The sequence below is a fragment of the Pyrus communis genome, chromosome 14 (assembly GCF_963583255.1).
Source record: "Pyrus communis chromosome 14, drPyrComm1.1, whole genome shotgun sequence".
Lineage (NCBI taxonomy): Eukaryota > Viridiplantae > Streptophyta > Magnoliopsida > Rosales > Rosaceae > Pyrus > Pyrus communis.
In genome coordinates, this window is record NC_084816.1 from 6,053,984 (window position 1) to 6,122,078 (window position 68,095).

Consider the following 68,095-nt stretch of genomic DNA (forward strand, 5'->3'; position numbering starts at 1 on the left):
CTTTCAAGATACATTAAATCTAGAGAGTTATCTAACCCAAGCCAATTCTAGACACCATACGATTTTTCCCGTAAAATAAAAAGAAGATAAGTTTATGTAAATGCCACCCAAGTGAGACAGAAACAGAACATCCTAAGGGCAATAATTAGCTTGACAGACAAATCGACAAATATGCATGATGGGTTTTTTCAAGTAAAAACCACACACATAAAAAAAACAAATTCCACCAATATAAATCTGAAAACACACTGATAACTCTAAAACTGGTTCCATCCAACTTAGTTGTAGAATTGAGCAACAAGTTTCGATTAATTGTATATGCCACATCTTCGCTAATGGGTTTCAGAGGTTGAAGATGTTGTTCTTGCAGCAAAGAGAGCAGGTCGCGGGTACGCGCTGCTGGCTGCAAGAGTGTATATTTACACCCTAAATATAGCAAATTCAAAGTTTGTACTGCAAGTTTTTGGCTTCATATCATACTTCCTCAATTCCGAATTCTACGTTTCATAAAATGATTTGGAGTCTCTTCTATATCTGCGTGAATCATGCTTTGATATTTTTTTTCGTTAACTATTAACTTTCTTTCGTCGTCCACGATGCTGTGAGGACCTGCTAGACTAACAGCAAGGAGAATGTTTCCAGGAGCATTCTTTACCGAACTTTTATCACACCGTTTCATTGCAGGTTGTTTACGTTGCTAAGCAATCAAGTAAGTTTCATTCAAATTTGGAGAATTTTTAATTGAACCCCGTTCATGTACTATGCCCAGGCATTTTAAAAACACTTCTAAACGCGCCATTAGACTTTGGTAGATTTAATCCAAGGTATGTATATTTGGAAACGTTAAGTAAAATCTTTTGGCCTTTGGTATATATCCTGAGATACAAGAAAAACATCTAACAAATTAATTTTGTTATTTATTACATGTTGTTTTAAATCGCTATAGTTTTAAAAGTTATCGGATTTAAAATGTATTATTACATAAACAAAAAAATATTGACAAGCCAATATCTAAACTACACGGGGAGGGGACTCGAACACAGTGTACTGGTGAGAGCACGATGTCTTAGCCAAACGGCCTATCATACATCTGCTATTTATTATATAAATTCTTTTATTAAAGGTGATATTCTAAACAACTCAAACTTAGGCAGGAAAAAGATTCGGACCGACCACAATGTCCTAGCCAAACGGCCACATTTGCTATTTATTATATAAATTTTTTTCTTAAAATGTGATATTCTAAACTACACAAATCTATGCGGGAAAAAGATACGGACTGCCAAGGGATTTTTATTATTTGAAACTAATAAGTAAAACATTTGCAAGGATAAATGTGTCAAGGTGTGTATGGTTTAGATTTTAAATAAAAAAAAAATAATGAAAATAATTTAAAACTTTAAGTTTTAACGATAAAGATAAAATAAAAGACAAAATGAATAGTATCAGAATTAATTTTTTAATATAAAAATATGATTTTTCATTAAAATTTTTTTTAAATAAAAACTCACCAAAAAACTGATCAGTCAGGACTCACATTCATTGTCGTTTTGTTCCCCCCCCCCCGGGGGGAAAATATTTCTCAGCAACCAAACACTCCATTTCAAATTATAAACAACAAAAGCAGCAGAATCACAAAGATCAATACACAAAATCTGAAATTTCTCAGCTAATCCTCAACTCTGTTTTCGGGAAACCAAGCAGCTCTAAGTCACTCGCCTTTGAGTTAGAAATGCATACCTCGGTTTCTTAGAGATAACGACGCTTTCTCAAACGTCGTCTACGAGAAGGCCATCCCGGCAACGATCAGCGAAAATCGGGAAATGCAGTGAAATTGGAAGCTGAAAGGACACCGTGGCCGAGTTGGCGGCCAGACGACGGCGGATATGACTAGAATTGCGGCAGAGAAAATGGCGTTTAGGGTTTTAGAGAGGCAGTGAATGCAGTAAAGAATCTGGAATTTGAGAGAGAGAGAGAGAGAGAGAGAGAGAGAGAGAAGGGGGTCTCTGCAGCTTGAAAATGGCGTTTAGAATTTCCGAAAAATATCCATCTAAAATTTCTCTCTATTTCCGGATTTTTTTTGTTTTTGTTGTTTAATGGAAACCACCAACACTCGTTCGACCAAAAATAGAACTGGCTCAAAAAATTGATGGAAATAAAAAGATGATATGTACCTCATTAGTTTTCCAAATTGCAAATAAAGATGATACCCCTTTAGTTTTCAGGTTCGTAGGCACTCTTTCCATTTCGAATAGCGTTAAAATCCCTCCTGAAGTTGTCAATTCCTTTTTTGCAGCTACAAATATGGAAAGAGAAAAATTGGAGGAAGTCAGAGGGCAAAACTTGCCCAGTTGTTTGTGATAAACCAAAGAAGTTTGAATCAACTATGCTTGATGTTGTTCAATCTTGTTGTGATACTGTTGACTCTAAAAATTACAAAGCTTACGTGGCGCGCATGCCGAGTAACTAATAAGCTAACTACGTCATTCGGTTGAATGCGGGGCGTGCCAACTCGTCAGTAGAGCTCGGCCGAGGAGTAAAATTTGTTGATGTTGCGTTGAGCGCGTTGCTGACTTCTTTATCTTGCGACTGCGGCCGAGGAAGGAACAAATCTCGGCCTTTGGATTCTCGAGCCTGAAGACAAGGCTGCTAGTTCTGCGAAATTCACAAATCGTCAGCGCCGGATTCGGTCACAGTGATTATATTCGTGAGAGTATAAGCACATCGAATCGACACTAGACTGTACGGACACAAGTATTCAAAGGTGATGTATGTTTTGACGGTGAATGTGGTTCGACCATTAGAATGCCGAACTCTGAACCTCACTCGTGAGTATCCAATCATAAATCACTCAGCATTCAATGCGCCGAATATCGTAACTCGTAACACCTTACTTCGCCGAGAAGGCTAATAAGATGACCTCTGTCAATAAGGATTCGAAAACCCTTCTTGATCGAGACTTGGATTGGTAACCAGTCGGCCTCGACACAATGTTGTTTATCCATACTGAAAGTGCTCCTCGGTCAGCTGATTCTACGACAGCAGTACTGTTTATCCAAATTGAAGGTGTTCGTTGGTTGCCTTCACAGTGATGTTTAACCAAACTGAAGATGTGTCGGTGGGAAAAAAAAATAAAAAAATCTCAAGATGTTTGAGAGGTTTTGCGCAAGGCAATTGTGTGTTAAATTGGAGGTTCTTTTTACATTGCACATCGCCTCGTATTTATAGGGTTGATATTTGCTTGACACAGCTAGATAATTGTGTAGAGTTCAATCGGGATTCTGCCACCTTCTCCACATAATCTGCTATATCCAAAATCCCAAATGAGCTAATGTAGACCACGTGCATTTGTGGTAATGGCCCCAGGGAACAATTCTGATATTTGATGGTATCTTACCCTGCATATCCTCCCCTCAATGCCACGTGCTCCTTCCTTATCTTTTGCATGGCACCAATTTAAACCAAAGATTGGTTTTGATGATGTTTGAATGCCTCGCAAGCCGTGAATCTCTATGGTCCAACTTCCATGCACCAATGACATTCCAATTTGTATAACTTCATCATTATCCCAAACTACGCATCCTGACTTTTCATACCCCATTTACCATGTTGCTCCAATTTGATAACAGGAATCCCAAGTCCACTTGAATTGTACTTGTTCGAAGATATAATATCAAAATGATTCAAATTAAAAGATAATTATTATGATAAAACCCATAATATTATTCTTTAATAGTAACAAATATATCTTCATTTTTCATCCAACGGTGAAGAGCTATGCTCATTCAACGGTCTAGATTACTCGGGCCGATAGTGTAAAATCGGGTCCAAACATTGCCCCCCAGTTTCCTTGAGCTTCGACTCGTAGGCCGAATGGTTAAGGAAATTAATTTTTCGTAGCCAACAAAATCTCATTGTATCACTGAAAAAGAAACTTTTCTCTTCGGCAATAACACCCATGTTCGACCATCCAACTCATACGATCGAGAAACCCAAAACTTGCAAAGGGGTCGAGAAAAATGAGGTCAAGCAAGGTCGAGAAACATTAGACCGAGGTAATATCATCAAAACCACCACCGAATAACCATCATTCGGCTTTACACTATGTTTGGATGAGGGAAATAAACATGAAATTTTGGTAAAAGTTAGAATTTATAAATTGATAGGCACCAATTCTTTTGTTTGGATTCATAAACATAGAAATTTATAATTTCCGTGTGGAAAAAAAACTTGGAATTTGGGACCTCCAAATCCCAAGTTCAAATTCCATGTAAATAGGTGTCATTTCTCAATTTCTATGACTGAGAGTTTAAAAATAACAAATTCTGTATTCAATTCCATTGTTATTTTAGGTTAACCAAACAAGAAAATTTACAAATTCTAAAAAATAAAATATCGTCATTTCAATTTCCGTCATTTTTAAATTCCTTAGTAATTTTAAATTTCTTCAACCAAACATAATGTTAATGAAATTCATTATTTTTCCACCAAATGGGCCACGCCAGAGTCAGTGGCCTCCTTTTATTAACCGAATGAGCATCTCACTATTCCTGTCTTCGAACTGCGAACACAAACCATTCGGCCAAAAGTTTATTTATTTATTTATTTATTTTAAATAAGGCCTCTCATGAATGCCACCTAGGGAAATGAAGAAAAATTGGCACATTGTGGCATGCCAAAAATTACACCGGCACGGGGCATAATCCATATTGGATTCGACTTGGTCCCACTAACTTTATTTGTTATCAGAGCCTCATTCGATCAACATCAACTCCAAGCTCTCTTAGCTGCTTGTCGAGGAAATTTTCCAGAAAAACACTGAAGCTCTCACTAGATATCAATCTCTTCAAGAAAAGTTTATGGAAGACGACATAATCAGAAGGAAAGGAATAACGTCTTGCTGAACTCGACGACGGCCGAAGAATATATATATATAAAACGTTTCTATGCCGAGCACACACATATGTATATAGAATGAGCATGTGCCGAGCTCGACATGTGTGATATATATTATAGATAGAGCACAGGATTGCCGAGCACCATATCACGAGAGGCTTGTCTTGAATATCATTGAATGATTCGTTGCCGCATGGGATGTTTCTCGGCCCTCTTTATCTTTTTAAGCATCGACCGAGGAGCCGAATGGTCAAGGAAATTATTCGTCAACGCGTATCAAAATTTTCCCCAGCTTCGGCTAGATGGCCTTGAAATCGTAATTCCGCCAAATGACCAAGAAAAACATATAGCCGAGAACTACTAAGAAACCACCGCTGAACAAAATTTATTCGGCAAACTATTGTTTAAAATTCCATTCCTTTCTCTAGTTTCTTTACCTTCAAAAGTTCCATAGACTTGGTTACATCACTTGGAAAGTATATTGGTACGAGACCGAGAGGAACTGGGGTTGAGGATAAAATGGGGCTGAGACCAAGAAGAGTTGGGGTCGAAGATGATGAAAACCATTCCTGGAGCTCGGCCTGCCTATATATACATATTTATATATAAAAGTGGCCTAATTGTCTGATGTGATTTGTCGGCCATGCAGTTGGCATATATATATATATATATATATATATATATATATATACATGGCATCCTGATGTAAGCTAACTTTAAAACCAAGGCTAGGCTTGAAATTTCAAACAAATTGCACACTGCACTAAGCATCAAGCCATCACCACTTAAATTTCACCGAGGAGAAGCTTATTGAGAGCAAGGCCATAATGTCTGCCCCCCCCCCCCCCCCATTTTCTTTACATTGGCTTGCATAGCCGTATGTTTAAGAAAATAATTTATTTATTATATATATTTTTAGCATACGAAAATAAAAGTGGCCGAACCATAAATAGGAGGAGGCCAACGATACTTTATTCCAAGTCGAGATCTTTTAATATCAAAATTTTCAAATTGATTTCTCTCTAGGCCGAATAAAGAATTTTCTCCAAATATTTGTAACTTGGCGAAAATTTTTTTATTTTCGGCCGCCGAATGTGTTGAACAATTATTATGCCCCACATGCATAATTTCGATTTTTAATTCAACCAACTTAGCCAAATGGGATTTCTTTATATTGGCTTTATCACCAATAACCATGTCAATTGGCGTAGTTTCGGCATCTAAAACCATGTCTCCAATTACCATATCAATTGATGTGGTTTTATGGTCTGAAGTGATGTATTGGTCTTGTTCGTTATTGGAACACTCCTCTGACGAATCATTTTTTGAGTCAATTTTTTGCTCAGAAACTTGAACATTTTCTTCCAGGCCTACCACACTTTTAGCCTCGACCGAAAAAATAGGTGGCTTAGGTTTTTCTTCTTGGCCGACCATATTTTCAGTCTCGATCGAAAAAATAGGTGGCCTTTGTTCTTCGGCCAAAGTAACAATTTTCTTAGGCCAATGCCTGATTACGACAGGAGCGGAAAATTGTCCCCCGGTCTTTTCAACCAACCATTCCTCAAATCAAATGGAATCGATTTGTAGTCGAAAATGTGAGGAAAATATTTTTCATCTAGCCAGGTATTAAATCGAGCCCTGTCTTCATTTACCCATCGCTCTTGCAGGGTAACAGAAGCTTTTATTTTCAACATGTAAGTGAACTGTATGGCCACGAAGAATTTTTTCCACTTCCAAAGATCTTTTTCGTTCCTCATTTTGTTTTTTCAATTCCTTTAGGAGCTCGTACAATCGGCTATGTGGAGCCGGATTGGAATCTTGATATATCATATGAACTTCGTAGTTTTAGCACTGCGTCCCACTGGGTGTGCCAAAAATGTTGACCCTAAAAATTACAAAGCCTACGTGGCGCGCAGGCCGAGTAACTAATAAGCTAACTACGTCCTTCGGTTGAATGCGGGGCGTGCCAACTCGTCGGCCGAGGAGTAAAATTTGTTGATGTTGCGTTGAGTGTGCTAATGACTTATTTATCTTGCGACTGTGGCCGAGGAAGGAACAAATCTCGGCCTTTGGATTCTCGAGCCTGAAGACAAGGCTGCTAGTTTTGCGAAGTTCACAAATCGTCGGCGCCGAATTCGGTCACAGTGATTATATTCGTGAAAGTATAAGCACGTCGAATTGACACCAGACTATATGGACACAAGTATTCAAAGGTGATGTATGTCTTGATGGTGAATGTGGTTCGGCCGTCAGAATGCCGAACTCTGAAACTCACTTGTGAGTATCCAATCATAAAATCACTCGGCATTCAATGCGCCGAATGTCGTAACTCGTAATACCTTACTTCGCCGAGAAGGCTAATAAGATGACCTCTACCAATAAGGATTCGGAAACCCTTCTCGACCGAGACTTAGATAGGTAACCAGTCGGCCTCGACGCAGTGCTGTTTATCCAAACTGAAGGTGCTTCGGGAACGGTTAATTCTACGGCAACAGTGTTATTTATCCAAACTGAAGATGTTTGTCGGTTGCCTTCACAGTGATATTTATCCAAACTGAAGATGTGTCGGCAGAAAAAAGAAAATAAAAAATCTCAAGATATTTGAGAGGTTTTGTGCAGGGCAATTGTGTGTTGAATTGGAGATTCTTTTTACGTTGCACATCGCCTTGTATTTATAGGGTTGATATTTGTTTGACACGGCTAGATAATTGTGTAGAGTTCAATCGGGATTCTGCCACCTTCTCCACATAATCTGCGATATCCAAAATCCCAAATGAGCTAATGTAGACCACGTGCATTTGTGGTAATGGCCCCAAATTCTGATATTTGATGGTATCTTACCCTGCATATCCTCCCCTCAATGCCACGTGCTCCTTCCTTATCTTTTGCATGGCACCAATTTAAACCAAAGATTGGTTTTGATGATGTTTGAATGCCTCGCAAGCCATGAATCTCTATGGTCCAACTTCCATGCACCAATGACATTCCAATTTGTATAACTTCATCATTATTCCAAACTACGCATCCTGACTTTTCAAACCCCATTTACCATGCTGCTCCAATCTGATAACAAGAATCCCAAGTCCACTTGAACTGTACTTGTTCGAAGATATAATGCCAAAATGATTCAAATTAAAAGATAATTATTATGATAAAAATCATAATATTATCCTTTAATAGTAACAAATATATCTTCATTTTTCATCCAATGGTTAAGAGCTATGCTCATTCAACGATTTAGATTACTCACGCCGGTAGTGTAAAATCGGATCCAAACAGATACTGATGCTGCTTTTAGTACGGATAAGGAATCCTAGTCTTACATTGAATTGTACTTCGTGTATGTCTTGTATAATTAGTTCATATCCCACAAGGACGAGGATTGTTGTTGTTGTCTCTATAAACATTAACGTGCAGTACTCACTCTATCATTAAGTATACAAAATTCTGTTCTTTAAGATATCTTTCAGTTTGTTCTTTGATTTTTTTTTTTTTTTTTTTTTGTAAATAAATATAAATGTACCAAATACATACCAGATGATATATGTAATGTACCAATTATATATATTTTTTAAAATAAATATAAACGTACCAGACAATATATGTAATATACCAATTATATTTTTTTTTAATAAATATAAACGTACCAAAAATATATATAATGTACCAAACGCAAAGTTGATTAACTAGGTAAATTTGATTTCACAAATCAACCATTGCGACGTGGTGAAGATATTAGGTTGTTGCTCAGACGGAAGTGCCCTTACTAGTTTATGAGTCCCATCATAAATGGGACTCTTGCAAGCCATATCCACATTAATAAATGCAATCTGTAGACTTCTTCACTTAGATTTTCATGGAAAAGAAATACAAACCTACCAAATACTTATAAAAAAAATATATTAAGATAACGTACCAAATATGTACCAAAAAGAAATATACGATTAATCAAAAACATTAAACAAAGAACAAATAGAAAAGCATCCAAACGAAATAAATGGACAATTTCTTCTACTAATAAACATGATTGAATTCAAATGCACATATCTGAAATAAACATAGAAAAAACGCTAAATCACTAGCAAATATAGAAGGAAAATTATATTGAATTACGATAGAAATTTCAATATGGTACGATAGAAATTTCGTTTGAAAGCATTGGTGTAAGGAAGGAGAAGAAGAGCGTACATCACGTTTCATGTGGTAATTTGAAAGACTTCTTATTGAATACTACATTATCTACAAGATTTTAGGAGTTTTGATATAATATCTAGGAATTAAAACGTACATTAAATATAGTGGCAAGTTAGGTAATTTTTCATTATTAAAAAGAATACTTCTAATACATGTGACACCTAAATTGTAGGAAGATGTTTAATCAAAACTCTAAAAGACATGAATGTTTAATCTCAATATTTAAAAAACTAGGCACCTGTATCAAAACGTCCCAAATAAAAAATGTTACGATTACTATATATTTGTATTATCATTTGTATTATCTTTCTAATAGAGATGAGATCTCACATGTGTTGGTAGGCTCTACATCTATTAGAGATGATACAAATGATGCTATAATATGTGGTATAAGTGTAGCATTAGTTGCTGAAAATATAGATACCTCCTTTATTTTAAACAGAGTGCTAAAAGAAGGATGTTCGATTTTAGAGGTAAGGATGTGAACTTATTACAATAATTAATTACTATCTGGCATAACTCACGTATCAAATGGGGACATATATTTTCAAAGAACGAGTTTTCTATTTCCTTACTAAATCGAGCCCTATGAAGCACGATTCTCATGCCTTGTTTTAAGAGAACTTTAAAGAAAAGTATCTGGTATTGTTCACTTTTAACGAAAAACCATATTTTTACATTAAAACTTCAAATTCTGTTCTTTAAGATATCTTTCAGTTTGTTCTTTGATTTTTTTTTTTTTTTTTTTTTGTAAATAAATATAAATGTACCAAATACATACCAGATGATATATGTAATGTACCAATTATATATATTTTTTAAAATAAATATAAACGTACCAGACAATATATGTAATATACCAATTATATTTTTTTTTAATAAATATAAACGTACCAAAAATATATATAATGTACCAAACGCAAAGTTGATTAACTAGGTAAATTTGATTTCACAAATCAACCATTGCGACGTGGTGAAGATATTAGGTTGTTGCTCAGACGGAAGTGCCCTTACTAGTTTATGAGTCCCATCATAAATGGGACTCTTGCAAGCCATATCCACATTAATAAATGCAATCTGTAGACTTCTTCACTTAGATTTTCATGGAAAAGAAATACAAACCTACCAAATACTTATAAAAAAAATATATTAAGATAACGTACCAAATATGTACCAAAAAGAAATATACGATTAATCAAAAACATTAAACAAAGAACAAATAGAAAAGCATCCAAACGAAATAAATGGACAATTTCTTCTACTAATAAACATGATTGAATTCAAATGCACATATCTGAAATAAACATAGAAAAAACGCTAAATCACTAGCAAATATAGAAGGAAAATTATATTGAATTACGATAGAAATTTCAATATGGTACGATAGAAATTTCGTTTGAAAGCATTGGTGTAAGGAAGGAGAAGAAGAGCGTACATCACGTTTCATGTGGTAATTTGAAAGACTTCTTATTGAATACTACATTATCTACAAGATTTTAGGAGTTTTGATATAATATCTAGGAATTAAAACGTACATTAAATATAGTGGCAAGTTAGGTAATTTTTCATTATTAAAAAGAATACTTCTAATACATGTGACACCTAAATTGTAGGAAGATGTTTAATCAAAACTCTAAAAGACATGAATGTTTAATCTCAATATTTAAAAAACTAGGCACCTGTATCAAAACGTCCCAAATAAAAAATGTTACGATTACTATATATTTGTATTATCATTTGTATTATCTTTCTAATAGAGATGAGATCTCACATGTGTTGGTAGGCTCTACATCTATTAGAGATGATACAAATGATGCTATAATATGTGGTATAAGTGTAGCATTAGTTGCTGAAAATATAGACACCTCCTTTATTTTAAACAGAGTGCTAAAAGAAGGATGTTCGATTTTAGAGGTAAGGATGTGAACTTATTACAATAATTAATTACTATCTGGCATAACTCACGTATCAAATGGGGACATATATTTTCAAAGAACGAGTTTTCTATTTCCTTACTAAATCGAGCCCTATGAAGCACGATTCTCATGCCTTGTTTTAAGAGAACTTTAAAGAAAAGTATCTGGTATTGTTCACTTTTAACGAAAAACCATATTTTTACATTAAAACTTCAATCGTGGTACTATTCACTTTATCCTTTATTTTGTCTTTATTGTTAAAACTCAAAGTTTTCAAGCCATTTTCATTAGTTTTCCTTTGTTTTAATTTGTAAAAAGTATACTAGGTTAATCGTAAATAAGAAGATTGATTGCGAAGAAAAAGTAAAATATAGAAGCCTTATGAGAAAAGGTGGGTTTGATCACAACAGAGGATCGGTGCTACTAGTAATGGAACGTGAACCGCTAAGTTTCGATGAGGTACATTTAACATAATTCGACGAAAAATGCTTCTAACTTATCTTTAACTTTTCTCCAATTTTAATCTTCTTCAAGAATTCTTACTCCAGCCTTTCTTTTTGTTTTAATTCCATGAATTCTCTTATGAACCTTCTGATCTTTTGCTACTGTATACAAAGATGTCCAACAATAAGACCTTCCAAACAAAATTCAAGGTCTCGTTTGTTCTCCAGGATTAGCTTGATTTGGACAACCCTAGATTTAATGTACTTTGAAGGAAGAAATTGATGCAACTTCTTAATTTTGTCCAATGGAAGGTAGAAGATCAATATTTCATGAAGCAAGCTTATCTCTCCCAATCCTACTAATTTTTTTACGTTCAACAGGGTCAAGACTTCGAAGTTGCATCCATTTTCTCATTCAAGATAAAATAAAACTACAAATTAAGTTTTCTAATTCAAACCAATTCTAGACACCAAACGAGGCGGTTCTCTCTTGTAATATCCAAACCATTTTATCTTTTTAAAAGAGTTTTGTAGGAGTTTTGAGACCCCTCTTGTCCCACATCAAGCAACAGTGGTTTTTCACTAGCCTTTATATAGGCTTATTCCTTCTTCTTAATAATTAGAACTTGGACCATTTGGAAATGAATTGAAGGCTTGGGCATTATGGTTGTGTGGATTAGGCTTGATGATTATACTATAATATTAATATTAATTAATTAATCAAGACAAGGCCCTTGGGGCCCAGGAATTAAGAATTAATCTGATCAATTAGTTTTAATTTCGAATTAAGTTTTTAATTAAATTAATTTAAAATGTTTTGATTAATAGACACAACTCTTTGGAAAGATTTGTATAGTTTCAGATACATCCAAAAGGTGTTTGAAGATGTATGAAAGAACCTATATAACTGGAGTCCTCAAAAATCATTTTTTCTTCCTCCTTGTCTTCTGTACAAAATTTTCAGAGAGTAAACACACAAAGCAATTCGCTAGAATTCTATAATCCAGTGCGGGTTGTAGAATTAGGTAGTTGTATCCTGGTCGAGCAGACGTTGTAGAACCACAAGCACACGACTGGGATGGAAATACTGTTCGAAGGACATAGTGTTTGCGCTAGCCTTTACCTTCTATTCATTCAAGTTAGTATCATTTTCTTAATCCAGAAAAAAAAAATGGTTGCGTTTACTTATGAATATATTGGGTTCAAATAAAAGCTAGCCAAAACTAAAATGAAAATTTGAAAAAAAATAACCAGATTTCAAATTCCATATAGAATTATAATCATCATTTTAATTTTATGATAATGGTAACCAAAAATTGATGTAAAAGTATTAATATACCCTTAATATTAGGGTCTCTCACAATAACCCAAACACAACCTTTAAACTACCTTAAAATGATAAATTAATTTCTATCACTTCTCGTTTTCATTATTCTCTGGAACTTTTGAACTACTTTATGCAACCTTTTGGATTTTTGTAAAAGGATACAACAACCATATTTTACCTTTGGCTGCACTTTCATTGTTCAATCACCTATCAATTTTAGAATCTTATTGGAAATACCAAGGTGCCTAACAATTTAGGGTTTAGGGTTTTTATTTTATTTTATTTTTTTGTATTTAATTTATGCTTTTATTCTCGTTTAAAGGTTGCAGACATTCAAAGATGTAGTTACAGGTTGCAGAGATCTGAAGGTAGTTTAAAGGTTACATAGAATAATGAAAACAAAAAATGATAGAGATTAATTTCTCAAATTGGCGCTAAATGTGGGAATTCAGTACACTCTCTCCATCTATATTCAGATTTACAATATTATAGATTGTGTTTTGTTTGTTGTGAGAAATCCTTATATTAAGGGTATATTAATACTTTTACATCAAATTTTGGTTATATGATCATAAATTTAAAATGGTGGCTATAATGCTATATAAGATCTAAAATTTGGTTATATTTCCAAATTTCCCATACTAAGGGAGGTGTATTCAATTGAGATTTTGAGAGATTTTAATTCTTTTAATGAATCTAAGAGTATTCAATCAGGATTTTAAGTGATTATTTGAAATTAAAGGTGTATTCAATCAGAATTTTAAGATAGTTTATTAAAATTCTTAGAAATTCAGATGTATTCAATTAGGATTTTGAAGAAGTTTATAACATTCAGATATATTCAATTAAAATTTGATTTTAAAGGATTTGAGAAAGTTGAGGAATTTGAGGGAATTTGAGAGATTTCGCAGTGTATTTTAAGCATCCACAAATCTCACCTCTTCCCATGAGATTTCGAGGGAATTGAATCAAAATTTTATATGGAATCTCTATAAATCAATTAAACTTCATAAAAATCTATAAATTTATAAATCCATTAAAATCTTTCAAATTCTCGATTGAATACACCCCTTTAAAACACCATAACATTAATTATATTGGATTCTTGCTTACTTCGACCATAAAAAGAGAACATTTCAAACATTAACCCAATGAGATAGATTAATAAAAAGAAAGCCCCTCCGATTAGCAATGTGGAGTGGCTTACCGCGTCGACAACTTAAATATCGCACAAAAATCATGTGACTGTTGAACCTTAAATATGACTAGACTAACTTGTTTTAATACTATGAAGAAAATTTTGATTATTACTAAAAACCAAATTATAATGGGACAGTGACTCGTTATACTTACAAGACTTAATAAACCGGTGTATGAGTTTTCACATCCAGACAGTATCTTCCATGTATAAATATAGGATAATGCTACGGACACTAAAATTTTAAATCAAATTGTATAAACCAAATGATATGATTGCAATGTTTAAATTATTAATTAAGTGTTAATTAACGTGATATTTTCTATTGATGTCACACCGTTTAATTTATAAATTTAATTTAAAATTTTAATCTTTCTAATATTATTCTAAAATTTTTGAAAGCTCAATAACTTCTTAACAGTATGTTTAGAAGCTAAACCAATATCGACCCCACAACTCGAATCAAAGATTAACAATTTTGACATCATTTACTATTGGTTGTCCCTCGGTTAGCTATAAGTAGAATAGGGTTTTGCATACTTTCCCTACACAGGACAACCGTACTTTCTCTTGCACTCTCACTAACTCACATTACCTTCAATATCTTCACCAGTCCCGCTACAACCAACAATGTCCGGAGTGTGGATATTTGACAGAAACGGCGTCGTTCGGCTGGTCACCAACCCAACTAGGGAGTCGTTCGAGCAAAAAGAGCCGCCGCATCCGGGTACAGCCACCGCACCCGGTGCTCGGCCCCGAGTCTTGGTCTACCTCCCAGCCAACCAGGTCATTCAATCCTACTCCGAACTCGAGCAGCGACTCACTGAACTCGGCTGGACTCGCTACCGCAACTCCAATCGGCCCGACCTCCTCCAGTTCCACCGCTCCGAGAACTCAGTCCACCTCATCTCGCTCCCAAATAATTTTACCAACTTGAAGTCCTTCCATATGTACGACATCGTCGTCAAGAATCGCTCCTTCTTCGAAGTTCGTGACCCGGCTGCATTGCAAAGCTAGGGTTTATGGTGCTTTATTCATCCTCAATATGCATTTTAGTCATCATGTAAACACCAGGCTTTTGTCGGCCAATTAACAGTGAAATATAATTGTTTCATCTCATTTTCTATTTTTTTAAAATAAATAATATTATCTATGATTCAAATTCGTATTTAATCAGAATTGAACCGAAAACCTGTACCAATAAAGGAATATACTACTGGATTGTAATACTAAATGACGTCGGTGAATAATTAAAATCCTGCATTTATGTGGTTGATAAAACGATTAGAGAAATTTACATTGGCTTATTCTTTAATAAACACGTCACTTGTATCATAATGTGATCGTGGTCTAAATTATCGAATCTTAATTATAATATTTTCAAGTTTTTAGCAGTCTTCCTTTTCCATGTTTTATAAATTGGTGGATGTGTTTTTATATCTTTGAAGGCATTTTAATAACAATTTTGTTTTTAGTTCTTCAGTTTTTATTTTCACTATTTTTTAAAACATAAAAAACCAATTGACAAAAAAAGTAAAAAAAAAAAACATTTAAGTTTTCAAAATTTAACTTTCAGTTTTATGCTGAAAATGGTTACCATATAAGTTTTTAATAACTGAAAATAATGAATGAAATCGAAATGGTTATCAAAACAATCACTTTTAATTATTTATTTTTTAACATCTTGTAGCAATTAAGATAAGAGGAAATCATTTTGTCATTAAGTGAACAATAATATTACGTAATGAGCGTTATAAACACAAAATTATGTATGTTCTATGATAGATTCTCTCTCTCTCTCTCTAAGATAATAGAAACTCACCTTTATCCTTGGTAGGCACATACAAGGGGTGTAGGTAAGCCTTCCCAGTCTTCCCCAAATATAGGGTTGTGGGTTAATCCTTATGATGGTTTGTTTTAACTGCTTGCATGTATGTTGATCAGAAGCATATAGCACTGGTAAGACTGAGAAAGTAACAAGTGGGCCCTCACATGCATTAATGATTGTGAATCAAAATCAAGAAAAAATCCAACTGGAATTTGCAGTTTATAATGAATATTAGAGTCATCAAGAACATGTAGCTAGCTAGCTATACCATGTCCTTTGGATTGTCAGTTTCAGAAGGCAGAAGTACCACAGACTGTAGAGGTTTAATGCAAAGGAGGATGATTCTCTCCTTTTCTAATTTCTTTACCCTTTTATCTCTTCTTCTTTAAACGGTCACGATTAAGCCACGTCAACATTTTATATTGATGTTTTTATAGAGATAATAAGATAAAAAATAATGTGTGATAGGAGAGAATGAAAATAGAAAGATAAAGAATCCTCCTCCTAATGCAAAAGGTTATATTAAATAGGTAAAACAAAAGAATGTGTGTGTGTATATATATATATCTTTCTCGAAAAGGATTCTCTCCGAATCCCTTCCATCAAGTCTACTAAGACCACAAATTCGGACCTTTGAAATTTGATTGAACGGCTACAAATAGGAATCCATTTTAAAAGTTATAATAATTTTACCCGTTGAATCAAATTTCAAATGCTTGAATTTGTGACCTTAGTAAAAAGAATATGAAGATGATCCCTTTCCTATACATATACATACATACATATATATATATATATAGTTGCTGTGTGTTGAAAATATTGAAAAGAACCCGTTACTTGTACCACGTATTATGTACTACCTATAAACCGGTGGCCATCCTATTATTAAGGAAGGGGATCTTCTTCGAATCTCTTTCACCAAATCATCTTTATTAAATAATATGAATTCTTAAAATTTGATTTAACTGTTAAAATTATTGTAACTTTTAAAATGAATTCTTGTTCATAGTAGTAGTTGATGAGAAGGATAATGATGCAGATCAGTATTGTTGCAAAGCTCTGAGAAGTAGCAGAAAAACTAGCTACAGCTTCATAAATGCAGATCATATGATGGTATGATATCGGACGAGGATCCTTTCAGGATTTTCTTTGTGAAAATCCAAGAATTAATTAATTGTGTTCGTTTATCATACATTATATGGTTAGAAATTATTTTAAATTTTAAATTAAATATAAATAGTACATAATAAAAATTAATTGTAAAATATATAATGAACAAATATAATTGATTGAACATATCACAAAAAAATCTGAAGCAGATCCTATTCCGTATTATATCCTTTTCTTCCAGCCCCATAGGGGTGTCTATCTGTGTGTCATTTCAATTTTCTAAGACTGTTTATCTCGCTGTGGTCAAAGGAAATCAGCTTTTTGCATGGCACAAATTTTTGGATGCTCTGTACTATCTGATATTTCAAATGTTTTAATCTTTAAATATTAATTGTGGTATTTTTAAATAAAAAAAATTAACTATTTAAACACCTAGAGTACCTGATAATTTAGGAAATGGATCATATTTGAATCTTTTTCATCTAATCTTTTTTTATCAAATAATCTGAATTCTTAAAATTTGATTCAACGATTAAAAACATGAGCTCATTTTAAAAGTTATAATAATTTTAACCGTTAAATCTAATTTAAAAAATTTGAATAATTTAATAAGAAAAATCAAATGAAAAGAATCCGAAAAAATCCTTTCCGATAACACAAGCACCCAAGAAAGTCTTTTGCATGGTGTGTGTGGTGACTCGATTCGAATCTTGGGGTGGCCCCATTGGATATCGACCTGGCAAAGCTGGAAAGATAGGGATTTTCTAGCATACTAATGTATTTTATATTTCAGAATTTTTAATCATAGGATCCCTATCTAAAATAAACTAAATAAAATCTAACGATTAAAAACTTCGGCAATATGAGATAGAAGAAGAACCCGGAGGATCCTGCCAAGATTCTCTTTGTGAGAATTCTAAAAAAAAATTGAATCGCATTCGTGTAATTAAAAATTATTGTAAATTTTTTTATTTAAAATTAAATATAAACAGTACTTGACAAAAAATAATTACATATACGATAAATAAATATAATTAGAGGATTTATAGAATCCTCGTAAAGAGGATCCAACGAAAATAGAAAAAGAATAGAGCAAGAGAGCACGAAAGAGAGAAAGTAAGATGAAAAACAGATCATATAGCTAGGTCGTGATAAGACACATCGAGCTGCTCTCATGATTCAGGAAGGTCTCATAGCCATCTGCATAACGTACAGATGGTAATGAATATTCATTAGGCTACAGTATAGCTTGATGATCCCATACGCCACAGTATAGCTACTATGATACCATCCCAAGCCCTAATGTTCATCTATTAAGTACTGCATCTAACTTATTTTAATCGGTCAATTACTTCTATGTGTGCTATTAAACATGACAGATTAGTGGAAGTTTGCCAATGACAAATAGAACAATGGCACACTGGTCTGCTCAAATTTTATTTTGGTCCTGTGTTTTGAATTTTACCAATTTTTATCCTTGTTTTAACTCGTTAACAATTTTTATAATTTTGTATAATTTGACATTAATCTTCTTCCTTTTGTTTAGATTAAAAGAAACTCTATTAAAAAAGATCAAAAACTTACATAGGATAGGAATGTCAAAAGTTGTCCTCGCAGCAAACCAAGAGGTCACATATGCTAAAAAAACCAAAACAACTTCACGATTATAAATTCATCATTAATACAATGTAATTCCTTCCTAGTTATGGAAGACCAAAATCCAACCAACATGAAAGACTAAACCTTCCAAGCCGAAGAACTTACATAAAGGCACCATAAGGAAAAGACTGCCCTAGGAGTTACCTGCACTAACCTTGAGCATCCTATTCATAGTCCTTCCCAAATGCACAAACCACAAAACCACTCTAGGCTCTAAGGCCATCTCCAACCGAGGGCTGGCCAGAGGGCTCGTTTTAGCCTTCTGGCCCTCAAAGATATTAATATTTTAATGAACAATACATGACCATATTTGCCTCCATCTCCAATCAAGGGTCAAATGGTCATAGGGCTCGTTTTAGTCTTGTCACAAAAAACTGTCTCTAACCAAGGGCTAAGTGACATTAGCTAGTCGTTGGATCTATAATTCATACAACTTGGAATTTAATCTATTTCAATTCAAGTTTGCAATGAATTCTAACATTGAATCCTCTTTGGATTCCAAATGGGGCTCCTCATCCAATTCCAAATTGGAAGAAAAATGGGCGCAAATGAGACAAGAAGATGAGGAGTCTAATGAAGAAGTTCAAGTAAAATGCAACAAATAAAACAGAGCAGCAGCCATGGTTGCGGCCATGGTGTGTCAACCAATTGAGGAACAACCTCAATAGGGTGGCTGGTCGTTCTTACAAACCACGAAACAAAGTGATGATGCATGCCAATCTAATAAACAACTACTTCAACCCCAACTCGGTGTATATAGAAGAGGATTTCAGACGTCGTTTTCGGATGAGGTGTCATGTATTCTAGTGTTTACTTCGTGATGTCCAGTAGGTCAATCTATACTGTCGACAAAAGTGGAATAGAGCAGGCCGTCCTGGTTTCTCACCTCATCAGAAGGTTACTGTTGCACTCCGAATGATGGCTTATGACTCCCCAGCTAATTCAATGAATGAAACCCATGGTATGTCTAAGTCTATATGCTTTGATACTCTTGACCAATTATGTGACACAATTGTTCAGGTTTACAAAGACAAGTACCTCCGCGAGCCAAATCAAGAAGATCTGAATCGGCTCATTCACAAAGCTGAAGACCGTGGGTTTTTAGGCATGATAGGGTCGTTAAGATTGCATGCATTGGGATTGGAAGAACTATCCCACCGGATGGCAATGAGGTTTTAGCGGAAGGTCGAGAAAGCCAACTGTTATGTTAGAGGCGATTGCCTCATATGACACATGGATATGGCATGCTTTCTTTGGAGTCCTAGATCCCAAAATGACATTACAGTTCTTGGGCATTCACCCCTCTTCAATCGCCTGACGGAAGGTAAAGCACCTCAACTTAACTAATACATCAACGGTCATCAATACAATATAGGGTATTACTTGGCAAATGACATATACCCAAAGTGGGCGATACTTGTCTAAGCAATTCCAAACCTTAGGAATGACACAGAAAAGTTGTTTACCTTACACCAAGAGGCATACCAGAAAGATGTTGAGCGAGCTTTCAATATTCTACAAGCACGGTGGAAGATCATCAGCGAACCGGCAAAAAGGTGGAGTCGAGAAAATTTGGACTCCATCATGATGTCTTGCATCATATTACACAATATGATAGTGGAGGATGGGCGAGATAGGTATATTGATGGAGAGTCCGATGATGACCAAGAAGATCCAAACAGGTCAAGAAGGGCTCATGCAAAAATATATTATTGGCCTAATTTGCCTTTCAATCCAAGAACTGGTAGTATCTATAAATGAGTACATGAGACGCTATAAAATGATACATTCTCGTGCCACAAACAAGCACCTACAATAGGATCTTGTTGCACATCTTTGGGCCAAAAGAAGTATGGAGTAGGCGTTTAAGTTTTATGTTGTTAAATGTTTTTAAAAATATTGTTTCAGTTTCATGTTGTTAAATATTTTTTTTTATGTTGTATAATTTTTATGTTGAAACTAGTTTTGTACAATGCGTTTCTCATCAAGTTCAATAGTATATATATTTACTAAGTAGATTTTAATTTATTTATTTAGTACTTATAACACTTAAGAAATTGAATGATATATATATGTAAAAAAAAATTATTGTGGGTTTTTATTAGAAAAATATATTATTGTGCGGTTTATGTAAAAAAAATTTGAATTTGAAAGGAGTAAAGTCACATTTTCAGTAATTTTTATAATAATTGAAAAAAAAAAAAAAAAAACCTTGCGTGACACCTTAAAATGGTCGTCGCACAAAAGCACTTTGCGCGACGTCAAATTGTATACCTACATCGCGCAAGTTATGATAATTTTGATGGTGCTATAGTGAAAAATAGGCAGTTTTTTTTCAATTTTCCTAAGTTTGGACCTCTTCCCTCTTTCCATATAATTAATAAACCTCTATCTTCCCTCTTTCCCATATAGACCTCTTCCCTCTTTCCCTCAATTTTCTTAAGTTTGGACCTCTTCCCTCTTCCCTCTTTCTCTTCCTTCTCGCTCATCTGTCATTCTCTCTTTACCGTACACATCTTTCTCCCTCTCGTTCGCAAGCTTTCCTCTTCACAATCTCCAATCCAACCACCACCACTACTCTGTCGGTTGTCTCTCTCCCTCTCATTCTAAACGACGGGCAGCAACGCGAATCTCGAAGCCGACGTGAATCAAGTCCCAAAATCAAGGTGAGGATTTCTGATTTTCAATGGGTTTTTGTTATTTAGGGTTTAGGCTCAAATTGCGTGTTGGGTTTTTGTCAATTTGCTTTTTTCGTGATGTGATTCGAGTTGATTGTCTAAAGTTTTTGCAATTTTGTTGATCTGTATATGTGTTTTCTGTATGAACATGGAGGTGTTCTTGTTGAAGTTTTTGCAATTTTGTCAATGACTTATTTATGTTTGGCAGTATTTATGAGTTATTACCAAGATTGATCTGAGTATGTAGAGCATAATTTGAGCATTGTTGAAATGAATCTGCAGTATTCTAATGTTTTCAGTCAAATGGTCGCTATCCCAATGAAGACTTCATCGAAAGTCAAAGCCTTTGTGCAATTTCCCCTGCTTGTTTATAGAGGATATTAGGTGAAGCACATGCCTTTACTAGATATATTTAGGACTTTGGATCTACAAGTTAAGAGGGGAGAGAAGACTTGTAAAATTACAGCATAAGTTTTTCCAGTGCAACTGTTCGTGTAGTAAACTTTGCTATCCGATGGTTGTGGACCTGATTAAGTTATAACATTAACTAATGTAAACCTTGATAGCACAAGCTGTCTAATTACGCTGATAGTCTCTCAAACTTACAAGTTTTACTGAATTCCTATTTCGTATCTTAATTCTTCACGGGGGGATGCAACAAACTTGGATTTGCACCGAGTTCTTGTTCAATAAATAAAAGCCTACTATTATTTTATTGTTTTTCATATTCGTAGGTCATTTTTGATCTTGATGATATATCCCCCGAGGTCAAGGCCTACTTAGATAAGACCTTAGCAACCCAATACAAACATTGGAAGAACTATCTTCACACGCATTTTAAGCTATAGGATACTCCGGAGATTGTTCGCCTACATGGTTGCCCAAGTGAGTTGAAGGACCGGCCAGAGGATTAGGAGTGGCTCTACAAACATTTTACGGACCCAAAATTTGTGGTATGTACATAATATTTGAATAATAATTTATTATTGTTTTAGTTTTTTTTTTAAGCTTTTTTGATTAATTTATTTCAAATAGTCGCACTAACATGTATATTGTGTGTTTCACAGAAGAAATTTGTTGCTGTCAAGATAGCTCGAGAGTCAAAGAAACTTCTCCACCATTCCGGTTCGAAACCCTTTTCGTATAGGCTTGAGGCACGATGTCAGGTAAAGGTATATTAATTTAGAAATTTTATACAATTTATTTATTATTATTGATTAATAAAATTTTCTTAATGTTTTTTTTTTCTTCAGAAGGGTTCTAAGTTCCCAGAGATCGACATGTTCGAGGATGTTTACGTTCGACCTGAAGATGCGACCGCTAAGCAACTTCATGTAAGTATATATGTAATTTTTATTATTCTTATATGTATGAATTGTTCAAATATTATTTATATATATGTTTTTTCTTTATTGTTACAGGCTCTTATGGTGGAAAAGTGCACTGCTGTTCTCCAAGAAGCAACATCGCAGCTTCCCCTGGAGACCCCAATTAAGGGCGTCGTGGTACCCGAGGATGCAGGTTTTCAGATCCTGACTGATGTCCTGGATCAGAACTTCGGTCGTCGTCACGGCAAGGTTGTTCGGTGCATGGGGAAAGCACGAGTTCGTGAGACTGGTGCTTCTTCTTCCAGATCGAACACCACAGAGGTCAATTCATTGAATGAGGAAGTGACAACCTTAAAGGATCAGCTTGAGGTCCAGGGTGAGCAGATGAAGGAGCAAATAAGGGCCCAGGGCGAGCAGCTGCAGGTTTATGTCGAGCATATAAGAGACCTTATACAAGCCATACAGATGACCAGCCTCCAAATCTCGCTACCAGTACCTAATCTTGCTACACCTTCAACCTCCGAGTCACTTCATCCTGCCGATACCCAGTAGCCACTGCACCTAGAAGACTACTTGTAGTTTTTTCTTTTTTATTCGGACATCTTGTATGTACATTTTCATATATTTTATAATGAAATACTTTTCTTTGGTTAATTAATTATTGTTTAGAATTTAATTACAATATTATTAAAAATTAAGAAAATAATATTTTTGACCAAAACCAAAAATCCACTTTGCGCGACATAGGCTACGTCGCACCAAGTCACTTTGTGCGCACTTTGCGCGACGTATACTGCGTTGCTCAAAATAGCTTTGCGCGGCGAAGGGGTTACATGCGTCGCGCAAAGACACTTTGCGCGACGCAGCCTGCTTCACGCAAAGTCACTTGCGTGACGAAGGGGTTACATGCGTCGTGCAAAGTGCGTGACGCATGTAACCCCTTCATCGTGCAAGTCCTTTTGTCATTGCCTTGCCGCGACGGTTTCCGCAAGACGAAGGTTCGTTAGGCAAAGTTTTGCGCGACGTTTTTTTACTTTGCGCGACGAAAGACTTGCGTCGCGCAAAGTTTTTTTGTACTAGTGATAAAATCACCTTAAAAAACTCACGAACATCCTCCTATTGGAATCACTCCAAAATTCATCCGTTTGATTACTTTTCGCTCAAGAGGAAGTCAAATGTCCTACATTATAAATATAATTCAAAGTATCAAAATCTCACCAAAATAATCAATAAATTATTACTAAGATTAGGGTAAAATATATAGTAAAATCTTGAAGTGGCCTTCACATGTGTCTTGTGGCGGTTCGCGTGGTGACATCGACGTGGTGGATGGCACATACGTCGACATTTAAGATGGAAAGATATGCTCGGGTCTGATCGTCTACGTGACAGATGCGCCTCGGTGAGTATCCTATTCGAGCCGTCAGACTGATTGAGGTGGAATAAAGTGGTCGTTCGAGCCATGGGATAGAATTCCAAATTCGACCTTGCTGCGTAAATTAAAATAGTTTGACCCCATATTGGACCTTATTTTGTTTATGGCCCAAACATAATGGTTTTGAATGTGTTTTTTTATTTTTTTGTTTTTTAAACCAGCAAAGATTTAATTTCATGTACACTTATCACATTAACATGATTATGATATTACATCCCATTTTTCTGGTTGATCGACGCGGGAAGTTGCTTGTAATGCTGGGAAGACCCACGAAGAGGATCAAGATATACAGTACAATATCATTCATGTATTGTACATCTTATATGATGTTTTTTTTTCCTGCAGTCTCCTTCGTTGGTTTCAATTAGACGACTTAGTATTGTTGCTTACCGACTTGTAAGAATTAGAAAACAGTACTATTGATCATTTTGCTAGCGTTTCAAAAGAGACTGCAGAAAAGAGAATGTAAGTAGCATCTTTGTGTTGTGATCGTTGGACGTTGGATCATAATCCAACGGTTAATAGGTCTACATAGTTAATTTAAAGGAAAACTAATAAAAATGACTTGAAAATTTTGAGTTTTAACGATAAGGAGAAAATAAAGGGTAAAGTGAATAGTACTATGATTGACTTTTTAGTGTAAAAATGTGGTTTTTCGTTAAAGTGAATAGTATCGGAAGCTTTTCGTTAAAATTCCCTTTAATTTAAAGATTGTTTGCAATATAAATAAGATTAAGATTTAGTTAATAGCTATAACTTGTATCCCAAGTAAAGTTAATATATTCCGGATCTCCTTGGGGAATAAGGGCTCCTAATTCTATCCTATTTGGAATGAGATTTGATGTATCAATTATCCTTGGACTGCAAGGATTCCTAATGACATTATTATTGGAATATTCATTAGAGTTAAGTCCATATAAATATAAGGCTAAGGTCTCTCCTCACAACATATAGAAACTCATATGAACGCCCCATTAGATCGAGTATAAAGGAGTATTGAGTGTGCAGAAGACTTTTGTCAACTAACATATTATTCCGCAGGATTTGAATACAATTTCCATCGAAGGAGAAGTCCATGGTTGAGCCTATTTCGCACGGTTCTATCAAAGATGGTTCATCTTTCCTACAGGCTATGTTGACTTCGATTACTTTATCAATTGAGCATAATTTATGGATTCTTTCAAATTAGTGTTTTTAGTTGTTTATGAAATATATAAAGAATAACAGTGACCACCAGAAGACTTTGCATATTTTTATACTTGTCCACGTATGCTTTTCTAGAAGGCATGGCTGCGCAGCAGGACAAGTTTGAGGACAAAGCAACTTGAAGTTGAAGGTGACCAAACAACTTGACCTAATCAAACGACGAAAAGTGCACACCTAAATTTCCTATTATACCCTTCAACTTAGTAATGGGGGATCTTCTGCAGTTGCTCGTGATCCACTCCGATTCCTCATTTAAAAACGGCATACAAAAAACAACAAGATCAAAACAAAAGAGAAAAAAATATATATATCAACTCAGAACTCTCCCTTTGAAACAGTGTTTGTACATTGGGACTCATTCTATAAACAAAAATTTAATTGGATGGTTTTTAGCTTTACTTTGGACCTTGAGTGATTGTGTTTGATTAACTTACTTTGTCGCGACTTAGACGGGTCTAGAAGAGGTAGGTGGTCGCTTAGACAGACGGTTAGGCAAGTTTACGTACTCTTTCGTAATTTTCAAACGTTTAGAAATTAATTACGACAGACAGTTGCTAACTACTTAGCGGCTAATTTTTTAAAACAGTGTTGTACATAAAAATATACGAGCTGTCACGAGTTACAAGTTTTACAAGCTAAACATACAAATTTTCAATTGACTCATTTTTTTAGCGAGCTTAATATTTGTTCGATCTCAGCTCGTTTTATTTACACAATGGAACCTGAACAAGCAAAAAACAAACCGAACACGAGTCGAACTCGAACCGATAAACATCTCTACCTAAGACTAGCTTGTTTCGATTATTTTACTCCAATATTGCCTTCGTTTTAAACAACCCACTATTTTGTTGGGATATGTTTTTTTTCTCTACAAAATCGCCGCCCAATTTCTCACAAATCAACATTTTAAAATATAAAAACAAACAAACATTTTGTCAACTTCGTCGTTCTGAGTTGCGATCGAATTCCAAGCTCCTCTCTCTCTCTCTCTCTCTCTCTCTCTCTCTCTTTTGACTCTGTGTGTCTGCGACTTCTGAACTTTGCCGGACTTTCTTCTGAACCGATGAAGTGCTTCCATTTCACTAACGGGGAGCGGCGGGACGACGATGAACCCGGCGTCGTTCCCCGGACGACGTCGAAGGTGTCGTGGGTGCGGTCTCTCAGCGTGGCCTCCAGCAGGTACGACACTAGGCGGTCCGAGTTCGACTCGGACTCGAGGGACCTGTCCGATTCGTTGGCATTCCAGGAGCTGCTAAGTATGCGGCGGGCCAATGACCTGAGGGTGTTCACGTTCTCGGAGCTGAAGGCGGCGACCAGGGGATTCAGCAGGGCATTGCTGATTGGGGAAGGAGGGTTTGGGTGCGTTTACAGAGGAATCGTCAGCGGCTGCGACGTCGGCGACGGGAAATTGGACGTTGCTATCAAACAGTTGAGTCGCAATGGCTTCCAGGCATGCTCTTTGATCCCCTTTCAATTTTTTATTTTATTTTAAATTTGTCGCCTTTTTATTGTACGATAGTTACTGTATCTGAAAAGCTCTGGAATTTTAGTGTTTTAATCACTAAAATTGTTGGATTGGATTGCAATTTTACAAATTCTAGGTGGCAATTATTGTATATCTTAAATTTGAATTTATCAAGCCTTTCACTTTAATTTATCAAGCTTTTCTCTGGGACTGTTGCTTTGTGGGTTTCGTTTTGTTGTTATTTTCTAGTAAGTTTGTGGCGTTGGGGTGGAAAGTTTGCTTGAATTTAGAGATGGGATTTGTGCCATTTCAGCTAGTTGAATTCGGGTTGTGGGCACGGCACACTTGAGAAACCATATATTTAGAAAGGAGTCGATGATTCTAAAGTATAAAGCCTGTCAGTTGTCAACATAGCCGGTTTACTAACAGTTGTTGTGTAGTTTTGTACTGAAATTGTGTTTTGCTAGTAGGATAATTGATTAGTGATTGGTTTCGATTAAGAATTTCTTTGACCCGTCCGAATGTAGTTTTACTTTACGTGCTCTATTTCGGATTCTAGTTTTCAAGTTTTTTGAGGTTGTCTAATGGGGTTGCAGTATTTTACATTCTAGTATTCAGGGGCATAAGGAGTGGATTAACGAAGTAAACTTGTTGGGCGTTGTCAGGCACCCAAATCTTGTTAAGCTAGTAGGATACTGTGCAGAAGACGATGAAAGGGGGATTCAACGCCTATTGGTTTATGAACTTATGCGTAATAAAAGCTTGGAGGACCATCTATTGGTTCGGTTTTCAACATCTCTCCCATGGATGACAAGACTAAGAATTGCCCATGATGCAGCCCGCGGATTGGCATATCTACATGAAGAGATGGATTTTCAGGTACGCTCTATTGTTTATTTTTATATCAAAACTACCCTACATGAAGACACTCTTCTCATGTTGCCCTTATCTAAAATATACATATAGATCCATTGTCTGTAGCCTTTTCCCTTGTTCCCTTAGGTCGTTTGCAGGAGGGATTTGCAAGTACCAAGGGATCTAGGCTAAGTTAGTTGGAAATGAACTACAAAAAATTAGATTGAGGGAGTTGAAATGCGTTGCATGATAATTAGAAAGACAAACAAAGGATTCACAAATGACTCCTTCAAAGTAGTCATTTGTAAATCCCTGTTATTGCATTGTATTGAGTATCTAAGTTCAAAAGCTCCATATGATCTTTTGTAGTGCATTTCTAACTAACTTAACCTAAATCCCCTGGTACTTGCAAATCCCTTGTCCAAACAGTTTTTTGTGCGTAAATATTCCCATTTTTTTTTTTTTTAATAACAGATGATATCTGCAAATTCATGCCTCCCGTCACTTTTCATATATCTGGTGGCCTACATTTTGTTTAAGTTACCTTCTCAACTATTCTCTAGTCAATATGATCTGGATCTTCCTTATAATCGGTGCAGCTAATTTTCCGCGACTTTAAACCATCAAACATTCTGCTAGACGAGGACTTCAATGCAAAGCTTTCAGACTTTGGACTCGCAAGGCAGGGACCTCCAGAGGGAACAAGTCATGTTTCAACAACAGTAAGTTGCATTATCCTTCGGGTAGAGAAGTTTGTCTTTCTAGAATGAATTTGGGCATATCGTCCTCTTAAGGTGTTGGGAGTTTGGGATGCAAAGTCGCTGATTTCACCATGGTGATATTAGCGATAAAAGTAAATGGTTATTGAAAATTCTAGGCCTTCCTTGGCACTTTGAAAATTTCTGGGAAGACTAAACTGATGGCCAATCTCTTATGAATTCTGAAATGGGACCTATTAGCAATGGCAACCAACTTCATTGTTTGTTTCTGGTGAATTGTAAGTCCTGTGTTCTGGGAAATGCATTACTTACAATGAATATTCGGTTTTTATAGATTGTGGGGACAATAGGTTATGCGGCTCCAGAATATGTACATACAGGGAAGCTGACTGCTAAAAGTGACGTATGGAGCTTCGGAGTGGTTCTGTATGAGCTCATCACAGGAAGAAGGGCAGTGGACAGAAATTTGCCCCGGAATGAGCAAAAGCTTTTGGAATGGGTCAAGCCCTACGTTCCAGACTCAAAGAAATTCCACGTTATTGTTGACCCTCGGCTTGAAGGACAGTATTGCATCAAATCAGCTCAAAATCTTGCATCATTAGCCAACAGATGTCTATTAAAACAACCAAAGTCTCGGCCGAAAATGAGTGAGGTGGTTGGGGTTTTGCGATGCGTCATAGATGAGCTGTCATCTCAAGACAAAGTTGTCCCTGAACCTGTGATTGAAACCGAAGAAGCAAAGGAAGAAACCGTGGAGGAGACTGCAATCGAGTCTACTAAACAAGGGAACAAAAAGAGGGTTTTCGATATAAGAGACATGGTAAACTTTAGAACCAAGTCTATTCGGAAGTTGGATTGGAGAAACTGGAGCCCGTGGTTGATATGAACTTGGTGATTAAGCAATCAGCCAGATTGTGTCAGGAAAAAACCCTCATCCACGAGCTTTCCTCGCTCCTGGAACGAAAGACAACAGATACTTGTTCTTCAAAACTTACGGAGGTATAGGGTTCCTATCCTTTCTTTTTTTTCCGGTAGATGGTTTGTATATATAATTTGTAAAAAGACGCTGCACTTTTGAGGCATGCAACCGTTTGATTCATGCACATAATTTGAGTCAGAGGTTAATTTTCTCTCCCCTGTAACGAGTACCGAGTATTGGATGATGTTTCAAACATACATAAAAGATTTTAGGGGTTCGTGGCGCCCGTGATAAAAAAGAAAGGCCTCTCACTCGCAGCTACTAAAAGAATCGAACAAAAGCGCTTGCATCCCTACCATTCCAAGCCAAAGTAACAATTTGGTGATAAACAAGATACATCATGGCAATGCTCATTTTACAAGCTCGCCTAATTTGTCAAGAAAGGGTTGAAATTTGAATAACATTTAGCCATAATAAACTGTACACCCACAGGACGAACATTCGTATATTGCAGCTTTTGCCATTTAGTTTGACGCCATTTTCAAGCGTAAAGCGGGGAAGCAGAGGGCCGAGGATAGGCGACAGTTTTCCTTGCCTCGTTAGCTGCCTTTATCGCATCAGCTGCTGCTGCTGCTGCTGCTGCTGCACGCTTGGCTTTGCTAGCATCGTCTGCACTTCGTCTGCGCATCCTTTGAACATTACTCTGAGTGCCTCCGGTGGGATTATAATCTGGCAGTTGTTCAAGTGTTTTTACAACCTCATCCATGTTTGGCCTGAGCTTGGATTCTGTGGACAGGCATCTTGCTGCAAGGATACCTGCCTTGTGAGCTCCATCCATTGAATACTGACCTTCTAGACGGTTGTCTATGATGCGAAAGATCTTACGCTTGTTTACCAGGAAGGGTTTAGCCCACTCCACCAGATTGTGTTCTCCGGATGGCCGGTTCTTGTCAACTGCTCTCCGGCCAGATAACATCTCCAACAAAACGACTCCAAAACTATAGATGTCGCTCTTGGCAGTTAGATGACCTGGAATTAGTGAAAACTGAAGCCGTTATACAGGCATCAATTTTGATATCTGGTAATCAGGAATATAAAACCAAAGCACTTGGAAATATTCCAAGTTGAAAGTGGAAAGAGAACGAGTCCCACATGTATACCACATCAGCACACCAACGGAATTTGTAACGGAGTTTGCGGAAGGACCATATTGATGTGTTTTGTAAAACATGAAAGATGTTATTGATTGATTTAAGACATAACGGACGTAAATTATGCATTTATAATGCATAAAGGACCATTTGTGGTAAAAACCCGACTTTTAATACCTGTGGCTAGATATTCCGGTGCTGCATATCCATAGGTACCCATGATCCTCGTAGAGACATGGCTTTTATCACCCGTTGGCCCATCTTTGGCCAAACCAAAGTCGGAAAGTTTTGCGTTGTAGTTCTGGAATTATATCAGAAACCAAAGAAATTCTCAGAATAGCACACAATGAAGTCAAAAGATCTCCTCCTAATATAATCATAATATTGTAGTTAACACATTGAGCAGTCACATACCGAATCGAGCAGGATGTTCGACGTCTTGAAGTCTCGGTATATCACTTTTGTTTCAGCACTGTGAAGAAAAGCAAGACCCTTTGCAGCACCAAGGGCAACCTTGATGCGGAGGTTCCAAGAAAGAGGATGGAAATAAGAGCCTCCTGGTACAAAGTCAGTTTAAAATCATCAATACATTAATTGCTAAAACCATCTTGTTTCAAATGTATCCGGAGATGTAGCTGAAAGAACTTACTCCTGAACAAATGATTTTCCAAGCTGCCCCGAGGCATGAATTCATACACCAGAAGTCGGTGTTCATCCTCCAAGCAAAAGCCAATTAGTTTCACGAGATTCGGGTGGTAGAGCTGTCCTAGATAATTCACTTCTGCCTATAAAAACCCAAATGAAAGCACACGATAAGTCAATTTTGAGGAGAAAAGGAGTAAAATTCATTTTAAAATTGCGAAACTCAGGATTTGCTAGTACTAGGCACTCGAGCAGCAGGGCTCAAACGATTATTTGTTGAAACTTAAAAGCACCAATGCCTAGCTTAACTCTGCCTTAACCAGACGTTTACGAGGTTCTCCGTGTATATACAAGATCAAAGAACCGAGTATGATAATACACAAGTTTTCAATTTGTGTGTAAGTATATAATCAGGGGAAAAAATAACTCACCAACCACTCTCGGTGACCCTGATAACTTTCTTGGTTAAGCCGTTTCACAGCCAAAACTATGCCAGTCCCAGGCTTTGCAGCAGTAAACGAATTTTCATCAATCCACCCCTTAAAAACAGAACCAAATCCACCTTCTCCCAACACACTATCAGGACGGAAATTCCTTGTGGCCATTTTGAGGTTGTTAAAACTAAAGCTCTTTAGATTGGAAGCCTGCAAGATCTCACCCTCACTCCGAGGAGTTGGAGGTGCCGTATATGATGAGACCTTACTGCTTGTGCTGAGGTTCCCGTCATTGCTTTCGAATTTTGAACCTGCATAAGTAAATGTGAAGTGGAAATCAATTTAAAGTCACCACCGAGGCATCGATAAGCTTCCCCGTTCGTACTACTCAATACCTTACACCATATTATCTAAGACAATTATTGAGAAGTGAAACTTCTCCTCTCGTTTTCGGCTGTATTTTGAAAGAAGAACAAATTCATCAGAGAATGGCAAAGCGATAACTGTTCAGTGACATTCCCATTTTTCGTATTGTGAAGGAAACCGAATAAACTCCTTCGGAGAATCTATCAGCAACTATACAGGGGAAAATAAACATGAGAAAATATTTTAAGTTTCCAGATAATCTGTTTTTCAACAAACCACCCACGCAGGACCAACATTATACAAATCCATCATTATAATTTCTACTGAAACAATACTATAATTCGATAAAACCCAAAATTCCGAACACACAGCTGAACCAAAATCAAGCAAGTACGCAAGTGATGGATTGCTTCCCGGGTTGAAACACCAAGTAAGTACACACTTGTGGCAATTAGAATCCATGAAATCTATATGTACCTGTATTTGCAGGGCTCTCAGCTTTGATTCGGGCGCTCAGGCAGACCCCCATGAATTCTAGCCCTAGAAAAAACAACCAGCTTTCCTCAAACCCTCCACCTGCAGATCACACAGATTTTGTTTCAGCTGAAAGCACTTCAAATGAACTTCAGAACCGATAGATCTAGAGTAAAAGCAGTAACTTTTCAACCCAAAAGAGAAAAGGAGCAGAAAAAGTTGGCATCAAAGCTTCCAAAGTTGATTGGTTTTAACTGAGATTCAATTTTTTTTTTCTCCAAAACAAGAAAGAAAGAAACTTTCTTAATCTAGATACAGAATTAACAAAAACCCATTAACTAAAACACCAAGAATCCAAAAACCAACCTCTTTTTTTTCGAAAACTGGAATGTATTCAGAGAGAGAGAGAGAGATATAACAGAGAGGGAGGTGGGTTGTTTATGGTTTCGAGTGTGATGGTTTTCTGCTTTCTAATGGGCAGATATACAGAAAAGAAAACTTTTTCTGAGCATGAGCAAGTTGACTAAAAGCTTTTGGTGTGATGGAGAGAGGGTTGGGCTGTGAAGGAAGGTTGAGAGTACTACATTAATGGCGGGCTGGTCCCGCTCTTCAGCTCAACGTTTCCTACCGCTCTGTTTTTTGGCTTTCGTATCTCTCTCTCGCTCTATATCATTCAGTCGAGTCACCGCTGATAAGCCTACTCACATCTGCTAAACCTTCCTTAGCCGTTTGATTTGGTTTCAGAGACCCCAATCTTCGAGAAGCTTTTCAGAGTACATCACTTACTATGGTGTACGTTGATAAACACTTACAATAAATAAAAAATTTATTTGTATTACAATATATATGATATACAAACTCGTGTTTTGAACGCATAAAAAATATTTAAACGAAGAAGAATCTTATTATATATTATGGACTTGTAATATAACGTCTCGTGTTCCATGAGATGGCTTGGCTTCAGCAGCTTTGGGACTCTGCAACTTAATTTAATTTAGCCACTGAAATTTTGTTTACTTTGTCTTTTTCAAAGTGGGTTAAGTGTCCATCTTCATGCACGTAGGAGTTGATGGACATCATTTCTTGGGGAGAAAAATAGAAAAAATGGTGTTGCGTATAATTAATTAGGTATTGCGCTGGTTTTCGATTTGAGTTAAACCTTTTTATCATAGGACAATATTTTAAGAAATATTCTTACACTTGTTAGTAGCATTAGATTATAGGGCAATTATCCTTGAACCCTTTCGGTTGGTGTTAGTGACAATTTGCTTACTGTCTTTTAAAAGCTGGCGAAAAAGAAATCCTAATCATTGTCCCCATCTATTAGTCTAATTACCAAGTGTTATTGTCACACAGTTATGTAATGATACTTATTTATGTTTTATAATATGATAAAGTATTAATAAATATGAGCGTTTTGATATGCCTAGTTCTTGAAATTTTGAGATTAAATATTTATACCTTTTAGAATTTTGATTAAACATCTTTTTACAATTTAGACGTCACATAATACAAAATTATATGATTTGTCATTATATGTAGTGTACCAAATTAACTATAAAATCTCTAGTGGTTATGATTCAGTATTCAATTTCAACATAAATTCTTTTACAATTTTTAAAAACAACTTGATATTTGCTTTTATTTCTTAGTACCTTTTTCTTTCAACTTCACACCGTATTGGAGCACACACCAACTCTTCCAATCGATGTGCATATCGTACCACCGTTTAAGTTAATTTAATGACTGTTCTCCACCAACTTTGATGGTGGTATGATATATCACACCTTCAAATTTGAATATTGATACCATAGGGTAAGCCTTTTCTTTTACCGCACTTTGTATCCATGTTTTCATAATTTTTCACGTACCATGGTACATTTGGAAAGTTAACTTCGATTGGCACAATGCCTTCTAGATATTATAGTGGGTACATGTCACTTTAACATGAGGTACGTTTCAAGTTGCATGGTACGTTTGGAAAGTTAACTTCAATTGGCACATTGCCTTCTAGATATTATAGTGGATGCATTTCACTTTAACATAAGGTACGTTTCAAGTTGCTTGGTACGTTTTAATTCGACATTGGTACATTTTAATTCGATACTAGTACGTTTTAATTTGACTTTGGTACGTTTCTATTTGAAAAATAAATTGTAATGATCCATGTCAAGAGATATAAGATACAATGTGTGTATACTCAATAATGGTGGATATAAAGATCGCAGAACATTCATAAGCCAATAAAATAGATCATTGTTTATGAACGCCTAATTTCTCTATCTCCCTTAACAAATTTCAGCTTATGTTCAATAGCTATGTTATCTCCCCCTCTTTCTGTTTCTCTCTCCCCTGCAAAATTTCTCACAACTGTATCTCTCTTTTGATGAAGTGGGTAAGAAATGAAAAAGCAGAAAACTGTTCTCCGATTTTTAGGGAGATAATTAAAAATTAGTAATAGATATTAAAGGATAAACTGGAAATGAGTATATATCCTTTTACATTAATAAAAGATAATGAATTAAATAAGAAAATGCTGATGTGGACATACATTAAAGCACCCTAATTAAAATTTTAAAAGTTTAATCAAAACTTAAAACACTACAAATGTTTAGTTTAAAAAATGTGAAAAAGAAGTGGTAGAATCTAATTTTCCCTAATAAAGTATATATACATGTTACAATATGACCAAATTAGTAATATCTCATGTTAATGTAACAATCATATTGAAATACCTATCAGGTGATAGTTTCATGGACGAGAACCAATAATATAACGACTTATAATATTAAGGATTGTTTTTGCCAATGTTTAAATTAAGGACATTGTAATTACACGCCCTAAACTATGTGAATGCAAATTTGTAATTGACCCAAAAGAAACATGTATAGTCTTGCGGCCTTGCTTGCCATACAAAGAGTTCCTTATTTATTAGGTGTGAGCCCATACCATACGTTTTTGTAACAGAATGGTTGGTTCTTGGGACCATAACGTCTCAATGTTCTCACTCTTTCTCCCTCTCCATCCTACATCTTTTTCAAATGAAAAATGACAAGAGGAGCATGTTTTTAGACCATATTTGATGTAGCGATTGATAGTTAGTTTCTTTCTTTAATGATTTAAATAAGTCATTTAATACTACGGTTAGTGTTATTATTCTTCACTTGTAAAAAAGAGATTTTAGATTCGATTCTCACTAAAGGTGAAGTTGAACTACATTATTATAGCAAGCCAATTATAAAGTTTAGCCCACTCCACCACCTCTTTAGTATAAGCATAATGTTAGGGAGATCAAATTTTAAATCAAATATGCAAACCAAATGATGTGTCATTAATAAGAAATAAATACGTTAATCAACACTTAAGTAATTAATAATTCAATCAACAATCACATCATTTAGTTTACAAAATTTGGTCTCTCTAACATTACCCTTAATGTAAATATTATCATTTGTTAAAAAAAAATATATCAATTAAAAAATTCAATCATCAACCGTCACATCACATCACGTGATTTACATTATAATTCAAATAAATAATTTTCCTAACATTATCTTTTTTTTTTTTTTTAATTATTAGATTTCTGAATGTAACTGGCTTTTTTCGGTTTCACCAAATCTAACCCAAGCAAAGTGAATATTATTTGCAAATTGACGAAAGTTCCCTCGTGAAAGTTGCCTCACAGCCCATGCAATTCTTGTGAGTTGTGAGACACCATGAGTGTCGATCAAGGGCTCAAAAACCATCAGTCTCACTTACCAAGACAAAAAACAGCACACAACATTGCTTTATAATGTTCTCATGTGAGTCACGACCCAAGCAAATGTAGAAATTATCATTTAGCTGTAAAGTGCTGAAACCATCACGTATAGCTACGTGAGTCCATCTGTTTTTCCCTTTCTTTTACCCCAGTCCGTCCAAAAATTTCCAACATTATTGACCCATATCTCCTAACCAATTATACTATTCATATACTCATTACATAACTTTTGAAAGTGTCGTACCAGTGAATACGATCATGTACGTGTTTGCTATTAGAAAACATTTATTGATGAATATCATACATGAGATCTACATGTGTCAATGAATGGTCATTCATGATCATTGAATTGTACTCAGTAGCTTGTGTAACTAATTATTGCATGTATAAGTTACGATTAAGTTAAATCCTATATTTTAAAGATAAGTTTTTAATCTGAGATAACAATTGTGGTTTTGCTTCACACCCGAGCACTTAAGTCGTGCTTACTATAACCTCATCATGCAACCAATCATTTTAGTTTTTTGCCTTACAAACCCACGTTATAAGACTTGACTTCGACAAATGTTCACTTAACTTATAATTCATATTGATCTTTTAACAACCAGCGTAATGCATTCAGCACAACGCATCTATCATATTTCAGGACGTCGTCAACCAACCACCGCACACCATACATGGAAAAGAAAAGTTACAGTCGACCAGACCTCAGTCTAAATTTTTACTTCTGCTCTTAAATTCAAATACACGAACAGTCACCATGGATGACTTGTGCCTCACGTTGCAATCTTTGTAAAGCAAGAAATTCCTAGTTGGTATCAAAAGGGCCTACAAAAGTTGAGGTGAGAAAAACCTTAGCCATGCTTTCTCTCTTCCAGATTTTTGGAAACCGTAAATCCCGTGAGGTGAGAGTGATATTTCAATGTCATTAAAACAGCTTTGTACATTAAATATAATAAAAAAAGTAGTTGAATATTAAAAAATATATATATATTTATTTGTATCATGACACTTGATTTACCAAATTATGCTTTTAACACCGAAAAAATTTCTCATGAGAATGTGGCACCAAAACCAAATAAACACATTGATATTACAGTATACCCCAAATATTTATTTTTTCAATCTCAACAAATGATGTTTATTCATTCGTATGCCTTAGAGTATCTTTAAATGAGATGTCAAATTGTTCAAATCAGCAATAACAGTAACAAAAACAGCATTAATGTTTTCCAACCGAGAAGCCAAATCTGATGTGGGATGATATAGATTGACATCTCTCCCCCTTACTGCCAAATTTGACAACATCTTTAGATTTTTTAATTAATTATTAAATGTTCTTTTATTAATTTTTTTATTGGTTTAAAGCATTATCATTTTGTTTATTTTCATTCCCAATGCAAAGAAAATACATATGAATTTTTATTTTATATTTAAAATTTGACATATTGGTTGATGAGCAAAAATTTAAAAGATGTCAATGTATCATATAAGCCTTGAAATTTAAATTTTAGTTTAAAATTTGACATCTCATTTTGAAATGGTCTTCGTATTGCTCCTTCACACATGAGGTCACCCTTCTCTTCGTAAAATCACAGCCATCCGATATGCCGACTTTTCACACTTGTGATCATCATGATCCTTTATCACATTCACATGCTACGTGCGCATCAAATGTTAGATGTGATCGTCCCACCACATCTTTTGGGATTTCTCAGAATATATCATCGCGTTGGGACCCACTTGACCAGGGTCCCATGCAGGGGCATATCTGCCAAGAGGAGTACACCGCAACTGTAGAACATGGCCAGAATGGCTGGAGGGAGGGGATCGTTATCCTCTCCTAAGCTAAGGATGAGGATCCTCTTTAGTAAGTCCATTAGATTGTTGAAATTTTATCCAAAATTATAATTATTATAATTTTTAGAGAGCTTTTTATTTGTAGCCGTTGGATAAAATTTCAACGGCCTGATGAGCTTGCTCAAGAGGATCTTCACCCTTAGCTTAGGAGAGGATCCTAATCTGGAGGGAAGCGACCCAAAAATAAGGGCTAGTTTGGTATTGCTGTGATTTAAAAAAAAAATACTTCAGTTGTACTATGAGAATAAACAACTATAAGATAAAACAGTTAAGTGTTTGGTAAATTTTTTTGTAAAATTGCTTTTAACAAAAAAAATCAGTGTTCAAGTGTTTGGTAAACTTTTATATAAAACTAATGCGACCATGTTAAATGACTAAAAATGATACGGTATTAAATATAATATAATAATTTATTTTAATTTTAGTTATAATTTTTTTTTTTTATAATCTCCCTCTTTAGACCATCTCTAACAATGAGCTAAATGCCAAATTTCCCCTCCAAACCATCTCTAACCCATGCTAAAACATTGGGCTAAATGCCAAATGTTAAAGTTGGGCCAAATACCCCCCAGAATTCCCCCCCCCCTCGCGCGACTGGACTCGCTGGCCCAAAGGCCAGTCTCGGCCCATTCACTCGCCAACGCGCCCCACGCGGAGCGCTTGCAATCCGTTCCCGACAAGGTGGGCCCTGCTGTCAGCGGGTTGTCAACCACCCAGATCACCTCCAACGGCTACTTTTGCAATCCAACAGTCCATATTCAAATTTGATTTTTTAAAATATGTTATTTTAAAATACATTGAATCCAACGACTGAGATCAAATATAATCAAATCTAACGGTAAAAAAAAAGATCTAACGGCCCAAATTTAAATCTAACGGTTAAAATAATTAAAAAAAATTATTTAACTCAAAATTCACCCAAAAACTCTATAAATACCTATGTATTTGTTCAAACATCCACACAAAACTCAAATTTCTCTTACAATTCTTCCAATTTATCTTTCTACCATTTCTTTCCATTTCTAAATTGTTCAACATGGCAAGAGAGCATATTAGAGGTCGTAATTGGACTTGTGAGGAAGATGTTGCTCTATGCTTGGCATGGGTTCCTGTTAGCGAAGATGGTGCAGTCGGCACTAATCAAAATAAGAAGGTTTTGTGGGATAAAATCATTGCAAAGTTTCAAGAAAACTGCAATGGTAGCAGGCGGGATGGTGGTGGTGTTTATGATCGGTGGAAGACTATCAACAAGACATGCACTTTATGGAAGGGAAGCTTGGAGAGAGCCGTGGTTGGCATGGCAAGTGGGAGGAGCGCCATAGAAATTGTGAGTTTTGTTCTTGATATTTTATTTTTCATGTACATAATATTATGTTGCAACTAATTATTTTTATGTATTTTTTGTATAGGGTGACAAAGCAATGGAAATTTATAAGACAAGAGTAACACCAAAAAATCAAGTTTTTAAGTTGCAACATGCTTGGGACATCCTCAAGGATTGTCCGAGGTGGAGAACCGATGCGGACCAACAATGGGGAAGATTATTTCAACGTGAAGCTGCACAGACAAATGCCGGAGATGAAGGTGTTGATGAAGGTGTCGATGAAATGACCCCATCTCCTTCTTTTGCAAGGCCCCCAAGAAGAGATAAGCAAAAGGAAGCAAAGAGAAAAGGGAAGTCCCAAGATCTGATGAGTGGACACTTTGATACCGGAATGACAAAATTGAACGAAACTCATAGCGCTTGCCAAGAAGAAACGGCCCGAATGCGTTTGCAAATGAAGGAAATCTCAGATAGAGAGGAAAATAGGTTTGAAATTGAATTCATGATGAAGGTCCTCAGCAAATACACTCCAGAGAGGAAGAAGTTCTTACGTGGTAAGCAAAAGGAAATTATGCGAAAGTCTGCCTTAAGGAGTATGTTTCAAGATGATGAATCTTCTGAACCCTATATCCCAACATTTCAACGAAGTCCATCACCAAGTGAAGATGGTGGAGATAATTGTTAAGTTTATGTAGTGTATGAATTATGTGCTTTATTAATTAAGTTTATTAATTATGTGCCCAGGGTTGAAAGATTGGTAAAAATTGACGGCTTGCTTTGTGGGAAATTTAGTGATTTTTCAATATTTATCAGAATTTAAATGTTTTTAGATTCAAATGTTCATAAAATTAATTTACAACAATCTACATATTTCTTTTTTTTAAAAAAAATTAATTTAAGAAAAAAAATAGCCTAAGTTCATTCTTTAATAATCCCGGTCTAAAATTTTAGGCCAGAACTGTTGGAGTAGAAAAGTTATTTCTGGACTAAAAGTTAAATTTTCCGGGCTAAAATATTTGGCTTTTAGCCCAACTATTGAAGATGTTCTTAGGGTTTTTATTTATCTCTCTTTCACTATTCAGCCACCCTATATTCATCTTCATACCAAACAACTACCGTCTTCTCCTGTAAAACCCATATCCCCTCGCTTTTCAATCCCTTTTTTTTTTTTCCCTCAAAGCTTATCGATTTCTTTCAATTTTCTCAAAGCTTTTCAGGGAGAAGGAGAAGTAAAGGAGTGAATCTGCAATCTGATGTGCTTTTCAATGAGTGAATCTGCAGTTTGAAGAGGGGTTCTAGCAGACTAGTTCGGCAAAAAGAAGACGACAAGAATCAGATTAGTCACCTGGGCTCTCCTAAATTTGCAGACGAAGAAGCAAAGCATTTTACGAAGACCCATATGGCCTAAGCTTCTAACTTGCAGCGGAATCGGATGTGTGACTCTCTGATTCAAGCCCTGCGATCTTCAACCCAGCGAAGGAGGTGTGAATTTCAACCCAGACAACGAAGAAACTGGGAGGTTATTTTTGAGATGGCTTCACACCTGAAGTATTTTTCTGAAACAGAATATCCAGAAGGGGAGTGTGTAGAAAAAGGTATGTAGGCTAAAAAATATATTTGTTATTGATACGTGAATGTGGAAAAATGGAAGAGAATGTTTTTTTTCTCATTATGTTTCTCTACAAGATTACAAGGATATATATACATGATACAAGTGTGTAGGTAGGACAAGGTAGCCGTCCTAGTGTGTAGGTAGGACAAGGTAGGACGGCTGTAGGACAGCTAGTGTGTAGGTAGGACAAGGTAGGACGGCTATAGGACGGCTTGACGGCTGTAGGACAGCTTATTCTTCCAATAATAATATTATATACAATTACACAAGGACTCCAACCATATTCCTTATTTGTCTAACACTCCCTCTCAAGTTGGAGAGTGGATGTCAAGAACTCCCAACTTGCGTAACATAACTGAAAACTTTTCTTTCCCAAGAGGTTTGGTAAACAAGTCTGCCAACTGTTGTGCCGTACCCACATGCTTGGTCTCTATTGTGCCATCTACAATCTTATCTCGTATAAAGTGACAATTCATCTCAATGTGAGGAGTTCGTTCATGAAAAACAGGATTGGCAACTATATGTAACGCTGCTTGATTATCACAAAATAAAATAGAAGGACCATCCAAAGGAATGTTCAAATCCTTCAACAAAAAATGAAGCCAAACTATCTCGCAACAAGCATCTGCCATGACCCTATATTCCGCCTCTGCTGAAGAGAGCGAAACGGTTTTCTGTCGTTTCGTCCGCCAAAAAATCAAAGAACCGTCCAAGAATACACAATACCCAGTAGTCGAACGGCGAGTGATAGGGCAACCTGCCCAATCAGAATCACAAAACGCAGTTAACTTGGTCTGGTTGTCAGAACGAAATAATAAACCTTGACCTGGAGTAGCCTTCAAATAACGAACAATACGAAGCGCAGCATCCATATGAGATATCCTTGGTTCGTGCATAAAACGGCTTAGAACATGCACAGAATAGGTGATATCCGGCCGAGTGATAGTGAGATATATTAACCGACCTACTAATTGTCGATACTTTTCAGGATCCTTGAGAAGTTCTCCTTTATCAGATAATTTTGTGTCATCCATAGGAAAAGCAATGGGTCGTGCTCCCAAAAAACCATAGTCCTTGAGAATCTCTAATGCATACTTGCGTTGAGAAATATAAATCCTTTGTTTGGAACGAGAAACCTCAATACCCAAAAAATATTTTAAATCACCAAGGTCTTTTATCCGAAAATGATGACGGAGAAAAGACTTCAGAGAATTAATGGCACTAGCATCATTGCCTGTAATCACAATATCATCCACATAAATGAGCAAAGCTGTGAAAGAAATACCAGACTTTTTAGTGAACAATGAATAGTCAGCTTTGGATTGTTGAAAACCGGCAGAAATGATAGCACTAGTGAATTTGGCAAACCATTGGCGAGAAGCCTGCTTAAGACCATAAAGTGACTTGTGAAGGTGACACACAAGATTCTCCCCCTGTCGCCGAAGACCAGGAGGAGGAGACATATAGATTTCTTCATGTAAGTCACCATGTAAGAAAGCATTATTAACATCAAGCTGATGAAGAGACCAAGACTGACTAGCAGCAAGAGCAAGAAGACAACGCACCGTAATCATCTTAGCAGTAGGAGAAAAAGTGTCATGATAATCAATACCTTCAGCCTGAGTGAAGCCTTTAGCAACCAAACGAGCTTTGTAGTGGTCAATAGAGCCGTCGGAATTGTGCTTGAGTTTGTACACCCACTTACAACCAATGGGAATTTTGCCAGGGGGCAAGGAAGTTAAAATCCAAGTACCATTAGCATGTAAAGCTTGAAGCTCCTCAGTCATAGCACGTTGCCAATTGGGGTCAGTGGCAGCCTCAGCAAAGGAGGAAGGCTCCACAGTCCGACTGACAGAGTTAATGTAAGAAAAATGTCTGGGAGAGTAACGGTGATAAGAGAGAAAATTACAAAGTGGATATCGCGTACCTTGTGTAGAACCGGGTTGCGAAGTCGAAGATGGGTGGGATGGCAGAATCACCTGCGAGCAAACGTAGTCTTTTAAATAGGATGGAGGTTTATGGGCACGGGAAGAAGTGCGGGGAAGGGGAGGATTGGTAGGTAATGGGGGGGGGGTAGGGATGTCCGTGGGTAAAAGGGTGAAAGGTGGAGGAGGGTGAGGCGTCGGGGCAGGAAGGGGTGGGTTATATGTAAAGTCCAGAGGGGGTGGGATGGGTAGGGTAGGCGAAGAGGATGGGATAGGAGGGTGAGAAACGGCATAAGGGAAAGTAGTTTCGTGAAAGATGACGTCTCGACTAGTGAAAATGCGGTGATTGTCGAGATCGTAAAGGGTATAGGCCTTTTGTCCATGAGGATAACCGAGAAAAATGCAATGATGAGCCCGAGGGGAAAATTTGGTGGTGGGAGTGACAGAGGTGGCATATGCCAGACAATCAAAGATGCGGAAGTGGTCATAAGATGGGGTTTTCGAAAAGAGAACCTCAAATGGGGATTTATGATGGAGAAGACGGGTAGGGAGACGATTGATGAGATAAGTAGCGGTAAGAACACATTCCCCCCAAAACTTGATAGGAAGATGGGATTGAAAACAAAGGGCGCGAGCGGTTTCAAGAAGATGACGATGTTTTCTTTCAACAACGCCATTTTGTTGGGGGGTATAAACACAAGAAATTTGTAAAAACACCCCATGATCAGAGAAAAAACTACGAAGAGATAAAAATTCACCACCATTGTCAGTACGAATGCATTGGATGGTAGTGCGGAATTGGGTAGTGACATAAGCAAAAAAATCCTTAATTAATTGTTGAGTGTCAGATTTATGTTTCATGAGGAAGACCCACGTAAAGCGAGAAAAATCATCCACAATGGTTAAGAAATAATGAGCACCAGAAAGAGAAGACTGACCATTCGGGCCCCAAATATCACAATGAATTAAAGCAAAAGGGAAAGTTGATGAAATTGAACTCAAAAGAAAAGGTTGATGAGTTTGTTTTGCCAACGGACAAACATCACAAATATGACTAGAATCAAAAGTACAATTAAGAGAGCTAGATGCAAAAGCTTGCAAACGAGTGGAGGAGGGGTGACCAAGACGCCTATGCCAGAGGGAGGAGGGGATGGTAATGATGTTGCAGAGAGGTTGATGGGTGGGGAGAGAAGAGGTAAGGGCCACAAGGTAATACAGATCGCCACATCGCTTACCCACACCAATCATCGCCTTCGAAAGCAAGTCCTGCAAAACACACCAAGAAGGAAAGAAGGTTATGGAACATGATAATCCATCTGTAAGTTTACCAACCGATAAAAGGTCCACTCGGAAATTAGGGACACATAAAACATCCTTCAAAGTAACTGATGAATTTAAAGGAAGAGTGCTGGTAAAAGTAATCGGAGCGGAAGCACTATTAGGCAAAGAAACAGGCGGCAAATGTGAAGGAGAACGATTAACCAAACATGAAGCGGAAGAAGTAATATGATCCGTAGCACCATTGTCAAGAATCCATTGACCATGACGAGAGGTGACAGGTAATAAACCTTAGGCAAAATCAGTAGTAAGCACGGCATTGGCCTGAGGAGGGGTGGTGGTGTCACGTAGAGCAGCTAGAACACGAGAGTGCTGCTCGGCAGAGAGGTCAGACATGGCAAGCTGCAAGTCATGCAAAGTGGGCTGGGCCCCGTGTACTTGGTGGGTCGCTGGAGTAGAAGAGGAGGCGGGGGCCTGGGTGCCTTGCACGTGATGGGCCTGGGTGAAATTATGGGGCCGGGAAGCAGAAAACCGTGGCTGCCTGGGAGGACTGGAAGGTGCATGGCTGCGGGAAGAACTGGAAGCAGTGGCACGGCGCGGTGGTCGCCACGGTTGGCCATGGAGGGGATGGCCAACGGGATAGCCATGAAGTTTATGGCAGGTGTCTCGGGTATGATAATCAAAATTGTAGTAGGTGCAGTGGAGGGGAGGACGAGCAGAGGAGGGACGGGACGGGCCACGAACAGCCATGGCAGCAGGTTGATCGACAGAGCAGAGGACGCCCAGGGAGCATTGTTTTTCAGCTTGAGACACCGAGGAACAGGCCTGACGAACAGTGGGAAGGGGATTCATTAAAAGAATCTGGTCACGAACAGTAGCAAATGATTCGTTGAGGCCCATTAAAAATTGCATAAGTTGTTGACGGTCATGCTTGGCGGTGCAAGAGCACGTGCAGCCATCATTATAAGAAGCAAGCTCATCCCAGAGAGCTTTCAGGCGAGTAAAATAGGCGAAGATAGAAGAAGAACCTTGAGAAATTGTAGCAAGTTCCCGGTTGAGTTGGAAGATGTGTGGAGCATTACTCTGAGAGAAGCGTTCGCGAAGATCATCCCATACAGCTTGGACAGAGGTGGAAAAAAGCACAGATTCTTGAAGGTCAGGTTCCAAGGAATGCAGAAGCCAAGAGAGAATCATGTCATTGCAACGACGCCAAGCCGTGTGAGCATCAGGGTCGTCGGAGGAAGAAGGTTCTTGGATATCGCTAGTGATGAAACCTAGTTTATTCTTGGCACTCAAGGAAAGCTGCATGCCACTGGCCCATGATGTGTAGTTATCACCATTCAACTTCTTGGATACAAGGACAAGATTCGGGTGGTCGGAATGATGAAGGGAAAAAACACCATCGGAAGAAGAAGAGTTAGCCATGGGAACGGCAGAGAAAGCTGCCGAAAAAAAATTAGGGCTAGGGTTATAAACCTGCTCTGTATACCATGTAGAAAAAGGTATGTAGGCTAAAAAATATATTTGTTATTGATACGTGAATGTGGAAAAATGGAAGAGAATGTTTTTTTTTCTCATTATGTTTCTCTACAAGATTACAAGGATATATATACATGATACAAGTGTGTAGGTAGGACAAGGTAGGACGGCTGTAGAGGACAAGGTAGTCGTTCTAGTGTGTAGGTAGGACAAGGTAGGACGGCTGTAGGACGGCTAGTGTGTAGGTAGGACAAGGTAGGACGGCTATAGGACGGCTTGACGGCTGTAGGACGGCTTATTCTTCCAATAATAATATTATATACAATTACACAAGGACTCCAACCATATTCCTTATTTGTCTAACAGAGTGAGAGTGAGAGAGAAAAAGTCCCGAAATTTGGATTTTTTGAATCCAACTAATTGAAGAGTGGGTTCTGAGAAAAATGGGGAAGACATCGTGAGAAAGGAGAGGGTAGGATTGGAAAATTGAAAAGTTCATTAACTTGTTACTGTTCACCCGTGTTTTGCTGAAATAACTTTGACTTTTTGCTTTTCATCTTTGGACTTTTAGTTTTTTTCCATTCATAACTTTGAAAATAAGCTGATTTGATATGTTAACTAAATATAAAAAATATCCCAACATTTTTTCATACCCATTTTTTTAAAATGTTAAGCTAAGCCAAACTGGGGCCGAGCTGGCCGCCTTAAACGGTTGCCGTCAAGACGACTTCCATAACTTGCGATGCAGATTAGTAGTGAAAAAGCATTTTAAGCTTTCAAAAGTATTTTGGCCATGAATTATTAATTTATGTATCCATTTGTTGATTAATGAAACAAATTATCAGACAATAATTACTTGATTCAATTAGCAGGGTGGATTGGTTTATTTGGTTTTAATTATAGTCTAGTGATATTCTTCTTCACTCGTAAATGAGGTGTTTTAAGTTCGAATTTCGTAGATGGCGAATTCGATACCAAATTAACTTGCTCATTATGTTATGTGACTTAACCGAACTCTCATTCTATTTAGTGTAAGATATCATTGCACTAAAAAAAAAAAAAAAAAAAAAAAGTCTGTAAACACTCTTGGTGATTTTAATTTGTTTTTTAACACGTTCCTTTAACATTCCATTTGGCTTTTTTTTCTTTTTTTTTTTTACACATTCACTGAATATAAGAAAAATATTCAGAAAACGGATAAGACCCCGTTGCGACGTTTTCTTCCTCCCTACGGCTCAAATATTTAATTTTCTTTGGTTTAAAATAAGTTTTAATTAAGAAATCGTTGCTACAGAACTAATGTTATAGTTTAAAAGAATAAAATGTCTTTTCACATGTGTAGGAACGAGATTAACATTTTATAATATTAGTTAGTAATAAAGTATGATTTACCATATAAATAAATAAAATTGATTGTACCACCGCATGGATAGCATTTTTACCAAATGAGATATACTGTAGGTTTGCATTTGATTAAATTACAAAACACACCGTGGTTACGCTAACAAATATGATTAAATTTTGAAACTTAATTAACACCATTTGCTTACAAATCACTGTTTCTGAACATCTTGTACACTACTTAATACTCGCTCCAATTTGAGCCAGATCAGACTATAGGGTGTCATAAATTACCGATTAGGTCTTCACTTTTGTAGATGAAGAGAATGGTGATAACATCAAACACATCTGAATGACAAGATATGCAAGGATTTACAAGATTTATAATCGATGAAAATCATGAATAGTTCAAATGACAACGTTTTTAGATCATAGATCCTTGCATATCTTGTTATTCAGATGTGTTTGATGTTGTCACCATTCTCTTCATCTACAAAATAGAAGACCTAATCAGTAATTTATGATACACTATAGTACGCACGATTTGAAAAAACAAGGGCCTTACTCCCGTGGTTTGTGGTATGAGCAAGATCATTAACCATTCTTGGCTCCTCCCGTATCTGTAGATAATAATTTTATTAGTTATGGCTTGACTCTAAATGATCGCAAAATATTGAAATACTTAGGGTTGCCAATAGTTATATTGCCAATAGTTATATACCTCTGGTAAATCAACAATTTGATAAGTTATGGCTTCAACGAATAAGTTATGCGCTCCAGTAGTAGAATCATCTTCTCCTTCATCTTGGTATTCAGAAGCCTTTGGTAAATTCACCATACTCTTTCTTTATCGAATCCAAGGCCTAACCAGTAATTAGAAAGATGGTGGCACGTTTGTGCACATACCAACTCTTGAGTATTTGTGTGGTTTTTGTAACGAAGTCGAGGGTTCTGTATATATAGGTTTGGTTTGGAAGGCCATTAAAAACATACCATAAATATATATGGTAAGCATACTATATCAAAATCCCCTATATTATTCCATATTTGCCTTTTTTTTTTCTTTTTTTTAATGTCATACCATGTATATCGGATTTAGTTATCGTTTTGTGTTTATCAAAGTAATAAAATTTTCAAATATGGTAAGCAAAATCTCATATAATTTAGGATTTTTATCACAAATGGTTCCTGATATTGACCAAACTCATCATTTTGGTCTCTCACTTTCAAAATCAATTAATATCGTCACTGACATTTACTACCACACATCAATTTGGTCTTTCCGTTTAGATTTTGTCAATTATTCTGTTAGTTTGTATGTGGGATCCATAAATCCAATAAAATGGTGACATGTGGATTATACAAAATAAGGGTTTTTATCACAAATGGTCCTTGACATTGATCAAACTCCTCATTCTGGTCTCTGAGTTTCAAAAATCAATAAATTTGGTCATTGACTTTCACTATCGCACATCAATAAATCTTTCCATTAAAATTTTGTCAATATTTTTTGTTAGTGTGCTGATGTGGTCCTATTAGTCTAATCATATGGCGTCAAGTGGATTAACTATAAGAAACTAATTTTTTTTAGAGTGAACCAACTAGCGAGTATTCCATGTTGACATTTCTCTCGCATCCCACAATCCCGATTGGAAAATAAGATTCAATCTAAATTCGATAAAATCAAATCAAAATTCAATTCAAATTTGATAGGATTATAACCAACTAGAGAGAATAAGAAGTGAGTTCACGGAGGACAAGAGTTTTAGTGGTATCATGGTGCATTCCTTTTCTTTTTTAGCATACCTAGATGAAGACGGTGATGTCTATTTTTTTTCTTTTAGTTTTTCTTTTTAACTTCTTATAGTATTTTAGTTTTAAATCTTATATTTTTATATTTTTATTTTTATTTTTATTTTCTTATAATTAATCTATGTGGCTCCATATGATTGGACTAGTGGGACCATATTATCACACTAACAAAAATATATTGATGAAATTTTAACGGAATGACTAAATTGATATGCAGTAGTGAAAGTTAGAGACCAAATTTATTGATTTTTGAAACTCAGGGACCAAAATGAGGAGTTCAATCAATATCAGTGACCATTTGTAATAAAAAATTATTCTTTTGTGTAATCCACGTATTATCATTTTATTAGATTTGTGGGCCCCACATGCAAACTAACAAAAATAGTTGACGAAATCTAAACGGAATGACCAAATTGATGTGCAGTGGTAAATGTCAGGAACGACATTGATTGATTTTGAAAGTGAGGAACCAAAATGATGAGTTTGGTTAATCTCAGAGACCACTGATGATAAAAACCCTACAATTTATTATATGTGCTCAAACTTTCTTCCATACCTATGCAAAAAATATTCCTTCTATGCCAGATATGTTTTTTCTTAAATTTGTATTTATGCCATATACTTTACCAAATTAATAAAAAGTTCCATGTTTATTTATGCCATGGATTTTTTCATTATTTAAAACAAATGATAAGCATAGAAACTTTTTGTAGTTTTGGTAGAAGTATATATGAAATATATATAAATTCAAGAAGAAAATCTGGTATTGAAGGAATTAGAACTAGACATAATATTATGGACCGTTATGAGTATGATATTACGAGGCTACATGCAATGTGCAAAGTATAACGACATTCATAGACAAATAATGTAATATATGCACACAAACAGATAAATTATGTCACATCCTAGATCGGCTCTGTCGTAGCATAATATTGTCCGCTTTGAGCTTACCATTCCCTCACGGTTTTGTTTCTGGGAACTCACGAGCAACTTCCGAGTGGGTCACCCATCCTGGGATTGCTCTCACCCAAACTCGCTTAACTGCAGAGTTCCGATCCGATGGAATCCGAAACTAGTGAGTTCCCAAAAGGCTTCATGCTATATGGAGAGAGCATGTACATATAAGGCACATCACCCTCTCTCCGTTAGTCGATATGAGATCTTACAATCCACCCCACTTAAGGGGAACCCGGCATCCTTGCCGGCACATCCGCACCAAACGGTAGAGTGTCTCTGATACCATTCTGTCACATCCTATACCCGACTCCGCTGTAGCACGATATTATCCACTTTGGGCTTACCATTCCCTCACAGATTTGTTTTTGGAAACTCAGACGAGAACTTCTCAGTGGGTCACCCATCCTAGGATTGTTTTCGCCCAAACTCGCTTAACTTCGGAGTTTCGATAGAATCCGAACCCAGTGAATTCCCAAAAGGCCTCGTGCTATAAGGAGGGGAGCATGTACATATAAGGCACATTACCCCCTTTCCGTTGGTCGATGTGGGCCCGACGTCATCGTTGGCACACTCGCACCACACGGCAAAGTGGCTCTAATACCATTATGTCACATCCCAGACCGGCTCCGCCGATATTGTCCGTTTTGGGCTTACCATTCCCTCACTGTTTTATTTTTGGGAACTCATGAGCAACTTCCCAGTGGGTCGCCCAACCTGGGATTGCTCTCGTCCGAACTTACTTAACTTCAGAGTTCCGATGGAATCCAAAGCTAGTGAGTTCCCAAAAGGCCTCGTGCTATAGGGATGGGAGCATGTACATATAAGGCACATCACCCCCTCTCCGTTGGTCGATGTGGGATGTTACAAATTAGGTCCATTAAAAACACCACTCAGAGTTACAAAATGATGACAATAATATTGTGGCATTTCGTGTTTTAAATGAAAATAAGTGAGAGGTCGAAAATCTGAATTACATTATTGCTAGTCTATTGTTAGGTTAAGCTCACTCCCTCTCATTTTAATGTAGATATATAAATCGTTTGTTAAAAAAAAATTTCAAACCTTGAGATAATTATAGATATTGTAGAATTTAATTTAATAAAATTGCATTATCAACCGATAAAAACTAATAAACAAAACCCAACTTAAACAAAATTCAAGGAAAACTCAATATTTTTCTTTTCCTTTTTAATCAAAATTCAAGGAAAAATCAATATTTTTCTTTTCTTTTTGCAAAAATTGAAGGCAAAAAAAAAATGGTTACAACAAATAAAATCTAGGGTTATGATAACTATACCTACGGTAGATACTTTCACTTCTTGGCCTTCAGATAATGCTAAAGTTTACATACCCTTTGATGTTACGCTTTTTCTTACGAGGAGAGAGATAAGGAGTAAAAAGGTACACATCAAGGGGTATGCAAATTTTCCATCATGCTCCCCCGATCTCTGGCAGTCAATACATGCACAGTAATTAAAGAGACCATGTTCAAAGATCCGCCGCCCGTAGATATGTTGGGTGGTTTTCTTCACCAATGACGGTTTGCATGCACAATGCAACAAAGTTTTTATGATTTATAAATTTATAGATGAAGTCGATAAATCTAGAAAGACGGTTTTGAAATGATAGGGGGCTCCACATTATATCCGATTGTAGGTTTTTTGGTAATTAAATTTAACGGTGGTTTTCACCAATAAGATCCAATCTAGACGTTACTTACCACTTTAGCTTCGTCCTTATCAACATGTGACTATGATGGCGATAAACACGGTCCTATTTGACTGCTCGTGCTTAACCCGATGTAAATCAGGATAAATTTTTAGTTGTAACGGAAATACCGATGGTACATAACTTGTTTTTATGCAAGTGGTGAAATTTTTTAATTTTTAAGTTATTAACGTTTTAACACACATAACCCACCATTTATATAGAGACACGTGGTATAACATCTCGTTTGACAATCACATTGAAAAATCTCTCCTAAACTGAAGCGTTTTGACTACTATTATATTTACATGTTGACAAGGATGGGAGTTAAAGTGGTAAGTAACGTCCAAATTGAATCTTGGTGGAGAAAACCACCGCTATGCAAATTAACCAAAAAATGGACAACCGGAGTCCGATTTGATTTGGTACAAGCATGCACTGTTAACCAAAAACGACTATGCCGGTAATGGTTTTCTCAAACAACAACAACCAAATAAGATATATCTGGTTGGTTGGTTTCGTTTCGTATTCCTCTTCAAATTTATTACTGTTTTCATTTCCCAAATTAGTAAGCCGAACAATTCGTAGTGGATGTAGATATAACTCTAACACATACCACAAAGTTCTTTTCCTATATTGAGGTATCATATAGTGGGACAAGAAATTAGAAAACAAGTAGAAAAACAAGCAAAAGAGATTAATCTTAGCTTAGTGATTGCCGTCTTTTGCTTACATCTAGAAAATAGGTTAGTGATTAGCCAACATAAGAAAAAGGTTATCTGATCTACTAAACTATAGCTACCAAGTGGAACAAACACCTTAAACTGCATGTGAATTTAGTCATTGGCACTTTCTTGAATAGAAGAGTACAAACAATATTAGGAGATTGTTAGCACCAATCGTGCGTAAGTGCATGATGTAGTTCGAACTATTGATCATCCTCGTCAGCATGCAAGTGATACTATCACAACTCGTAGTACTTATACATGAGTTGCATTGTTTCCACCTAGTAATCACACGATAGCGTGAGAGTGTTATGAGTGGAAGGGGGATGAGTTCACTCTATGTTATTTAGCAACTAAGCAAAAGTCAATACTGACAATAGGACCCCCGACGCACAAGGCCTGCGATAGTCATGGTTGAAATAAATCTTTTAGGACCGCACCAAACGGTGCACCATAGGTCGCTCTTATTTACGCACGAATGATTGGAATGACTACAAGTCAACCTATATAATAACTACATAAATTATTGACACCACTATATAGCATACAGCGATCAAATATATGATCACATGTACCAAAATAATGGACGGTCGAATGTACTCTTGATAATTGATGATCCAATAAACAAAAATTCAATGGCCAAGAATCTCAATGCATCATATATATGTAAAAAAGAGAAAGAAATAAGGAATTAGATGGAGAAAATGTTTGATGGATTTCTTTATTTTAAAGGAAAATTAATAAAAAAAGCTTGAAAATTTTCAGTTTTAACGATAAGAACAAAATAAAGGGTAGAGTGAATAGTACTAGGATTGACTTTTTAGTGTAAAAATATAGTTTTTCGTTAAACTGAATAGTATCGAGAGTTTTTCGTTAAAATTTCCTTCTTTTTAAGCACATGATGAGAGAAACACATATAATTGTATGTAACCAATGGTGGGTTGTATTTCTCGTCTCTGGCATGGATTATGTTGTGTAATATGTTGCTATACCTCAGCTGTAGTAGCCCATGCCCCATGTAGTGGCCAACCATGCCGATGAAGTTTGAAAACAATGGCTTCTACATTCTTTCAGAACACACTCATTAAGCGAGCAAATATATGTATATGTATATATATTTTGTCATTATTAAGGGGAGGAGGTGTTCAAAACTTTATAATAATTTAGAGAAGAGAAAAGTTTTGAATATGAGATACATGAGTGTAAACTCAACATCTTATTTACTAGGATATTGAGCTTACAATTTAATAAACAAATATTTATAGAAAATAAGAAAGACGTAAGGGGTTGAAGATTTGAAGAGAAAGGAGAGGAAAAAGGAGAAACAAGAAAGAAATTGGATTAAATTTTATATTAGATATAAATCTCTTTAATTAGACTTCAAAGAAAGAACCAATCGCATATTAGTTCAGGAAAAAAAAAAAGGCTTATTTTAAACTACAGTCATCCGTAACTCTATTTTGATTTCACCTTATCCTTGTAACTTAAAAGTTGTCATTTTATTTTCTGAAACTCAAAATTTGTTCTACTTTGACTTATATACTTTCTCTTCCTTGAAACTTATATGTCGCATCTTGAAACACACATGAGACCCAACACCCAATAAGACTATGTCACGTGTGCAATAAATTTGATTATAAAACTCCATTATGCGTTAATCAACAATTATAGAATATTAAGTTTAAAAGAAATTGAAGAGATGAAAATAGCGATATGCAAGTTTGTGGAAATATCGATCGATATATCAATATTGATTGCTTTCGATGGAAATGATGAAAATTTAAAATGAAACCTTAGGAATGTCAAACACTGGTCTAGACGAACTATAAGAGTTTCTTTGAGATTTAACGGATATGTCGGAAATATCGACGGAATTTGTAGATTTTAGCCGAAATTTAAGAGTTTCTCCGATATGTAGTGAACTTTAGACTTCACCCCTCTTTCATATCTTCTTCTAATTTTTCAGATATTTCACATATCAAAGAAATTTCAAACACTTTCTAAAAACATAAAATACTATTGGGCCGATAAGCCTTGGCTGAAACTTGACATGAAGCCCAGCCCAACATTCAACATGCAGGCCTTGAGGCCCGCTCTTCATTTTTGGTCCAATTATGCTAAAAATTTAGGTACAATTAAGGGTGGCACTCAACCTATTAAGATCTATTTGGTTTGATTTCACTTTACGTGCTATCAATACTACCAACCGCATCTGTATAATATGATGACATCAAATTAAACGGGTCTTAACAAATATCTATTAACAGTTCAATAGGTTGATTGATCATCTCTATATATTATGGTAATATCAAATTAAACGGCTCTTAACGAATATTTATTAACACTTCAATAGGTTTGATTTCACCTTACATACTATCACTACTACCAACCGCACCTGACCCGGCCCAGCCCAACACCACCTACCCCTGTCTTATAAAACATATACAAACAGTCAAACCGGTCCTATTCATTTCTTAGCCCAGCACACAGACACATACCGCCCGATGTCAGTCCCCGAAGCATCGTGTCGGAATATAAACGCGGATCGACGCCCAAGCTTTTCCGACCACCGCGCCGGAACCCTACACTCCGATTCACCCCACGATCCTCTCCTCCGACCGGGCTCCTTCATAGACGCCACCACCACCGCAACAACCTCTAATGGCCGAACCCCAATCCAAACCAAAAATCCCCATAAAGCGCCGCAGCAATCGAACCGTTCGGAGCCCGGAGCCGGCGCCGAGAGCACGGAGGGAGGGGCGGGGCGTGCCAAGCGAAAAGGGGTATCGGAGCCGCTGGAGAACTGGTTGCCACAGGGTTGGTCCGTGCAGGAGAAAGTTCGGAGCTCTGGTTTAACGGCTGGATCTACAGATAGGGTAAGTTTCTTTGTTTTAAAAATTCTTTTTCTTTGTTCAATGAGCTCAAGCAATGGAAACTTTTAATTTTGATATTTTATTTGAATTCAATTATGCGTTGGTTTGTTGTTGATTAATGCTGGTTGGAAAATGACTCTGTGAAAGAAAATGGAGAAAGAGAAGGGACATTTAGATTCGATTAGATTCTCTGTATATTATTTCGAATGGAAATTAGATTCTGTGTTTTAAACCCATTAAAAAAAAAATCAAGAATTTAATACTTGGTGTTGGGCAAAGAATTTAAACAAGTAAAAGGGCTTCAGTTTCGGTGTAAGATTGGTAATTATGGTTGAGATATTGTGTTTATAGGAGTTGGTATTTAAGGTTTGTATTAGATAATTAATTAGTTTTGAGTTCATGCTGTCTTGCTACCCCAGATGTTATAAAGTTATTCTTAAAAGCGTCTGTTTGTCGAATCCGCTTCAGTGTACACCCGTGTATTTTGAATCTTTAATTGGCGTTGGGAAGGAAATTATTTGTAGCGGTTTTCTTCGCTGTCATTCTCTAAGTGGAGGTTGTATTATCCTTTATTCGAAGTCGTTATGTGATGTTGCACTTTGCACTTCCAAGAATGTTTCTTCTGCGTTTCCGATTGTTTGGTGGTTTGCTTTTGCAGAAATGTGAATGTATTGGATAGATTCTTTGCTTTGAAATTCAACCAGGTTGTATAATAGCCGTTATGGCTTAGACGTCTGTTATTAAGTTGGTTAGAGGTAGAATAGTTACAACTTATTGGTTCAAGCTATTGTTTACCGTTTGTAGCACAATCAGAGCTTTCAAAACATGATTTCCGGGCTATTCACGTGGTCTTTTGTAATCAGTCCCCGTGGCTTTGTATGGTAACGTAATAAAAGAAAAGAAAAATTGATACAATGATGTATAGAAGGGTGCATACATTCTATTTAACACATTATTCTACTAGTTAATTAATCTTTCTATGGAAGTTGGTTTGAATTTTTTTGTGTATCATTAGGATCAGGTCTTAGTCATTAATTAGCGGACATTATCAATTGATTAGTGGTTTTTCCCCAACGTGTTCTGTTGCCGTTTGAGTCACTGATAGGTATATCCATTAACCACTACCCAGAAACAAATATATATTAGTAAAAGGAGGGAAGATCATTTGACGCTAGTGTAACAGAAAGAGAACACCACTTATTAACTGTTTTAGGATTTTGTTTCCTGATCCAACTGCTAGATTTTTAATGTTCTTATCATGCACAAAATGTTTACTTAATTTCTTGTCGGTCCAAGTTGGGGAACTGTCCCATTAAGAAGATATAAATATCTATAAGAAAAATGCATAATATGATATAGTGTAGATGTAATAGTTGAAGATATTCCATTCACTGGAAATCACTTTTTGGATACATGGGAGAGTTTACTTGAAATTTGACTACATGGTGGCCACTCAACGGTTGGATCAGGAAACTAAAGTCCAACAAAATTTGTTACTTGGCGGGGAACTAACTAGTTTTAAAAATGTGTAACTGGCTGGTCCTGCTCCTAAGTTTTTGTCCCTGTAGTTCAAATTTTTCTAAGTCGGCTCATGAACATAAACGAGCATCTAACTGTCGCTTGTACATTTTTTTTCCCAAGAAAAGCATCAATATCTAAGTGAGTTACGTGTTAGATTTACCAGGAAACACAAAACAGAAGGAAACCAAAAAGGAAGAGGACATGTGGCCCGTAGGTTAATACCTCATAGTAAAGTTTATTCCAAGGCCTAAATGGGAAGAAATTGTTTACTTGCAGATGACATAAGTGGATTTTCTTTGTTGTTGCTTGTGTTCTTTAATTCCTTTGACGGTTCCATATTAGATAAATTAAATGCTACATAAATATAAAAATATCAAAGATTGCTTTCCGGAAATCAAGTCTGAGCAAGATTTAAATCATCTGTTGCAGTATTACTTTGATCCAGTCTCAGGTCGCCGGTTTCGGTCAAAGATAGAAGTTCTCCGCTTTCTTGAAACGGGAACAGCTAAAAAGGCAAAGACAGAGAATGCTAGTGCTGACAAAACAGTGAGTCAGAATTGATTTGGCTGAAAGTGGTAACTTTTCCATTTTATTCTTCTTAATCCTAATTTCCATTTTCCGGCTACCTTATTTCTGGCAGTCTGTCGAGGGTTCTGGAAGCCAAAAACAAAAGAAGTCTAGCATGAAGCCAAAGAATTCTGCGCTGAACTTTGATTATACTGAAGTGCCCGAGAAGGTGGAATGGGCTCTTACAGACTCTTCCGGACAGTCCTGGACACCCTTTATTGATAACAAAAAGGTCCCTGAATCTACATCAAAAGAATGGGCTGCTGCATTTGCATTAGTCCCATCCAAAAAATAGTGTCCACCCTCATTGGAAACATTTTGAACCCCCCTGCTGTATCACTAAGTTTGCGCTGCAGAAAACCGTCATTCTTTTTGCCAACAGACGTACACTGACCAATACTAGATCCTGTATCTCCATATTCCATCCCTACTGATCTTTTTTGGTATCTTTTGGATCCAAAGAATTCATATCGTGGACAGCGAAGCTCATCGACATTGTTTTTTGGCATTTGGCCTATTTTGGGTATAGGTATATTCAAAAACTCTGATATTTACCGTTGTAGTTTTTTGTTTCTCTCCAAGTGATGTTAGACTAACTGTAATGTTGTTGCTCGTTTTCGGGTTTATGGAGTTGTAAGCGTATTTTGGATACATATACAGTTGTCTCTTAAATATACATGTAAGTCATGTCTGGTTTTATCTGTTTCCTTCTGGAGTTTGTGTCTGGACGGTTTATTTAGGAACACTACTTCGCTGCTGAAAGAATTGCAGTAGGTACTGCTGAACCCTAAATCACAGATGGACGTGATTGGAGTTCAGCAGCTGCTGCTATTGGATGTGTGAATTTTTTGTTTTGAAGAAAAACAAAAGAATGATTAACGATAACTGTTGATATAATCCAACGGTTATTGTTTATTGTTCATAACGCAATTGATTTTATTCATGAATATTTGTTTCCACAAAACTTTTGAAGTTATTTACGGCGAGTGAAAATTTTAAGCGTTTTGTATTATCTTTCGCATATTGTTTGCGATCTCATTCTATCCGTTGAGTTTTCTATTCAAAACAAGCCATGTGCAAGACACGTGACTTATTTGTAAGGTTATTTGTGATATTTTAACTCTTTTTCTTAATCAACATGATTGATCACGTTGAATTTAGTAAACTTGTAATTTGCTTAAACTCCATGTTAATAAGCTTGATATACTTCTTTTAGTAGTTCACCATAAGTTTATAAAATGAACATGACCCTTTTTTCATACCAAAAAATAAGCAGAGAACTTACAAAAAAATGAAGTTGAAAACCAATTTATCAGCCACCACTAGCGTACATATATCTTTGTATAAAAATAATAAGTAAATAAATGAATAAACTTGTGAAAAATGAGGATAAAATAACCTTTTTTTGGATGGTAAATTTTACAGAGTTAAAATGAAATAACAAATTAATGAGTTCATATTAATTTTATATGAAATATTACTTAAAAAATAGGGAAATTTAACGAAAAGCTTTGGGTACTATTCATTTTAACGAAAAACCACATTTTTACACTAAAAAGTCAATCATAATATTATTCACTTTACCCTTTATTTTGTCCTTATCATTAAAACTCAAAGTTTTCAAGATTTTTTCAGTAATTTTCCTTAAAAACTATGCATAAGTTCATGCGAAATTTTAAGAACTTTCCTTCCCTTTATTAATTTGTTTCCAAGCCGCTTTCAAATCATAAAAGGAAATCAAAGAAATAGTTTGAACTGATTTCTGACACATCCCGATCGGAGTCGAGGCATGTTGGCCGTCACCCGAAGGTGACTAACCAAAAGTGTGAGTGATGTAAAACTGTGAATAAATTAAAATTGAAATTACAACTTATTTAACTAATAAAGTTAGTGCGCAGTAGTGAGTAGAACCCATAGAATACAAATATTCAGAGCATTGGTAACAAAAAAGTGCAATTGGAACTAATTATAGTGCTTAATACACAACCGGAAAAAGACCCTACATTTATTTGGATATGTCAGAATCCATCGGAGTTTCCTTGTATGCCATAGAGAATTCAGCTATCTAAGACCTGGAGGGGCGAAAAACAAAAGGGTGAGTGGGCACAAAAACAAAGGTTTATAAAACACTTTTATTTTCTGAACATACTAACCCCTCGCTATAAAACATGTGAAGTTTCCATAAAATCATACTACGTATAAGTATCAAAACAACTGTAAATAACAATAATGCTAGAAACATGCCAAACTACAATATCTCATCAATAGCATAATGAAAACAGGTTGCTCATCAATCTACGCTAGCACACGAGTTCATGAAAATAGTTTCTGACATGAACATGACTATAGTGTAATGTATAAGTACGCTCTAGTGCTACAATCATGTGAAGACTATCGATAATCATGGTCACCTATGAGTTGGAGTTGCCTAATGCAACCTGTACGACAGGACTGGCACCTACTTGGATCCAAGGCGAGCGTGCAATGCAGAGGTGAACATACACGTGAAAGACTAGCCATGGCCCTGAGCGAGCACTAGCACTGGGGTGCAGTAATGATGAGCATACTACATGCATAAATATAAACATGCCATAACCATTCACTGATTCTAACCAACATAATAACGTACCTATGCATTCCGTAGGAATATTTCAGCCTTTCATAGCAATATAACATTTCTTATAACACGTTTAATCATGGCATAATATCAATCTAAAAACAATAGTGGCATGATATGCATAAATCAATTCAAAAGTATTTGTGGAAACATGAGGTTTATATATATTAGCCTCGCTTGACCTCATACGTCTTCAAGATAATTTTCACCTATATGTGAAATAACTAAACTAATAAATTAAATAGGACATTTTCAAAAAGGCTAAGTAAATCTCCCATACTTTGCTCAAATGGAAGGTTTGAATATACAAAAATGATCTACACGAAGTCACGGACCCGTATGTGTCAAGCACTTATTGGCTAGCCCAAGGCCACACGTGCCCCCACGTGCAGGTTAGTGGCTAACAAACGTCAGGAATATTCTGTTAAACAATTAACAGAGCTTAACGGCGTTACCTGACGCCGTTAGAATATTCCGTTAACTTTGACAGAATATTCTTCGTCTTCTCAGATGAACCTCGCCGTCTGCTGCTGTCCACCGCTGTTTGGTTCGTCGGTTTCTTGGAAAATTTCAAAATTGCATATTTTCTTCATTTCTCAGCCATTTTCAATGCACTTTATATGGAAATGAAGCTTATGAAGAGTAGAACAAGATTCTACCTTTTAAAAGTCCAAAAATGGATAGGAAATGGCCTGAAAATGACTTGAAAATCTCAGCCTAAAACTCGACTTCTCGAACTCACTTGTTTTGACGTCAACTCGACTCCAAACTTAGTCTAAGGACCCTAGGGAGTTGTGTAGAAGCTTCTCCACATCCTAAAACCTTATAACTCGGCCTGAAACTCGTCGGAGGAAAACTCACCGAGTCTGACCTTCCGAGTTAACGGTTCAAACTCGATCATTTCACCATCGGCTGGTACGGCTGGGTTCATGGGTTCAAGAGGAGTACAATGGTAATGTTTTTGGGTTTGATCTGCGAGTGTTGATGAAGGTCCTTGTTGTTGTAGAGAGGAGAGAGTTACGAAATGGAGAGAGAAGAAGAAGAAGATGAAAGAGAGAGAGAGAGAGAGGGATAGCTTTTTATGATTGGCTGAAAAGAAAAGAAAAAAGGATGTTGTCTGATTGAATGAGAGATTTGAGGATGAGATATGATTGGTGGGTGAGTGAAATGAGGGAAAAGGATTGGTTGTGAGGGTTTTAGGGCACACGGGACATATTTTTAAAGAGGAAAAAGAGCTAGGGTTGTACAATGGAGATCCACAAAATTTTCCGTACCTTATCAAAAACAGTAGTTTTCCAGTACTGAAAATTAACACACGTGTACCACTTTACCCGTTGGTAGCGTACTTTAGTTGTGCGTAACTTTTTCGTTACGGCTCCGATTCGGGTCTAATTCACGCTCACGAGATCGTAACAACGGGTACTATTTAATTACATTACTGGGAAAAATAAAATAAACGCTAAATACTACATCCATGTCACATTGCCAACCAAGGCATAAATGTCAATTTACACACTTGTGGAGAAATTACATAGAAAATTAGGAACGAGTCGTCACATTTCCTTACCCAATAAGGACATTGTATATTTTCAGGAAACCCTGGCCAGTTTTGGAAACGTGTTGCCCAAGGAATCCTTCGAATTTGGATTCAAATTTGGAAATAGAAGTTATAAATTTTTATAAATAGGTTGCACAGTAGTACTATAGCCTCTCCAAATTAAAACTTTTAACATAGCTGACAAGCTCTTCAACTCTCTCTCTCCCGTTCTCTTCCTCATCCAAGTGAATTTTAGGCGAATTGATTCAAAATTTTAGGGAGATAGACATAGTTTGCTAAAGCCGATTTTTTTTTTTTTCTTTTCTCTTGTTGAAATCATTTAAAAATAAGTCTTGATTAAATGCACTTCGAGTTTTAAGTTTTATAGACTTCTTTACAATCTTAATTGAATACATCCGAAATTTTTTTGTCTCATAAACTCTTTTAAATTCTTTTACTGGATACCCCTGAAAAATTCCCATACATCAATCGTAATTGAGTACCTAAAAAGAAGAATGTGGTGGCGGTGGCTGAGGTTTGATCTCAAAGCACAGAGAAATCGACAGAGTTCAGATGTCCCTCCCTTAAGTTGATTACTATTTTCTCCGCTTCCTGAAGTTCCTAGAGCGCGGCCTGTAGAAATATTTGTGGCGCAACAGGCTCTAGAAAAACTGGGGCCGCCGCCGCATTCTCAATTGTATTCACGTGTGTTAGCGATTTAGCTAGTTAGCTTGAGTCGTGTATCCTCGGTATCCAAGTTCGAATTCTCAGCTGCCTTCTTTGTAAATTACTTTATAATTGCCTTTTGGTTTTGGGGAGTATGTTTGTGGCTCAGCATATATTCATATGTCCAAATACTATAAGCTATATCAATGTCCAAATACTATAAGCCATAACTGGTAGGATTAAGCTATTAGGTAGGAGACGTTTTCGTCCAGGATAAACCCTCGAAGACTAACCGTGTGTGTTTTTATATATATATATATATATATATATATATATATGGAGGAATCTCAACGGTATAAGGAAATTATTCATATCAAATAAAAAAGCAATTTTATATGGATAAATTTTTAAAAGAATTTTTCTATATGCAACAGTAGTGGAGGATGAATACTCCAGTATTCAAAAGAGAGGCAAAGGTGTAGTGGCGCATAGGCTTGCTGGTTATGGCTTGACGCACAGTGTCACAAGACTTTTAGGTATGGTTTGGGGTTGAGGTGATTTTAAAAAAAAACTGGTATAAAAAAAAAGCTGGGGACATTTTTGTGTTTGGTAAACTTCCAACTTCAGTTTTTTTTTCTTCACACTTTTGGGTGAAAAAAGCGAAAAAACAGAAGCAGCAAAAGGCAGTTTTGAAAAACTGGCTTTTCAGCTTTTGCGCAAACCTGTAAAACACGGATGAACAGTGACCCTTTAATGAAAGTTTCTGGCAATCTTACCCTCCCTTCATCTCTACCAAAGATCTTTGAGGATTTGTGTCGCCCCCACTGTGAATCTACCTCATCCCTCCTCGTGAAGATCTGAATCGTCACCACCAAAGACCCACAAGGGTCACCAGGAGGAGAGCCCTAGACTACTATCATCACAAATTAACCAAAGTTGTTATACTCAAATGTGCTTGAAACTAAATTAGAATTAGTATAGGAAGATTGCGTGTTCTGAGAAACCACGAATTCCCAGAGGAAGATTGCGGCGAAGAATCAAAGACGTGCATCATCCTCCACAACAAGATTATGGCGGGGAGGTCTTTGTGCTTGGAGCAGAGTGAGGGAGGAGTGGAATTGGATTTCTGGGTTTTCTTCTTCCTGATCTTCTTTGGGGTCCCATGGATAAGCTTGGTTTTGGGGAATGAAGAAAAAGAAATAGGACAGAGAAGCAGCAGAGGAAACGAAGAAAAAGAAATACGATAGATAAGCTTGGTTTTGGTCATTTCACACCGTCACAGTTGTTTGGTATAAAAGTTTACCAAACACTATCATACTGTTTTTTTTACTTCCCAAAAGTACTTTTACAAAAAAGTTTACCAAATATTCTGCTGCTTTATTTCACAGCTGCTTATTCTCATAGCACAACAGAATTAGTTTTTTTTTAAAGCACATCAATACCAAACTAGCCCTTACATTGGTTCGTTGAACCTTCCGACTTGATTGTTGATCTCCTTATAAAGGATAGCCATTTTGTACAAGACGCCCTTTTTCCTCTTGCCCGGCTGAAATCTTTATGGAAAAGTTGTTACTGAGACCCATACGTGAAGGAACCCTATCCTCTATTTGTATTTATTCTTCCGTAATATACTAAATTACTAACCCTGATTATCCATCTATTAATAAAATGAACGAGTATGTAGGCTATTTGGCCGGAGATATTTTCGTTCTCGATCAACTCTCGAAGACTGAACGAGTGTGTATCCAATGGTAGGAACGATTACAAATGCTAGTCTTTTCTTTTCAATTCTCCTCTCTCTCTCTCTCCCCCCCCCCTCTCTCTCTCTCTCTCCCTCTCTTCAGAAAATCATGAATTTTTCTTCTGCAAGTCCTCCTTCAATGATAAGTATTCATCCTTCATCGCCACCACGACCATCACCTCCTAGTTGTGTCTATCAAAACAATCTTTTCTTTGATCTATCCCCATACTTATTTCTAATATTCCCCGCCACAGTAGTCGTGTACCATATAATTTGCAAAATATTTGGATACCCGACGACCAAGCCCCTTGATCTCGAAGCACAAAGAAATCAACAGCGGTCACGTATTGATCGTCGACCTCCTGCTAATAGTTTCAATCATCCTGCTAGAAATAATAATGAAAATTCCACTCACCATGGGAGAAATGATAATGTTCTTCTTCTTGGTCTTCCTGCTGGTCTTATTGAGCTTCCTGCACTACCGGCTGCAAAAAGGCCACCACCACCGCAGTCTTCAACCATCTTTACGTGTACTACTACTAGTGCTAGCGATGCTACTGATGAGTGTGCAATTTGCTTCGATGATTTTGTGGACGGGCAAGTGTGCCGGTTGCTTGGTAACTGTCAACATTCGTTTCACAAGCTATGCATTGATCAATGGCTAGCCACTGGGGAAACCTATTGTCCCGTTTGTCGTGCTCCTGTTTAACTTTAGTACATCTTAGTCAACTTTCTCCTAGTTTCGATATATCCTCGCTAAGTTTCTTGATTAAGTGGGTTTCTGCTGTATAATTTTTTGGTTGATACACTAAATGTGGCAATTTCTTAGGAAAATATTGGCTTTTAGCTTTGGGAAGTATGTTTCTGATGATTTAATTTATGTTCATTTATGTAAATATACTAGCTATTTGAATGTGAAAAATTAGTTTATGTATTCTGAATTGTCTAAATACATTTCCCTAGCCATGGTTTCTAAATGTGTCAAGTTTTCAAGTACGTAAATACATATGTACATATATATGATGTAACTGTAGTGAGTTAGATTATGCAGTATTCGAGTGAGGATCATATGAACACAGTCAGAATTCTTCAATACTTCAAGTCAGCTCCAGGAAATTAAGGGAATTAAGTATTCAAAGAACGACAATTTGAAGATAGATGGATACACTTGATGCATATTGTCAAGCAATATCACTAACAGATGATCCACCTCTGATTAATTTACCCTTTTTGGAGGAAATTTGGGTACATGGTGAAGTAATAAGCAAAAGCGGTTGTTGCATAAGCTGACTGTACAGAAATGGCTAAGGGACATTGTGAACTTTTCTCGATAAGGAGGTTGCTTAACCTAGGTTTTATCTTGAGTTTTTGATGAATTTATATTGTGAAAATAAGGTTGTGATTGACATTAATTATAATCCAATTCAACATACATGTTGAGATGGATAGACATCTCATCAAGGAGAAGTTGGAAGATCAGATTGTCAAGTTTTCATTTGTGAAATTAGATTAGTGGGCAGATATCTTGACAAAGGTTGTTGAGCATGGGCGATGTCTATGCACCGTAATTGCATACAAAAATCACACAAAAGTGTGTACCAAATATCAATAAGTGTATACAAAAATCATAAACACCACAACAGTATGTCATAAAGACAGAATTTCATCCATTGTGCTTATAGTTCGTTAGTTGTCGGATTTTCAGAGTTAGACAATCTATAATTCAAAGTAAGGTTCTAAAAAATATTAGGCACTAGTCAGGCGGCGAGCTGAGGCCTAGCGCCTAGACTGATAGGGCCTGGGCGGACTAGGTTGATTTATGTAAATTTATTATGTAGTGTATAAATAAGTGCATATTTATACTTATAAAACATATAAGTGTATTGGCATACATAAATTGCAAAATAAAATGGCAAATAAATTATAAAGTATTAGAACATATTGAAAACATGGGGAATAATCATATAATGAGTGTCTTGGATTCAACAAGTTTTTTACATTTTATTGAGAAAATAAAATGCAAAAAGAAAGTTATTGATTTTTTGTCTAACCTAGGCTGACTAGGCAAACTAGGCAGACGCCCAAGCGAGTCTAGGCACACTTTCTTAATTTTCCAACGCCTAAGAGGATCCTAGGCACTACAATCTTCGGATTCTGACAAACTTTATATATATTTCGTACTCGAAATTTGACTAACGACTCGAAATTTGACTAACAAATAATAAAAAGATAATAGAAAAAGCTCTTCTATTAATCCCTTTATACAGGTGGGATGCTTGAGTTTATATAGAACTCAAGCCACCTCTTTTGAAACATTGTATAGTTGCCTAAAGTTCCAACAAACATATACAACTCATGCGATTGACTTGGAATTAAAACACTACTACTATTTTTTCATTCACACGTAAATTAAATATTATAAAATTATAAATTAATATTATAAACATATAATTTTCAATATGAAATTAGAGAATCCTACTCCGAAGAAAATACTATCTAGTCAAATACTTTGTTTAACGATCATGAATTCGTGATCCTTATTTCTAGTTACGATGCCCTAATCCTTCGTCACTTTTCAGTTTTATTTGCTTCTGTTTTCTTCTTCTTCGTCAGGCCCTCCTTCCATGCCAACTCGTCCTTCATCATCATCACCTGCTAATTATGACGACGAAACGGCTTTCCGTGTAGTTGGATGGGTTATATTCGTATTATTCTTTTCATGTGTCTTGTCTATTTCACGTCTATGTAAATGTAGCGCCTGCGCCTTTATGCCGAAGCACAACTTCACCGCAGCCACATATCGATCATCAACCTCCTGCTAATTCCAGTAACCCTGCAAGAAATAACAATGTTCTTCATCTTAACCAGCCTCCTGCTCCCAATTTGCATGGTCTTATTGATCTTCCTCCACGACCCGCCGCAAACCGTACACCACCACAGCAGGCCTCGATTGTCTTCACTGTTAAAGTCCCACATCAGTGGGCGCAAGAAAACCAACATGGTTTAAATATGTTTACCCCACTCTAACTACTACCGAAGTTTTTGTGGTAAAATCTCACACTTGACGGATTGGGCAGATAGTAAAGTTGTGGACAATATCGGTGTCGTTAGAGTGGGCTGGGGTTCGGGCCTGTACCTGTGCAAGCCAATGAGCTTGTCACCAAGAAGGAAACAAGTCTGAAATCTTAACATAAAGATGACCGTTGAAATCTATTGAAAACAAGTGGGCCTAACGGAAGCCGACCTCTGAGTTTCAAGTTATCATTAGTAACTGGGGCTAGCCACCGGGAAACCCTACTGTCCCGTTTGTCGTGCTTCTATTAAACTTAGTACGTACCATATCTTACTTAAATGGTTCTGTCCTACTTTTATGTTGTAGAGTTTCTTAATTAAATGGTTTTCTGTAATTTAGTTCTGTCCCATTTGTAGCTAATTTTGATGTTGGAAGGTGAGTCTTGGCGCAAAAGGACGGTTGCTCTTTGTGGCTGATTGATCACGCGGTCTAGTCATGTAAATAGTTGAAGGAAGATTTGTGAAAAACAAGTTCATTTGAGCAACATCAACAACATGCAATTAACAATTAAAAGGCGGAATCATGTTTATATGCACTCAAAAACAAAACTTAACCCATGAACTTCAAAGCCTAGTAGATAGGTGAACCAAGACTCAACTCAAAACAAAGTGAGTTGAGAAATCAATACCTTTGTAGATTCCTCTTTGCATAAGCAAAGGCTAATCACCCAAAGAGAGGGCCTTCATTCCTTGCATCTTAGATCCATGGATTTGGATGGATGAAAAGGTTTCTCCAAGTTCCCAAAGTTGAGAACCTCTAAGTCTCCACACCAAGGTAAGATTGGAGAAGAAATGAGTGACCTTGAGGAAGTAAGATTGCTAGATGTTTTCCTCAAGGGTGGCCGGCCATTTCTAGAGAGAAAGGAGAGTTTGTTCTCATCTTTACTCCTTAGAAAACCCTAAGGATGAAATGGCTATAAAGATGTCTTTATACCACCTCACAATGGAGTGGCAAACTTGCAATTAAGCCAAGTTCACTACCCTCCTCTAAATGGCCGAATTTAAGGGGATTTATTGGGCTATTTGGGCCTTTGTGAATCATTATTCATTAAGTTGTCATACAACTTAAGTCAATGGACTTGACGTTCGAAGCCCATTGGGCCTTAAGGTCCAAAACTATCCCGAGGTCTTTAACGAACTTATTCGTTTGATTAATTAACATATTAATTAATCCTTGCCATAAATAATTAAACCATTTAATTATTCTTACTCATCTCCGTTGAATCTTCAATCTTTACCTTACACGGTGTACGATCCATTAGGTTCCTTTTAGCGAGGCAGTGGGCGATTCAAACTCTTTCAAATCGATTGTGAATTGGAACTTACTTTCAATTCTTCCGTTAGTGATAATACACTTTTAGGGCTTCCACAAACCATGGTTGACGCCTAGCAGCATGTCATGGTTACCCAAGCTAATCAGAAGAGGTGGAGAACCTATTCAGTTTTAGGATTACAAATGCAATACGGTCTTTCTC

At 36.5% G+C, this 68,095-nt stretch overlaps 4 protein-coding genes across 4 annotated transcripts; 3 read left to right on the plus strand and 1 right to left on the minus strand.

Moving 5' to 3' along the window:
• Positions 1-14,604: 14,604 nt before the first annotated feature.
• LOC137714270 (flowering-promoting factor 1-like) lies at positions 14,605-14,991 on the plus strand. Its single transcript, XM_068453519.1, has one exon. It carries the CDS (start codon positions 14,605-14,607, stop codon positions 14,989-14,991), a length of 387 nt encoding a protein of 128 aa, XP_068309620.1.
• An 11,091-nt stretch (positions 14,992-26,082) lies between these two features.
• LOC137715077 (serine/threonine-protein kinase PCRK1-like) lies at positions 26,083-29,386 on the plus strand. Its single transcript, XM_068454298.1, has 4 exons — positions 26,083-26,668; positions 27,302-27,562; positions 28,138-28,260; positions 28,592-29,386. The coding sequence occupies exons 1-4, from the start codon at positions 26,282-26,284 to the stop codon at positions 29,141-29,143; spliced, it is 1,323 nt and encodes a 440-aa protein (XP_068310399.1). The 5' UTR covers positions 26,083-26,281; the 3' UTR covers positions 29,144-29,386.
• A 148-nt stretch (positions 29,387-29,534) lies between these two features.
• On the minus strand, positions 29,535-32,908 carry LOC137715078 (probable serine/threonine-protein kinase PBL9). The gene is made up of 7 exons (XM_068454299.1): positions 32,610-32,908; positions 32,247-32,345; positions 31,401-31,714; positions 30,977-31,112; positions 30,742-30,884; positions 30,505-30,628; positions 29,535-30,205 (listed from the first exon to the last, which is right to left on the minus strand). Exons 2-7 carry the CDS (start codon positions 32,296-32,298, stop codon positions 29,718-29,720), a joined length of 1,257 nt encoding a protein of 418 aa, XP_068310400.1. The 5' UTR covers positions 32,299-32,345; positions 32,610-32,908; the 3' UTR covers positions 29,535-29,717.
• A 21,605-nt stretch (positions 32,909-54,513) lies between these two features.
• On the plus strand, positions 54,514-57,737 carry LOC137716197 (methyl-CpG-binding domain-containing protein 5-like). The gene is made up of 3 exons (XM_068455610.1): positions 54,514-54,902; positions 56,850-56,966; positions 57,061-57,737. The coding sequence occupies exons 1-3, from the start codon at positions 54,531-54,533 to the stop codon at positions 57,280-57,282; spliced, it is 711 nt and encodes a 236-aa protein (XP_068311711.1). The 5' UTR covers positions 54,514-54,530; the 3' UTR covers positions 57,283-57,737.
• The last annotated feature ends 10,358 nt before the right edge of the window (positions 57,738-68,095 follow it).

What these genes read in the sequence shown, in the direction of transcription:
- LOC137714270 (XM_068453519.1), top strand. Translation starts at nt 14,605, where the DNA reads ATGTCCGGAGTGTGGATATTTGACAGAAACGGCGTCGTTCGGCTGGTC.
- LOC137715078 (XM_068454299.1), bottom strand. Translation starts at nt 32,298, where the DNA reads ATGGGGGTCTGCCTGAGCGCCCGAATCAAAGCTGAGAGCCCTGCAAAT. An exon ending in TGAGAGCCCTGCAAATACAG is followed by an intron (nt 31,715 to 32,246) that starts GTACATATAGAT and finishes TTACTTATGCAG; the next exon opens with GTTCAAAATTCGAAAGCAAT. An exon ending in CGAACATCCTGCTCGATTCG is followed by an intron (nt 30,629 to 30,741) that starts GTATGTGACTGC and finishes ATATAATTCCAG; the next exon opens with AACTACAACGCAAAACTTTC.
- LOC137715077 (XM_068454298.1), top strand. Translation starts at nt 26,282, where the DNA reads ATGAAGTGCTTCCATTTCACTAACGGGGAGCGGCGGGACGACGATGAA. An exon ending in ATGAAGAGATGGATTTTCAG is followed by an intron (nt 27,563 to 28,137) that starts GTACGCTCTATT and finishes TAATCGGTGCAG; the next exon opens with CTAATTTTCCGCGACTTTAA. An exon ending in CAAGTCATGTTTCAACAACA is followed by an intron (nt 28,261 to 28,591) that starts GTAAGTTGCATT and finishes CGGTTTTTATAG; the next exon opens with ATTGTGGGGACAATAGGTTA.
- LOC137716197 (XM_068455610.1), top strand. Translation starts at nt 54,531, where the DNA reads ATGTCAGTCCCCGAAGCATCGTGTCGGAATATAAACGCGGATCGACGC. An exon ending in CGGCTGGATCTACAGATAGG is followed by an intron (nt 54,903 to 56,849) that starts GTAAGTTTCTTT and finishes CATCTGTTGCAG; the next exon opens with TATTACTTTGATCCAGTCTC. An exon ending in ATGCTAGTGCTGACAAAACA is followed by an intron (nt 56,967 to 57,060) that starts GTGAGTCAGAAT and finishes TATTTCTGGCAG; the next exon opens with TCTGTCGAGGGTTCTGGAAG.